At 55.0% G+C, this 61,327-nt stretch overlaps 3 protein-coding genes across 4 annotated transcripts in view; 2 read left to right on the top strand and 1 right to left on the bottom strand.

The window, feature by feature from the left end:
• The first annotated feature begins 4,772 nt into the window (after nt 1–4,772).
• Nucleotides 4,773–15,519, top strand: PLA2G3 (phospholipase A2 group III). Its single transcript, XM_031948902.1, has 6 exons — nt 4,773–5,268; nt 5,661–5,793; nt 6,838–6,972; nt 8,372–8,838; nt 10,554–10,668; nt 11,203–15,519. Exons 1-6 carry the CDS (start codon nt 4,773–4,775, stop codon nt 11,420–11,422), a joined length of 1,566 nt encoding a protein of 521 aa, XP_031804762.1. The 3' UTR covers nt 11,423–15,519.
• A 569-nt stretch (nt 15,520–16,088) lies between these two features.
• On the bottom strand, nt 16,089–30,911 carry INPP5J (inositol polyphosphate-5-phosphatase J). Its single transcript, XM_031948933.1, has 13 exons — nt 30,591–30,911; nt 26,485–27,710; nt 26,074–26,184; nt 24,294–24,402; nt 23,827–23,943; nt 22,863–23,038; nt 21,968–22,079; nt 19,996–20,105; nt 19,698–19,881; nt 18,333–18,470; nt 17,948–18,025; nt 17,455–17,559; nt 16,089–17,003 (listed from the first exon to the last, which is right to left on the bottom strand). The coding sequence occupies exons 1-13, from the start codon at nt 30,681–30,683 to the stop codon at nt 16,428–16,430; spliced, it is 3,135 nt and encodes a 1,044-aa protein (XP_031804793.1). The 5' UTR covers nt 30,684–30,911; the 3' UTR covers nt 16,089–16,427.
• A 28,040-nt stretch (nt 30,912–58,951) lies between these two features.
• SELENOM (selenoprotein M) overlaps nt 58,952–61,327 on the top strand; it is a 4,502-nt gene continuing 2,126 nt past the window's right edge. The window contains exon 1 of one of the 2 annotated variants that reach the window (XM_031948936.1): nt 58,952–58,987. In XM_031948936.1, the coding sequence (XP_031804796.1) occupies nt 58,967–58,987 (21 nt within the window). In that variant the 5' untranslated portion in view covers nt 58,952–58,966. Of the gene's footprint in view, nt 58,988–59,936; nt 60,207–61,327 lie in introns of those variants that run through there. The other variant, XM_031948934.1, reaches the window with a different exon arrangement.

The following is a 61,327-nucleotide window of genomic DNA, read 5'->3' as shown; positions in this document are numbered from 1 at the left end:
CTCCCCTCAGTCACCAAAATGATATTTCTTTCTTTCTTTTTTTCTTTTCTTTTCTTTTCTTCCCTCCCTCCCTCCCTCTCTTCCTTCCTTCCTTTATTTCTTCTTTCTTTCTTTTTTTGCTGATGCAATTGGGGTTAAGTGACTTGCCCAGAGTCACAAAGCTAGGAAGTGTAAAGTGTCTGAAACTAGATATGAACTCAGGTCCTCCTAATTTTAGGGCTGCTGTTCTATCCACTGTGCCACCTAGCTGCCCCCAAAAGGATATTTCTGTTTTTTAATTAAAGCTTTTTATTTTTCAAAACAGTAGACAATTTTTCGACATTAGGCCAAGCAAAACCCTGTGTTCCAGTTTCCCCCCTTCCCCCATGTCCTCCCCTAGATGGCAAGTAGTCCAATATATGTTAAACATGGTAGGAATATATGTTAAACCCAATACATGCAGACATATTTATACAATTATTGTGCCACACAAGAAAAAAAGAGAAGCAAAATAAAATGCAAGCGAACAACAATGAAAAGAGTGAAAATGCTGCATTGTGTTCTATACTCAGTTCCCACAGTCCTCTCTCTGGGTGCAGACGGCTCTCTCCATCACAAGACCATTGGAACTGGTTTGAATCATCTCGTTGTTGATGAGAGCCACGGCCATCGGAATTATCATATTTTCTTGTTGTTGCCGTGTACAATGATCTCCTGGTCCTGCTCATTTCACTCAGCATCAGTTCCTATCAGTCTCTCCAGGGGTCTCTGAAATCGTCCTGCTGGTCATTTCTTACAGGACCGTAATATTCCATAACATTCATGTACCATCGTCCATTCTCCAATTGATGGGCACCCACTCAGTTTCCAGTTTCCTGCCACTACACAAAGGGCTGCCACAAACGTTTTTGCACATGTGGGTCCCTTTCCCTCCTTTAAGATCCCTTTGGGATATAAGCCCAGTAGAAACACTGCTGGGTCAAAGGGGATGCACAGTTTGATAACTTTTTGAGCAGAGTTCCAAATTGCTCTCCAGAATAGCTGGATGCATTCACAACTCCACCAACAATGTATCAGTGTCCCTGTTTTCCCACATCCCCTCCAACATTCATCATTATCTCTTTCTGTCGCCTTAGACAATCTGACAGGTGTGTGGGGTATCTCAGAGTTGTCTAATTTGTATTTCTCTGATCAATAGTGATTTGAAGCACCTTTTCATGTGACTACAAATAGTTTCCATTTCTTCTTCTGAACATTGTCTATTCAAGGATATTTCTAAAGTACAAGTCTGACCACATCCTTCCTCTGCTGAAAAACCTTCAACAGCTGCCAATTGCCCTTTTCTGTTTGGCATTGAAAGCCCTTTGCCATTGGGTTCCCACCTGACTTTCCACATTGATCTCACACGACTTCCCCTGCTGTAGTCTACAGAAAGCCCTGACAATTAACTGGTCCCAGCCCTCCCTCTGGGTCCACACAGGTCTCAGTCTTTACCTTCTCCGGTCATGCTCCTGGTTCTGGAGCTGAAAAGGGCCTCAGAAGCCATAAATTAAATCTCCCCATTTTGCAGAATAGGAAATAGGCTGGCAGCAAGTCCCAGAGTCAGGAGTCAGGTCTTTGGACTTTGAGACTGACTCCCATTGGAAGGACCACATAATACAACCAGCTCATTTTTACAGACAGTTCAACTGAGGACCAGCGGGCCTTTGCTTCATGTCACATGGAGTACGCTCATTTGACTGGAACCCGGGTCTCCCGATTCCCGTTCGTGTGCCCTTTTCATCATGCTGTGCCGCTGGCCATCCTTCCTTCCCTCCCTGTGTCTCTCCTCCCTGATCCCGACTCCTTCCCAAGTGAGGGCTCACTCTCGTGGGCAGAACGGAACCCCCCCAAAAAAGGATTTCATTTTGGGCCCCCTGCCTGGGCCTTTCACCGCCTCCTCCAGAAAGTCCCCCTTGACTTTCCCGCCTAATCTCGTCTCCTCTGAACAGATCTCGGCCCTGTTTCTCCCCTCCTTTGGCCATGTCCCAAGGCTTCTTGAGAGCTCATTTGCTTTGGTGACTGTGAATTAAATCTCAGCCGAGAGCAGAGACGTTGGAGCCGATAATGGCTGAGGAACAGTCACTGATTGGTCTCCCTGGGGAATTCAGCATTTCCCCCTTTCAAAACCTCTCGCTCAGGGCCCTGCTCCTGATTCCTGAGGCGCAGAGCCAGGGAGTCCTTTGGGCTGAGTCCTAACCCTCACCCTGCCCTGCCCGGGTCTGGCCCTCACATCCCCTTCCTCCCTCCATAATGCAAAGCTCCTCCTCTCCTGGATCAGGCTCATCCCAGGCTGCCCTCGGGCCCGGCACTGGGGCCAAATGCTCTTCCAGCCCTTTTGACATCTTTCGTCATTGTCTCAGGCTTGACCTGGTGTTTCAGAGCAAAGTGGGAAGAGAGGCCGGCCTCTACTTGCTTTCCAGAGGGAGGCTGATGGGGAGGGAGGGGTCCAGCCGCAGCCTCGTCCATCAGGGGTGGGGGGGTACAATGCTCTCTGGCCGTCTCTCCCGTCCTCCCAGCCATCAAAGAGAGCAGGTCTCCGGCCCATCCTCCATCATGCCCTCTTCCCCATTTAATCTGTCTTGTCTTTTGATAAGAAGTAATAAGAGTGAGGTTCTGCCCAGGGGGAGAAGGAGGAGGGGAGGGAGGGGGAGGACTTCTGAGCTAGAAAGTGGCAGGAGCCCAGATGTTATTATTAATTATTAATTACTTGCAGTGTTCATAGAATGATGGCTCTAAAGTGAAACCCCTGAGTTCATTTCAGGCCAATCTCCTCTTTTTACAGAGGAGGAAACTGAGTCACGGATCACAAGCTCACAGGGAGTACAGTCAATATTCCAGACCAGATCAAAGGATCAGAGAATTGGAGCGAGAAAGGATGATGGAAATCGGGAAGCCCAACCCCCTTATTTGCAGAGGAAGAAACTGAGTCAGAGACATGAAGAGCTTTTAAAGGTCTTATCCCGGGGTTCTGGAAACCGTTGCCTCATGATGTAGAAGGTTGAGGTTCAGGGAGCGCTCCCCCACTGCTTCCCGGGGAGTATTCCCGAGGTCTGCCCTGTCCAGGGTCCCTGAGCCAGCCGAGGGCACAATCAGAACCAGCACTCAGGCTTTCTGGTCCCGATCCAGGCTCCTCCCAGAGCCTCCAGCTGAGGGCCTGCCGGGTCCCCCCAAGACCCCTTTTGAGGACTCTGGTGAGGAAGACAGAGGGCCTTCCTGTCCCCCCCCCAAGTTCCTCCTTCTGTTCTGCCCACCAGTCTGACTTCCCCTCCCCCAGGGAGGCTCAGGAGCTTCAGGGAGCAGCCCCATCTCCCACCCCCACCCCAGCTGCCGGGGTGACCTTGGGCCGGGGGAGGGGAGAACAGCTGCCAGCTCCAGGAAGCTGCAATTCCCATGACCTCTTCAAAAACCCTGCCATCATTTTCCTCCCAAGAAAGGGCCGCCGGTAGTTTTTGCTCCCCCCTTTCCAGACAGAAAATGAGGTTCCGGGTGAGTCAGCAATATCAGAATCAGAATTGTGGCCCAGAGGAAAGGGTCCTGAGCCTGGAGGTCAGTCGCCCGCCCTATCTGGGCCTCCGTTTCCCTCTCTGTTCGTATGTCTGTGAAATGTCTGGGGCTTTATCTCATCTGTAAAATGAGTAGGTTGAATCACACACACGGACACACAACCCACATACACACACAGACACACCCAGCCCCCCCACTCACACACATGCACACGCACGGACACACGTGTGTTGAGGTTGAGAAGGGCCCCCAAAGTCCCAGGAACCCTAAAGCTTTTGGAGTCTGTTCCCAAACCCGGACGGTTTCAGGGTTTCACATCATATCACACCCACCCACACCCACCCACACCCAGGGCACCTTTGGTCCAGGGCTGGAAGCTCAGACTCCCTCATTTCCCGAGGGAGGAGCTCCGTCCCCCGGGGGTTCTGGGGCCCAGGATCCGGGGGCGGCTGGGGGGCTGCCCTCAGCGAGCAGTCTGGGAGAAGGGCCCGCCCCCGGGGGTGGCCTAAGCCAGGAACTGCGGGACGGGCCGCAGGAGCCCGCGGGAGGGGGCGGGGGGCGGCCGGCAGCGCCTTTGGCTCCATCCCAGAGTTCCAGGTCCAAGGCACAGGCAGGAGGGTGGGGCGGGAGAGCGGCCGCACGTGTCCCCGGGCGCTGGCCCCCTGAGCTTTCCCAGAACTGGCCCGGCGGCTTCTGGGGACTCGGGCCGCGGCCGGGACCGCCCCCCCCCCCCCCCCGTTTGCGGCCCCGCGCCGCGTTCCCAGCTTCCCGCTGGCCCGGGCCCAGGCCGGGGGCCAGGCGAGCCGTGCCAGCCGTGCCAGCCCTGTCCCTGGCCCTGGGGCCGCGCCCACCGCCCTGCACACGCGGCTGCCTCTTCCCTCCCGCGGGGCGCCCCGGCTTCCCGGGACCCCGGCCCCGCCGCTCCCGGGCAGAGCAAGCCCGGAGGCCTCCCCGCGCCGCCGGGGAGGGGGCGGCTGAGGCCCGACAGCCCGCGGTGGCCGGCGCTCGGGGGCCGGGCGGAGAGACCCTCCCAGGGCGGGGCGTGGGGCCAGGTGGCTTTAAAGCGCCGGAGCCAATCAGAGGCCTCCCCGGGCCCGGCCGGGCTGGCGCATTCGGTTACGGAGCGGCCGTCACCCCACTGGCTCCGTCCTGCCCCTGGAAGCCCGCCGGCCCCTCCATTCACCGCCGCCCGCTCCGCGGCACTTCCGCTCGGGCGCCTCGCGGGCCGGCCGGCGGCTGAGGGCGGGATGGGGCGCGCGGGCTGGCTGCTCTGGGCGCTGGCGGCCTGGGGGGCCGCGCTGGCGGGCCGGGGGGCCGCGCCGGGGCTCCGCCGCAGCGCCACCTCCTGCCACCGGGCAGTGCCCGGCGCGGGGCCCGGCGCCCCCCCGCGCTCGCTGAGCTTCCTGAGCCGGCGCCCCCCCGGCCCGGCGCTCTTCCACGCCCGCTGGGATGCGCGCGGGCACCTGCTGGGGTGCGCCTTCTGGGAGGAGGCCGCCGCCGTCCGCGCCTACCGGGCCGCCTGCGCGCGGGACAGGGCGGGCGCCTTCGCCCGCGCCCCGAGCCCTGCGCTGCGCCGAGCCCTGGCAGCCCTCCGGGAGCGGCGGGGCGCCTGCGTCCGCCCCGAGGGGGGCCCCCCGGGCCGAGGCGGGGGGGCGCCCCGACGGCGCGCCAAGAGGGGCTGGACCATGCCCGGGACGCTGTGGTGCGGCGTCGGGGACTCTGCCCGGAACGCCACCGACCTGGGTAAGGGAGCGCCCCGCCGCGGCCCGGGAGCCCGACCGAGTTAGAGGCGGAGGGCCCCGGGGCCCCGTACGCGGGGCGGGGAGGGAAGCCCCTGGCTGCTGGGCCCCAAACCTGCGGGAGGGGGCGGGGAGGGAAGCCCCTGGCTGCTCTGGCCCCAAACCTGCGGGGGGGGGGGGGGGGGAGGGAAGCCCCTGGCTGCTCGGCCCCAAACCTGCGGGAGGGGGACGGGGGGGGGGGGGGGGAGGGGAAGCCCCTGGCTGCTCGGCCCCAAACCTGCGGGGGTGGGAGGGAAGCCCTGGCTGCTCTGGCCCCAAACCTGCGGGGGGGGGGAGGCCTGCCCCTGGCTGCTCCGGCCTCCCCCGGCCCGCCCGCTCAGCCCGCCCCTCCCACAGGCATCTTCCAGGGGCCCGACCTGTGCTGCCGCGAGCACGACCGGTGCCCCCAGAACATCGCCCCCTTCCAGTACAACTACGGGATCCGGAACTACCGCTTCCACACCATCTCCCACTGCGACTGCGATGCCAGGTGACTGCGGGGACGCCCGGCCCGGGAGAGTCCCCCGGGAGGAAGAGGAGGCGGGGCCGGGGGGCGAACCTGCCACAGCAGCCTCTGTGGGGCGATCCCGCGCCGGGGCAGGTCCTCCGGCCGCTTTGCGCTTGGGGGAGAGTTCCCAGGCTCATTGCCTGGGCCGGGCAAGGAAGCTCGGGAGAGGGAGTTCGGGCTAGAGCGGGGGGGGGGAGGGAGGGTCCCTTAGCCAGAAGCCTCCTACCTGGGGGCAGCAGCCCCCTCCCCCCCGGCGGCGGGGGTCCCAGAGTTAGGATTTCGGAGCAGCGAGTGTGGGACTGGCGCCCGCTTTGCATCCCCATCCAGCCGGGCGCAAAATCTCCCGCGAGAAGGGCCGCGCGTGGGAAAGTTTGAGGCGTCCTGCCCGGGGCTCAGTTGCCGCAGTTGGAACTTGGGAGGGGGGGAGGGTGGGCTGCGTTTCTTAAACTTTTTCAACTGGAGACCCCCTTTTCCCGGAGAAATTTTTCCCCGAACCTGGGATGCAGATAGGTCAAAAATCAAGCATTTGTTGAGAATAAACCTTAATTGGGGGAGATCCATTTGCACGACCACACATGGGGTCTCCACCCACACTTGGGGATTGTCCAGCTGTGTGACCCTGGGCAAGTCACTTAACCCCAGTTGGCTTAGCAAAAGAAGAAGAAGAAGGGATTGGAATGGAGGCTCATGGGAAAATCAAGTGGGAGCTTAGATGGGAAACCATTTCCATAGACTTGCCTTCCTTTGATTTTCAAGGTATTTGACTTAATACAGGTCAAATTATTGTTCTGAAAAGAGGGATGACTCCAAAACAAACAACAAAAAAAGACACACCAGGGGGTTCCTCTTTAATTCCTCGGTCTTCTGGATTTTCCCGGTTCCTGGGGTGGAGGCGGGGAGGCAGAGGCGGCTCGCTGAGGGCACTAAGCTCAACCCACCTTTTGGGGTCCCCTCCCTTCCGCACTTCCGCTCCCCACCAAAGCTGTGGAGGGGGCGAGGAACCGACCTTTGGGCTCCCGGTCCCAGGTTCCACAGCTGTCTCCAGAAGCAACAGGATGCGATTTCGGACTTTGTGGGCACCACCTTCTTCAACCTGCTGGAAATTCCCTGCTTTGTGCTGGAGGAGAAGGAGGCGTGCATCCAGTGGTACTGGTGGGGCGGGTAAGTGGCCTGGACTCCAGTGGTACTGGTGGGGCGGGTAGATGGCCCGAGCCTGGGTGGTACCAGTGGGGCAGGTAGTGACCTGGCCCCTGCCGGTGGGTGGAGAGTTGGCCTGGACTCCATCTGACTGCTCCCGTCCGACTGCTCCCATCAGATTTTTCCTTTCTCTCCCAGTCCTTCCCTTATTGTTCCTCTGGGGACTCCTTCCCCACACCTTCCCCCTGTTGTCCTGTACTGGCCAGAGGCTTGGGGCTACCCCACCCCGGGGCTTTTCTGGGCCTAGGAGAGCGGGTTGAGGGAGCCCCGTGTCATGTCCTGGAAGCGTGTCCTTGCCCAGACTCCCCGCTGCCGGCCCGTGTGCCCACAAGAGCGAGTTCTCTGTCCCAGTTTCAATTTCCTCACCTGTAAGATGAGGCAATAATGATAAGTAACCACCCAAGCCTGAGCCTCACCGGGGACGATTCTCTGCAACCGTAACCTGGAGTGCCCTGGTTACTTCAGCCGCCGGGGACGTCCGGCCGGGATTTCTCTCCCGGCCTCAATTTCCCCCTCTGGAGAACGAAGGGCTGCATTAGACAGATCTAGGAGCCTTCACTGTGTGCCTTTCTTGTCTGAGGCCCGAGAAGGCCGGGCACAGGTGGTGGCCCAGCCCCAAGGGCACCAAACCAGTAAGGCAGCCTCCTGTCAGCCTTCTCCAGAATGGTTGGGAGACTCAGGGGCCAGGGAGGAGAGGAGGAAAGTACAGCTCATCCTCCCCAGCTCCGGGGTGAGCTCTCTGAGCAGGAGGAGGCCGGAGAATCAGGAGGGGCACCTGGAGAAATGGGAGCCCATAAAATTGAGAATAGAAAACAGGGGATGTCAGGACTAGGAGAAGGGACTTAGAATAGGGGATGTCAGGGCTTGGAGGGGGCTTAGAACAGGGGATGTCAGGGCTGCGAGGGAGCTTAGACCAGGGGATGTCAGGGCTGAGTTGAGGCTTAGAACAGAAAACACCGTTTCCTGAAGATGGCTGGGAAGTAGGATCCTGCATTTCCACAGGACTTTTGACCACACATTGGCTCCCCTCCCACACTGTGAGGCTAGGACAGAATTCACAAGTCCACTTGGGGGGGGGGGAGACAGGCTTGGGACAGTGCTTCGTGCCCAGGTTCCAGGATGGTCTCCAGGGTGGGTCTCTCCAGAGCCTCCTTCTCCATCAGGACCTAAAGAGCCTTTATTAAGTGCTTCCTGCGTGCTCTCCCAGCCCTGGAGGGGCCTTTCTGAGCGGGCAGACAATGAATAGCCAGGGCAGAGACCCCCAGGCCTCAATTTCTTCCAACTCTAAATGAGGGGGTAGGGACCAGATGACCATTTGGGGTCTATGGACCTTCCTCTCCTTCCTCCTTCCTCTCCTTACCAGGTGTAAGAAATACGGCCTGATTTCCCAGGCCCGACTTCTGCAACAGAGTCTCTATAATGTGACTCAGGCCCTGCCTAGCCCCGGAGTGAAGGCTTCTGGGAGGAAGCAGCAGAGACAGAGGCATGGAATGCTGGGTGTTGGAGACAAGGAGCACAGGTCCCGTTTCCATCCTTCCCCGCCTCCGCCCAGCAGTCCGCAGAAAGTTAATAGCAGTGCCCAACCACCATCTCCAACCGTCCCCGGCCTGGTTGCCAGCATGCTGACCACGCCAGAACAGCAAGCAAGAATATCTGGGGACTACCACACTGAGGGGAAACCTTGGAACGGAGGCCACAGGCCTGGAGGGAACCAAGCAGCCAGAGGTGCAGCAGAGGGAGCTGCTCAGGGACCCCTAGAGACCCCAGCCCCTGATGGCGCAGGTCCAAAGGGCTCTCTCCACCCTGTCGACAAGAAGGGCATCTACCAAGGTAAGCAGGGATGGGGCCCCTGAAGTGCATGTGCTCCCCAAGGTGATGGTGGGCCCATATCCAAGCCTCCTCTAAAAATGGGGGCAATAAACCCCCAGAGTACCGACCTCCCATCGATCCTGGGGAAACTCCATGAGGACAATGGATGTAAAGGGCTTGAAAACCTTAATTCGCCTCAGAAATGGATAAGAGCTCTTGCTCCTGATCGGGTGTTCATGGCCACGCTCACCATTGAGGGGTCTGCTTGAGGGCCAGGAGTGGAGGGAAGCTGAGTGAGTGTGAAAATGAGGTCCTGAGGTGGGGCGGGTTGCCTCTGGGGGCCGTTTTAAAGACAGTTCATACCCCTCATGTGAGACACCTTCCTCAGTCCCCAGCTGAGATTACCTTCATATTGTTCATCTCCTCCTTTAGACAGGAGGTTCCCTGAGGGCAGGGGCTAGAGGTTTTGCCTTTCCTTGGGTTCCTAGTTCTTAGCACTGTGCAAGGCATACAGTGAGCACATAATAAATGCTTTATCAATTATTCACATCAGCACATGTCCTCTCCTCCATTAGAATGTCACCCTCCCCCCCAGGCCAGGGACTGATTTTTTTCTTTGTGCCCCTAGGGCTACACACATACTTGGCATACAACAGGTACTTACTAAATGGTTATTTAATTGATCCATTCTAAAGAGGGAATTCTGGTTCAGACTGGGATTGGACTAAATGCCTCTGAAGTCCTGCTGGGCCCTGAGATTCTAAGATCCTGTGATTCAGGGCTTATTTCTCTCTATCACTTTGTAGGATTGAAGCATGATTCAACAAAACATGTTAGCAAACACTCCTGGGTGCCCAGCCCTGCACCCGGGGGGAATGACAGGTCTGCTTTATGGGATAATCCAGTTGTTGGGTCAGAGATAAAAGGGACCTTCTGGAAGCCACCGACACCAACCCTGGGATTTTAGGTGGAGAAACTGAGGCTCGGGGAGGGGGCCACATGGGTAGTAAATAGGAGAGGCAGAATCTGAACCCAGGACGTCTGAACCACAGAACCACAGATCCAAGGCACTGCCTATGCCCCGGCTCCCTAGGAATCTTTGGAATTTATCCTTACAGGATGTGGATGAGTTTGTGCATAAAAAGGCCAGGGAATGAAGGGATGTGAGTGAGTGTGTGAGGGTGTGAGAATGTGTAAGTGTGAGTAGGAGTGTGAGTGTGTAAGTGTGAGAGAGTGAGTGTGTGTGTGCATCTGCCCGGGTCTCTGAGCATGCGTCCTTAGCACAGAGGGGACCCAGCTTGGAGTGGGGGGGGGGGGCAGAATTTATGTTCCCAGGCCTTCAGGCACTGTGACCCTGGCACTTTATCCCAATTACCTTCCGTCCCCCCTCCCCAAACAGGGGACCTGAGCCCCAGGGAGTTAGAATTCGGGGCCCACGGTCATAAAGCACCCAGGGGTGTGTGAGCCCTTCCCATCGGGCCCTTTCCGCCGGCTGAGGTCCTGCCCCAGTGTTAGACGTGCAGGTGCTCCTGCCTCTGGCCCACCCGCGCCCTGTTGGGGGCCCCCGTTTTTCCCCAGCGTCCGAACCGGGGTGGAAGGTCCCGAACGGGGAAAAAGGGTAGCGCCAAAAAGGCCCCCCCCTTTTGAAAAAGGGGGGGGAGGGAGGCGGGGAGGAGGAAGGAAGGGAAGAGGGGAAGGAGGGGGAAGGGGAAAGGGGGAAGGGGCAAAAAAAAAAGGTCCCCTGGAGGCCAAGGGGGGAAAGTCCCAGCAGGTGGAGGACAAACTGTGGCGGGCGCTGGCTTGGACTTGCTTTGAGCTGGGACCCCCCGAGGCCTGCGAGCCCAGTCCTGGGTGAGTGGCCGCCGCTCTCGGGCCCGGGGGGGGGGGGGGGAGGAGGAGGGGGAGCGCGCTGGCCCTGAAAGCTCGCCCTGCCGCCTCTCTCCGGGCCCACTTTCCTCCCGGCCCCAGGCGCCCCAAGGCCCGGCCCCCTTCCCGCTGGCCTTGTCCCTGTGGGGGAGGCTCGTGCCCAGCAGGTGGCGCCAGAGGCCCCGTGCCCGCAGGAGGGAGCCGGCAGCGGCCCCGAGCCCTCGTCCCTGCCCCTCTCCCGGCCCGTGACCTTGGGAACCCCCCACCCCTTGTGCCTCGGAGGCTCAGGGCTTTGTCCGGCTCCGACGCTCTGTGTTCCAGACGCCGAATGTTCTCTGCTCTGGTCGCTGTACAAGCTTCCTCCTCTGTGAAATGGGGAGGTTGGAGAGGATGGTGCCTAAGGCCCCTCCCAGTCTCGTGCTCCCTGTTCTAGGCCCCGCCCCCAGCGCCCCATCCCCCGTTCTAGGCCCCTCCCACTCTGACCGCCTGGCGCCCCTGACCGTCCCCCCCTCCCCCCAGCTGCAGGGAGGAGCCCCGGGCCGTGCTGGTCCCCGCCCGGCACCTGCAGCGTTTGAGGAGGAAGCCGCGGGGTCCCCTCCGTGGAGCCCGAGGGAAGGTTGTGGAGAAGCAGCTGAAGAAGAGAGAGCGGGAGAGGCGGCGGCGGGGGTCTCGGGGGGCCCTGGCGCTCTACGACCGCTGCCGAGAGATGGTCTCCGCCTGGCGCTGGGCGCCCCGGTGATGGAGGAGGCGGCGGCCGGGCCGGGCCGGGTGTGCGGGTCCCGCTCCTGAGTCCCACCGGCACCGGACGCCCCGGGCCCTCGGGGCCAGCCCGGGCCTCGGCCTGCCGGCAGCGTCTGCCTCCCGCTCGCCGCCCCGGAACCCAGGGCCCCGCTCCCCTGCAGGCCAGCCCGTGACTGCCGGGGCAGAAGGCCGCGGTCACTGCCGCGCTGGGGGGGTGGGAGCGAGCCCTGGGCGGCGGCGGAGGCCCGAGCTCAGTCCCGGCCCCTCAGACTCCGCGCCCCGTCGGGGCGAGTCCCCCCGCTGGGAGCAGCGGGAGGGAGGGAGCCGACAGTCTGGGTCCCAGGCCCTGCCCGATACCGGCCTGTTTCTCCATCTCCAAAATGTGGGGGCTGGGCCAGGGGGGCCCGGGCTCCTCCTCTCTTGTGAGAACCCCATAATCTGAGCCCAGGCAGGCGGCAGCCCCCCCTCCAAAAGTCGCCTCAACGTCCATGCTCGGCCTCGATGCCCGGCCCATCCTGCGGCCTGGCTCCTTCCGCTTAGCCCGGGGGCCTTGCTCTGCCCTCGGGACCAGCTTATTTACAGCCCGGGGAAGGGGGCAGATAACCGCGGCCGTCCTGTTGGATGTTGGACGATGTTGGAATATCGCACAGTGGAGAGCTGGCCACGGCCCGGGCGGGCACCGCCGTCCCACCCAGGATGCAACGAGAAAGGTCACTTGTCACCCAGCTCTGAGCCCCCGGGGTGAGCGGCTTCCGGCCTCCCTGTGCCCACAGCCGCGGCAGCATCGCCCTGTCCCCGCATCCTTGGTCCAGGAGGCGCTGCCCTGAGTCCAACTGAGGCTGTGGCTACCGGGGACAGGAGGGCATCTCCTTCCCCAGGGCGAAGCCGCGGAGGACATCTGGGGCCTGTCTCCGGGCCAAAAGCAAGGCCAGAGGGAGGACCCGGGGCTGCTGGTTTCTACAGGCAGACATGGGAGCTGGTCTTGGCTCGGAGCTGGACCCCCCTCCCCCCCATGTAGATGCGTTCATAGATAGGGGACATTGATCCGTCCCAGCTGTGGGACCTTAGGTTCCCATTCTGAGCCTCAGTTACCTCATCTAAAAATGGAGCTAGACCTGATCAAATAGAAGTTCTTCCTAGCCCAGACTTCCCCTGTTCTAAGCTCCTCCCAGCTCTGATATTCCTTGTTCCAAGTTTTCTTCTGACTCTTGACATTCCCTGATATTCTCTGTTCTAAGACATCCCCTGTTCTAAGGCTCCTCCCAGTTCTGACATCCATGGTGCTCCCCATTTCTCTCCCTTTCCTCCCTCCTCCCCAAGGCAGCCAGCAATCTGATGCAGGTTAGACATGGGCCAGTCTTCTAAGCGTGTTTCCTATTTGTCGCGCTGCACAAGAAAAATCAGATCGAAACGGGAAAATGAGAAAGGAAAAACCCCGAGCAGACAAGTGACAGCAAAAACCAACCAAACAAGCAAAAATCCTGAGACGTGACAGCAAAAAACCCAAGACAAGTGACAGCAAACCCCCCCGAGACAAGTGACAGTAAAAAGGGGAAAATCCGACGCTTGGATCTCACTCATTCCCAGTCTCTCCCTGGGTGCAGGTGGATCTCCACCCCAAGTCTAATGGAACTGCCTTGAATCCCCTCATTGTTGAAAAGAGCCACGTCCATCACAGTTGATCATCACATAATCTTGTCACTATGTACAGTGACCTCCTGGTCCTGCTCCTTTCCCTCGGCATCAGTTCCTGTCAGTCCCTTCAGGCCTCTTTGCAATCCTCCTGCTGATCCTTTCTTACCGACCAATAATATTCCATAATGTTCATATATCACAATTTCTTCAGCCACTCCCCACTGATGGGCGTCCCCTCAGTTCCCAGTTTCTGGCCACTACAAAAAGCTGCCACAAACATTTTCGCACATGGGGGTCCCCCTCCCTCCTTTAAGTTCTCTCTGGGATGTAAGCCCAGGAGAGACCCTGCTGGATCTAAGGGGATGCACAGTGCGCCTTTGGGTGTGGCTCCAAATTGGTCTCCAGAACTGACATCCCCTTTCTAAGACTCCTTCCTAACTCTGATATTCCTTGTTCTAAAGCCCCTCCCAGCCCTGACACTCCCCCTGTTCTGTACCTCCAGCTGTGTCTGTTCTGTGACCCTTCTGTACTTGGGAAGGCTTCCCCCTCTCCCTCCCCCTGCTGTCCATGACCAATAGTGCATCCTCCTCCCTCTTGCTCCACAGAAGGCTCTGAGAAGGGGGGAAGGGCAGCCCCCAGCCTCAGTGGTTGTGGACAGACCTTCCCTCGTCCCCAGCCACAGTCCCCGAAGAAGAGTGGGGGCTCCCAGAGGAGCAGAGTGGGGGCTTCCAGAGCTGCCAGGGAAGAGAATCCAAGACATAGCTCCCCTTCTGTTCTTGCCTTTGGGCCCTGGGCCCCCTGCTTCCTGAAGAGTGGTACAATGGACAGCGCCCATGGCCCAGTCCTGGATGGCTGACTTGGGAGCAGCCTTTCTTTCTCTGACCTTCAGTTCTCTTCTCTGTGGAGGGAGGGGGTGGGCCTTGGTCTCCAGCCCCTCCCAGCCCTGAGCACTGTTCACCCAGCCTCGTTCGGAGGTCTCTGGTGACGGGGAGCTCACCACCCCCACACCCGCCCATTCCATTGTGAGCTGGCTCTAATTGCCGGGAAGTCTTGGGTCTTTGGGGCTGCCTTGTAATTTCTGGCAGCTCTAACCTCGGGACAAGCAGAAGGGGGCCCAGCCTCCCTCCCGTGACAGCCTCCAGAGGAAGGAGTAATTGTCTTTGAGAAACCTTGGACTTCCTTGGAGAATTAGTCACCATTCCGTGCCCCTGTGGGGAAGCTTCTGCCAGGCTCCCGTGTTGCCGGGCTTGGTCCCAGCCTCCCCTGCTCGGGCTAAGGGGGTGATCTGTGCCCAGACTCTCCCCACAGAAGGGAAGGTGCGGTTTAGCAGGAATGCCCAGGTTCGGTCTTGGTATCCTCCCCTGCCTGGAACCCCATCCTCCCCCATCTTTCCTAACTTCTCGATGACACTTCCAGACTGCGGCCCCAAAACATAGGTCATGAGGAGTTTGCCCGGGTCCGAGTTTCTCGGGGCATCTTGCGGGACTGCCGGACAGACCCACGTTCCCAGGGGCCTGCTTTGGTACCAGGTCAAGTGCCAGGATGACCCCTCTCTGGGACCGGGTTCCATGAATTTATTCAGATTGATTTCATTCCCATGTCACAAGGCAACAGGCAAGCGCCTTTGTTGTTGTTTCATCCAGTGGGGAAGCCCCGATTTCTCAATCACTAGTCACTGCCCCATTGCTTCTTTCACCTCCCACCTCTGGGCCTTTGCCCTGGCTGTGCCTCCCGCCTCACTCTCTGCCCAAGAACCACCTTCAGCACGAGCCCTTTGCTGCTCCTTCAAGAGGCTTCCACCAAATCACCCAAATTCATCTTGTCTTAGATGCGAACGTGTTGTTCCTCCCTTCAAACGGGAGCTTGGAGAGTTTCATGTTTTACTTCAGCTCCAGTGTCTGGCACACGGCAGGTGCTGATCAGTGCTTGCTGATCGACCCCCTAGTTATCACCCTTCCCCCTCACACTCCTCTGCATTTACTCCTCTGTGCCCATGGAGGTGTTGTCCCAGGGAATGGGACAATATGTACCCCTGGAGCAACCGTTCTTCATTTTTATGGTGAATTAATGCCCTTTATTTCAACCTGGCCTCTGACCCAGACTACCGGGGCCATCCCACAAGTTACCCAACATCTCAGCCCCAGACGAGAGCCAGGGCTTCCCAGTGGGCATCTAGCCCCAGCACAGGCACCTCACGGGGATACAGGAAGAACAGATTATTAGAAGCGTCCAAACCCTGGGGGAAATCATCTGAGAAGGACCCTGAAGTCCTTGGAAGCCCTCTGCAGTTAATTGAACCCTAAGGCCCAGCACAACAATGTTCTTTCCATGGGTCTGGAGTCAGGAACGACCGAAGTTTGAGTCCAATCTCTCTCTCACTAGCCGTGTGATTCTGGGTAAGTCATTTCTTAACCTGCCTGCCTTAGTTTCCTCATCTGTAAAATGGGGCTAATCTCTACCTCATAGGGTTGTTGCAGGGATCAAATGAGATATTTGTAAAGCCCCGAGCACACGTTGCTGGTGTTTAATAAATGCTCATTTCCTTTCTTTGGGTGATCTTTGTTTTACATCTCTCCCCCAGCTCCTTCTCCTTGGCTCGTTGAAGAGCGTCAGTGGAAAGGAAATTATTTCGGTTCTACAAGACAGGAGCAAGAGGGGTAAGGGGGATAGAGATAGCCTCGAGAAGGTGAGGATTCAGGTCCCAGCCCCGTTGTTCACTCATGCCCTTTGAGACCCGACCTCTTGGAATCTGTAAAAAAAAAAACCCAAGGGACTTTGATGAAATGCTCCCTTTCAGCCTTGAATGGGCAAAGAGCAGCTGAGGAAAAACTTCCTCATCATAGCCTGATGGGAAATAGGCTCCCATGTAAGGTAATGAGCTCCCCATTGCTGGAGGTTCGAAAGTGGAGGCAAGAGGCCTACCTGTGGGGAAGATTCCCGCTAAGTTCCAGGCTGGCTTTTAAAGCTCCTTCTGGCTCGGAGACTCCCAGACTTATGCCCCCTCCCCAGTCCCTACCGCCCCCCCCCAAAGGAGAGACTGCAGAGAGATCTGAGAATTTTATTCCTCAAACAACCCTCAGGATGATGGCTAGCAGCTGGGGGTCCCCACAGCCCCCAGCCCCCTGCACCCAGCTCTGGGCTTGGGGAAAGCAAGGGGGCGGCGATTGTCACAGGTTAGGGTCAGGATGGAGAGGAGGCGGGACCTCACAGGAAGTGGAGACCCCGGCCAGCCCCACACCCCTGTAGGGCCCCTCCAGACCCTGCCCCAGGGTCAGGCGGCCGGAGGGCCCGCAGGAGGGAAGCTGGGTGGAGACGGAGGCGGCACGGAGAGGGCGGGCGCGGCGAGCTCTATGGGCGGCGGCTCCCACTCAGGGCCCCAGAGACCCATCTTCTAGCCCCCGGTGGCTTTTGGGGGAGGGCGAAGGGCTCCGGGGGGCGCGGCCGGGGCTCTTTGGGCTGAGCTGGTCCTCGTGCTCAAACTCCCCTCGCCACTGGCTACTGACCATGGGCTCCAGCCGCAGGGAGGGCAGGAGGCCCAGGGTGCGAGGGATGGGCCGGGGCAGGGAGCTGGGCAGTGGGAAGTTCCAGGGCCCAGGCATCTCGGGCAGGGGCGGCTCTTCTTCCTCGGAGCCCAGGCCTCCTTTCCCCTTCTTCTCCTTGAGTTTCGTGCCCATGCCCAGCACAGAGCTGGTGGATTTGAGGGGCCGGTGGCCCTGGGGGGAGGGGCTGCGGCTCGTGCCCCTCTCCCGGGATGAAGGCCGCAGGACCAGGCCAGAGAACTTGCCCAGGCCAGGGCTGCGGCTCCTGTGTCTCTTCATCTTGCCCGGGCTGGGGCTCCGGGACTTGGGGCCCAGCAGCTCCAGGGTGCTGTCATCCTCCCCCTCGGAGCTGGCTCTGGAGCTGTCCGTGGGACTACTGCCCTCATCAGAGGCAGGCAGGGAGATCTGGTCAGCGAGGGAGAGCGAGGGGGTCAGGGCCGGGGAGTGGGAGCCACAGAGAGTGAGGGGCAGCTGCCGGCCCTCCTGGGCCCCAAGAGCCCCCCCCACTCTGGCTTCCCAGGCCCCTCACTCCGGACCCTCCCGGGCCCCTCACTCTGGCCTCCCAGGGCCCTCATTCCTGGCCCTCCAAACTCCATTCTATTAGGGGACCCTGAGCACCCCCCAAGGCTATCTCATTCTCAAACTGGAGGAAGCAGCCCCAGAGGAGGGCCGGGGGCGGGGGGGAGGGGGGAGTCTGAACTCAGGTTCCTGAGCTCCAGCATGGGGGGCTTTCCCTGCCCAGAGAACACTTCCTCCTCTTCTGCTCGGTCCCCTCCTCCCTCCTGGCCCCCCATCCTCTCACCCCCTCCCCCCTCCCCATTCCCTCTCCTCCTGCCCCCTCTTCCCATCCTCTGACCTGGAAGGGATCAGTGACCCCAATAAGGATGTTCTGGCTGTGGCTGTAGTAGCCAAGGATGAACTCGCCCCCTCCCCTGGGGAGTGACTCCTCGCTGAATGTCACCTGGGGGCAAGGAGGGGGAGGGGTCAGGGACCCTGGCCCTCCAGTACCCAGAAAGGCTGACGCCCAGTGTGTGTGTGTGAGTGAGTGTGTGTGAGTGTGTGTGTGTGAGTGTGAGTGTGTGTGTGTGAGTGTGAGTGAGTATGTGTGTGATTATGTATGAGTGAGTGAGAGTGTGTGTGAGTGTGATTGTGTGTCTGTGTGTGTGTGTGAGTGTGAGTGTGTGAGTGTGAGTGTGTGTGTGTATATATGTGTGTGATTATGTATGAGTGAGTGAGAGTGTGTGTGTGAGTGTGTGTGAGTGTGTGTGTGTGTGAGTGTGAGTGAGTGAGTGTGAGTAGGCACTGGGAAGCACATGGGAGGGGCCCCCGGGGTGTGTGTGGGGGGTCACCTGGTACATGCTGCCATCCACATCCTCATGCTTGGCCCACACATATGCCACGTAATCCTTGCAGTGCCGGAAGCCCACCTGCGGGGGGCAGAAGCAGGGCAGGGTGAGCACTCAGCAGAGCCCCAACCTTCCACTCTGTGCGCTTCCCCACGAGGCCTTTTTCTGGGCCTGGCTCTGCCTGTCTGGGAGCAGACCCTGACTCTGGGTCAGTCCCTCGTGCTGGGAGCCGTGACCACTAGGCTTGCAGTCCCACCCCCACCTCACCCCCGCCCTGCCCTACTGCTTGACTCGTTCTCCGTGGGACAGGTTCAGGGCACCCTGCCACTTGTGTCACGCCCCACACCCTTTTCTCGCTGCCCTCACGGGGGCACAGGCGGCGTCTCACCCGATAGAGGCCAATCCAGTCCCAGGAACTCCGGGGGAAGACGCTCTCCATGCGGTAGCGCACCACGGCCTGCTCGGCCCTCAGCCACTCATCCGCCACCTCGATCTTCACCAGGGGCACGTCGTCTCTGTAGGCAAACTGTCCCCAAGGATGGGGAGCAATGTTGGAGAAAGAAAGCGTGAGAACGGGGGGGCCACTCCTCGCCCTCACCCAGGGAGGCAGACCGGGCTGCGCCTGTCGCCCGAGATTCCCCCTGGGGAATGTGTAGAAGACTATTTCCTTTCTGAGATCCTGGGCAAATGATGCCTCAGTTTTCCAGCCTTGAAAATGGGGACGAGATTCCCCACCCTGCCTCACTTGGGCTTGCTGCTGTGCAGCTCAAATGAAATAATAAAAATGTTTTGTACCCATGAAGAAAGACAGCAATAATAACTATAATTAAGATTTGTATTATACGAATATGTTATTATTGTCACTCGAGGAGAATACTAAGATCCATAGGAGACGCTAAGCGCTGTCTGGCCCCGTGTTTCATAAGCCAAATTAGCCTCAACAACTTCGGGACCCGAAACGCACATTTAAAGGAACCTGTGCTTGCTGCTCCAAGGCAGGACGGGGCCGAGAGAAGGGCCGGGGGGAATTCGGGGACAGAGAGTTGAGGAGGGAGATGGGAGGTTAAGTCATTTTGGAATAAAAAAGAAGAAACTACTTTGCATGGTGCTGAGGCTCAGGGTTTTAGCGCCAAGGGCCACAGAGGCCACATGTGGCCTCCTTTTGTATATTCTGGATCCAAGGCTCAGAACCTGCCCGAGGGCACTCTGGTCATAAGAGAGAAAAGGAGAATTTCTCTGCCTCCAAATCCGACACCGCGCTGCCTCTTAGCCGTGCCCACGGCATTATTCTTACTCTTGCCATCTGATTTTTTGCACCAGGCCTGTGATTTCATTGGTTCAGGGAATTCTGGGTAAGATGACCCTTTCTATCAAAGCAGGTCATGCTCCTCTGCGATTTAGAGTCTAGAAGGATTTGAAAACCGCTGATCCAGCCCAATTCCCCGCCCCCGAGGTGACCAGCGTGAGGTCAGCCGGGGAGTTGGTGGCAGAGATGAGAGGGAATACAGGGACTCCCGGATCTTAGTCCTGGATGCTTTTCCTTGTGGGAGGGACTTGTTCCACCAAGGAAGATGGACAAATGCTTGAAATGCCTCAGGTCCTCACTTTGGGGAGTGGGGGGCCAGGGACCGGGAGGAGGCGTCTTGGGTCCCGAGCGGGAGGGGAAGAGCTGGGAACCAATGGGATGAGGTAAGGGAAGCGGGAGCAACAAGGGGTCCAGGAGAGGCCCAGAGGGGGCGGGGCCAGTCCTCACCTGCAGGACAAAGAGGGCAGCCACAGGCTTGTGATCGCTGACGGTGTATTCCATGTGGCTGCGGTAGCTGTGCTGGGTCACCTGCACCCGGTGGCTCTCTCGGCCAGAGGGGCTCCGCCCCCCGCTGGGGGCCTTGATCTTCCAGAGGATCCGGTCTGTCCAAGCGGGCTTTCGCTTCTTGGCGCTGTTTCCGGGGGATGGAGGTCGGGAAAGGGGCCCAGAAAGCCGAGCGGGTCCGGGATGCCTTTCCTCTCCCTCCCCTTGGCTCCCCCCGCTCTCCCTCCTCACGGGCTCTCACCTGGTGTCATAATAGTTGGTGCCCACATCAAACTTGAAGGTGGGGGCAAAGGTGAGGGGCCCCTCCTGGAAGCCCCTGAGGACTGGCCAGGAGCCTTTGGCCATGTTCAGCTGGGAAGGGAAGGGGCAAGAGCAGAGTCAGGAGGCTGAGTGGGAGAGTCGTGAGCCCGGGTCACCGGGAAGGTCCCAGAACCAGCATTCAAGCTGGGAGGGAGCACAATGTCAGATAGTGGAACCCAAGGGTCCTTCCGAGCCCTGACGTTCTCTTTTCCAAGGGCTTTCCCTTGGAAAAGACATTTTAGGCTCTACAGTTCCTCCCAGCATTCATTTTTCTAGGTCCCGAGAGTCCTTCCCCTCTCTGACATTCTCCTTTCCAAGGGCCCTCCAAATTCTGACATTCTAGGCTCTAAGCTTCCTCCCAGCATTTGTTTTCTAGGTTCTTAGGAACCTTAGAATTTAGAATGTTAGAACTGGAAAAGAATAGACCTAGAAAGCTAATGCTGGGAGGAACCTTAGAACCCAAAATGTCAGAGCTGGGAACAATCCTTAGGATCTAGAATGCTAACTCAGCCCATGCTGTGCCCATGGAAAAGAGAATGTCAGAGTTAGGAAGGATTCTTAGAATCTAGAAAACAAATGCTGGGAACTTGGAGGGCCTTTAGAAAAAAGAGAATGTCAGAGCTGGGAAGGATCCTTAGGTCCTAGAAAATTAAGGCTGGGAAGAAAACTAAGGATTATAGCCTAGAATGTCAGAGGAAGGAGGGCCCATAGAAAAGAGAATGACAGCTCTGGGAAGCGTCCTTAGAATCCAGAAAACGATGGTTGGGAAGAACCTTAGAGCCTAGAATGTCAGAGCTAGGAAGGTCCTTGGAAAAGAGAAAGTCAGATCTGGGAAGGACCCTTAGAATCCAGAAAACTAAAGCGGGGAGGACTTTAGAGCCTAGAATTTCAGAGGTAGGAGAACCCTTGGAAAAGAGAATGTCAGAGCTGGGAAGGATCCTTAGAACCTAGAAAGCGAATGCTGGGAGGAATCTTAGAACTAGAATGTCAGAGATGGGAAAGCCTCTTAGGACCTAGAACGCAAATGCTGGGAGCACCCTTAGATCCTAGAATGTCAAAGCTGGGAGATGGGGGCTTGGAACACAGAAGACCGTAGACTCTGCAGTTAGATTTAAAAGCCTCATGTGCTACTTACAACTGCGTGACTTTGGCTAAGTCCCCTCACCCTTCTGGCTCCAGGTCCTCATCTGCCAAATGGGAAGTTTGGACTTGATGAGCCCTGGCGACTCTCCCAGCTCTGAATCTACATTCGATGTCAGCCCTGGGAGGAGCTCTGAGAGCGTCGGATGCAGCCTCTGTACTCTATGGGCCTGCCCTGGATCGGCTCTCTAGCACGGAACGGAGGCCAGTCTCCTACCTCCCATATCTTTTCACCCAACCTTCCTCGCTCAGTTCCTGGGCCAGGCCCGGGCAGCTCCCCTGGCCCGGGTTCACCTAAGGCCCCACAGCCTGGGTCAGACCAAAAGCCGGGCTAAGGAGGGGGTGCCGGTGAGAAGAGGTTGTCTGGACTCTATGGCTCCATCCTTCTGAATAATTAACAGTGGAAACGGCCGCCTGTGTACCAGTGCCCCTCTCCCACTGGCCGTGGGCCTGGAGCCAACTTCTTGATGTGACTCCCAGCAGGAAAAGGGGTGATGGGATGGGGGAGGAAGGCCTTGGCCCCTCGGAAGCAGACCGGGGCCAGGCTGGGGGTGACGGGGTGGGGGAGGGAAGGCCTCGGCCCTCCTGCAGAGCCTCGGAGGCAGACCAGGGCCAGGCTGGGGGTGATGGGGTGGGGGAGGGAAGGTCTTGGCCCTTCAGAGGCAGGCCAGGGCCAAGCTAGCTTCAGAGAATGGGAGAAGCGATGGCTCCCCCTAGGTCCGGAGGTGTGTCTGGCTGGGACAGCCGGGTGGGCTCCTTGGCCCAGCCCTCACCTGGTCCTTCTCCCAGAGCTTCTGAAGTTGGTTGTTATCGATGGCAAACTTGACAAAGTGCAGGTCATAGCTCTCGATGCGGAAGTTGAGGTCCCCAAACCAGAAGACGATGCTGGGGACATGTGGAAGACTGGTGGTGAGGGTCTGGGCTCAGCCAGGTCTGGCGGGAGGGTGGGGATAGAGATGGGGGGAACTCCCTCCCAGTCACTGGGTCTGCGGTTTGGGGGAGGGGCCGATCCCAAATGTCTCCCCCCACCACACTCCCACCCCAACACCGTCAAAACAAACACCAAGAACACGTAGTCTGGAGTCCAGAAGCCTGAGAAAATCAGAACAAGTCAAAAGGAAAAGAAGATGGAATTTGGGGTGGGAAGGGCCAGGGGCTGCTCCCTTGAGGAGGCCCTTCAGCTGCAAGAGGCTTGCAGCAGATGTGGGGGGTCCTTTCCAGATCCCGGGCCGGCTCCCCTTCATCCCTTCCTGATCCTTTTGCTCAAAAAGTCAAAAACAATTTTTTATGGGAGTTTAGGTCCCTGTTGTAGGGAAGGGAAGCGGAATGGTCACCCTTCCACTTCTCTGGGACATCGCACAGGCCTTTTCTTCAAAACTGCGGGAACTAGGGCAGCTGGATGAATACTTCCTGGCTGCGTGACCCTGGCAAGTCACTTAATCCCCAATTGCCTCAGCAAAAAAATCCAACAAAACTGGAAATCATGAGTAAATCCTTCATCCTCATTTTCCAAAGGGGAAAAAGACCAGAGACACAAGCAAATGTAGCTCGGCCGAGGCCCTTGGCCAGCCCTGGGAGATCTCAGTCCCTCCTTGGACTGACGGGAACACCAAGTCAGTCCTTTCCCTTCTCACGGGGCCCACTCCCCACCCCCACGGCCCAGCATACTCATGGTCCAGGATGCCGTGGGCCATGGGCCCCTCGAACTGCTGCATATTGAGGATGGTCATGAAGTTTTCCTTGCGCTGTTCAGCCTTGTCCATGTGGGCAGGCAGGTGACAGTTGAGGAAACAGACCATGTGGCCGAAGACTGAGAGGCGGATGCTCACCCCGCCCTTGTTGCCCTAAAATTATCATAACCATCATTTTCTGGCATACGAGCCAGTCCCGGTACTTCCCTTGTGACCCCTCCATCCACAGACACAAATGGCGACTCGTTTGCAATTCAGTCTCAGAGAGCTGCCTTAGGGAGCCGTAAGTGGGGTCGTACTGGAGGAGGGTCCTCCATCCATTCCCCCATCCTCCTTCTCAGATGCCCACGGCCGTGAGACCCTGGAGTGCTCCAGAGCCGAAGGCACAAACTCACAGCCCTCCTCCGCGTTAGGGGATAAACCAGGGGGAAATATAATTGGGAAACCATAACAAACAAACAAGCAAACAAACAAATAAACAAATAAGTAAATATAACAAAAAAATATGTAATATAAAAATAATAAATAAAAATGCAACACAAAATAGATGATGTTAATCTGTGCTTTTTCTAAATTACGTGTCCCACAGGGAACAGTTTCTATTGTAATTTGACAAGGATGCTCCAGACAATTCTCTCTGAGACGAGAAGTTGCAGAAGGTGGCCACCTGCATCCTTGGAGGGAGTTTTCCCATCTGGGAGTGCCCCCAATGATGAAATGGCTGTTGCAACCTCTAGTTTTATGATCCTATGAAGTAAGTGCTGTGATCATCCCCATTTTCCAGATGAGAAGGCTGAGGTCCAAAGAGGTCGCCACGTCGGTCCCCCAAGGTCAGTGATTTAGTCTCGGGTCTAGCATTTCAACCTTCCAGACCAGAGCTCTGCCCCATGCGGCCGTCCCAGACCTCCCCGTCCCTCCTTCAGTGCCCACCGGGCACTCACCCAGTAGCCACCCAGCCCGGTCCGGGTGCAGTCCGTCTGGATGTCCCGGAGGAAGGGTAGGTGATAATACTTGGCAAAGACCAGAAGGATCACTCCCTGCATCCTCACCGTGCTCACCTGGGCAGAGGCAGACTGTGGGCTAGGGAGGGGGGAGGGGGGAACAGCAACCCGATTCCCAGGAGGCCATGGGGGCATAGGGGAAATGATGGAAACGGGCACAGACACGTAGAATCGGAGATCTGAGGAGAGGAAGGAGTTTGCTAGAGGGGTCACAGGATCCCAGGGCTAGGAAGGGACTTCAGAAACCACCTAATTCCATTTTACAGGAGGGGAAACTGAGTTCCCACAGGTCAGCCAGGACTGGACTCTGAGGAGGGGAGCAGCCTCACACTCCACTCTCGCTACAGGAGTTCCCAACCCTCCGGGGTCCGGGAGGAGAGGGAGCCTATGCTGGGCAGGATCTCTACCATGACGAAGTTGAAGGGCCCCAATGCATCCATGAAGAGCTCACTCCACTGGTCAGTGAAGAGGGCGTCCTTGAGCCGCTGATTGATCATGGAGTTCACCTCCTGCAGCCTGCGGAGGGAAGGGTGCGTTGGAGCTCTGGGACCTCCCAGTGGGGGAGCGCCCAGCTGTGATCCCTAAAGGAGTCCTCCCCCAGCTCCCCCCACTCCCTAAGCAGGGACGGCCTCCCACCCTTCTCTTCCCACCCCCGTTTCCATTCCCCTTCCCCTTGGTCAGAGGTGGGGGAACAGGAGGCATTGGAAGCATCCAGTGTACACCTGGAGGCAAAGGCAAGCTCTTAGAGGACGCCCAGCGGAGCTCTGAGCTGCCCCGACCTTCTCAACAGATAATGCTGAAGCTGCCGGGGGGGGGGGGGGGGGGGGGACGCGCGGGAGGGGAAACGACACTATCTGATCCATGGGTGTCCGGAGGGAACACAGGGCTCTAAAAGGGGTCAGGCAGAGACCCTGTGGTCACAGGTCACAAATCCAGCTCTAGATGACGTCTGAAGCTCTAATTTTCAGGACAGGAGAAACTGAGAGGAGCCATGTTTTGCCCAAGGTCACACAGGTGTCATCAGAGTGACTGCTCCAGGTCCTCACTCAAATCCAAAACCTTTCCCATTGCAGCCATCATGTAGACAACAAGCACTTATTAAGCACCTGCCATGCAGTGAACTAGCACTTATTAAGCACCTGTGATGCAGTCAACTAGCATTTATTAAGCACCTACTATGCAATCAATTAGCATTTATTAAGCACTTATGATGCAGTCAACTAGCATTTATTAAGCACACTATGATGCAATCAACCAGCATTTATTAAGCACCTATGATCCAGTCAATTAGCATTTATGATGCAGTCAACCAGCATTTATTAAGCACCTATGATGCAGTCAATTACCTATGATGTAGTCAATTAGCATTTATGATCAGTCAACTAGCATTTTTTAAGCACACTATGATGCAATCAACCAGCATTTATTAAGCATCTATGATGCAGTCAACCAGCATTTATTAAGCACCTATGATGCAGTCAACCAGCATTTATTAAGTCCCTATGATGCAGTCAATTAGCATTTATTAAGTACTTACAATGCAATCAACCAGCATTTATTAAGCACTTATGATGCAGGCAACCAGCATTTATTAAGCACCTATGATGCAGTCAACCAGCATTTATTAAGTCCCTATGATGCAGTCAATTAGCATTTGTGATGCAGTCAACTAGCATTTATTAAGCACCTCTGATGCAGTCAACCAGCATTTATTAAGCATCTATGATGCAGTCAACCAGCATTTATTAAGTCCCTATGATGCAGTCAACCAGCATTTATTAAGTCCCTATGATGCAGTCAATTAGCATTTATTAAGTACTTACAATGCAATCAACCAGCATTTATTAAGCACTTATGATGCAGTCAACCAGCATTTATTAAGTCCCTATGATGCAGTCAATTAGCATTTGTGATGCAGTCAACTAGCATTTATTAAGCACCTCTGATGCAGTCAACCAGCATTTATTAAGCACTTATGAGGCAGTCAATTAGCATTTATGATGCAGTCAACCAGCATTTATTAAGCATCTACTATGCGCAAGACTCTGTGCTGAGTGTCATACATACAAAGGCAGGCTAGGCTCTCAGTTCCTTGAGAAACTGCTGTCTGTTGAATTTCATCAGTGTCTATGTTGGGGGGGGGCAGGGGTGTTTAAAGGGAGGGTACCACGGCCCCATGGCCCTCACCCGATGGCTATCATGTCTGAATCACCGCTGTCATCCCCGTTCTGATGCAGGAGGGAGGTGACATCATCAGGGGGCATGGCGGTCCCCACGTTCCACGTCACTATGGTGATCCTGCCGGGCGAGCCAAACTGGGCATGGGAGCGGCAGTAACCCCTGGGCCCCCTCCCAAGCCAGAGCCTTCCACAAGGGCCTCTTCCCTCCTGGTGGGGCACAGGGCCCCCACTAGCCCCTCCAGTCACAGCCTGGGGGGATGGAAGTGAGGCGCAGGGGCCGGGGAGAAGTGGGGGCGGGGAGGAAGGTGCCACTGGCATCCCGTGGGCCGGTACCCAGGCTAACTGCCGTCTTCTGGAGGCCTCCCTCTCCCCACTTGCTATCCCGGGCCCAGCAGCTCCAGGAACTCCCCCTTCTCACCGGAAGCCAGGGTCTCCTTTGCAGGTAGACTGTGCTGACCAAGCAGATCCCGAGGGGGAAGAAGGGAGAGGGGCCTGGAGGCTCTGCATGGGGGGGCCCGGGCTCCTGTGCCCACTCGGGCTGGTGCTGTTTGGACTAGGCTTAGAGGGGGACGTCTCAGGGGGCTTGGGGGCTGGGGGCCCCAGGTGCGCGGCCATGCCGATATGGCTAGTGCTTGGGGAGCGGTTTGGGGAGCGGTTCGGGGAGGGGGGTGGTTTGGGGAGGGCCATGGGACCTCCCGTGGAGGAAGGGAAGGCCGGCTTCAGGGACCCCGGAGACAGCAGCACTGGAGAGCGGGCTCCTGCCTCCGGCTGGCCCTGGCTCGCGTCCGGTGGTAGGGCCTGGGGCGGCCAGGGCAGGAGGGAGTCGTCTGGGCTGGGGTTGCGGGGGGCTTCGGGCCGAGGCCGGAAGGAGAGGGACAGCGAGGGCCCGGGCGAGGTCTGGCCGGGGGGGTGGGCGGCCCCGGCTGGTGAGGAGGCGCCCGCTCTGCCCCTGCCCTGGGACGGGGCTCCGGGATGCCTCTGGGAAGAGGGCGCCGGCCTGGGCTCGGTGCGCACCCAGTCCCTGGACAACGGGCCAGGGGCCGGCTCTTGGGATGCCCACGATGGCTCTCCAGAGGGTGACAGAGGTCTCTGCTCGAGGGGGGATGAAGCCGGGCACAGCAAGGGGCAGGACAGGGCAGGGTTATGGCTGGTGGAGGCCGGAGCCGGCCTCTGCCCCGGGGGGGACGGGGAGGACGGTTTCTGCTCTGCGGCCGGGGGTCCCGGACTTAACCCCGAGGGCCGAGGGCCCGGCCTCTGCCCTGAAGAGGAGGAGGATGACAAAGGCTGGTGCTGCTCCACGGGGGGTGCCGGGAAGGGCCCGCTCCCCGGCGAGGAGGGTGCACGGGGCACGGGCGCCGCCGGCCACGGAGCCAGGCCAGGCCCCTGGGCCCCCCGGGGAGGCTTGGGCCCCATGGAGGTGGATGGCTGGCCCTGCTCCGCGGCCGGTGGCGTCGGGCCGGATCCTGGGGGTGGCACGGTGGGCCCGGGCCCTGCCAGGGCTGCAGCTGTGCCGGGGATGGAGGCTGCCCTCTGCTCCTGGGACGAAGACAAAGCCGACCTCTGCTCCTTGGCTGCTGGGTGCGGGCTCAGTCCCGTGTGCGCTGGGCCGGGTCTCTGTGCCGGGGGCCGGGGGGCTGCCAGCTCCTGTGGGTAATGGAGAGCCGGGCTCCGTCACTGAGGGCGGGGTACCCCCCACACCGGTTGCCAGACTGGACACCCCATGCCGGGGGCAGCTCCGGCCACTAAGAACCCGAGAGGACCTGGCTTTGAGAACTCCTCTCCAGGGGTGACCTTGGGCAAGTCACGGGATGGACTTCCAAATCCATTTCTCAGGGGGGCCCCTGAGCTGCCCCCTTTCCAGCTCCCTCCATGAGCTCCCCGGACACTATTTCCCAGCCTCCCACAAAGAGCTGCGGCCGCGTGAGGCCCCCGTTTGCCCCGAGGCAGAAGTGCCCCCGTGCAGGAGCTTCTCCTCCAAAGACGGGCTCCATGGGCCGGAGAGCAGGAAGGGTCTTGGGGACCCCCCGCCACCTCCCTTGCTGCAAGGCCAGCCCAAGGGTGGGAATGCGGGACTGCGAGAGTCCATTTTGCTTTCCACCCCCCCCTCCCCCCAAGAAGGGGAACCTGAGGTAGAACAGTCCCAGTACAGCCCTCTGGAGTTTCTCCCTGTGGCACATGTGACTTTGACCCCAAGCCCCTGGCGTCTCACGCTGTTCTCATGCCCCCCAGCCCCCGCCCGGCTGCCCCCCAGCCCCTGTGCCCATCCCCCAGCCCGGTGGGAGCCCAAGAAGTGGGGAGCGGGGGCCGGTTCCCAGCCTCCCTCCTGCCCTGCTCCCCGGGGAGGCTTCTGTGGGCGGCCCTTCTAACTTACTGGGGCAGGGCGGGTGGGAGGCTCAGGCTGGGGGGTGGGAGCTTCCCACCCAGCCCTTGCGCCCTGCAGTCAGAGAGGCACCTCAGGGTGCTGGGTTCCCAGGCCGCGGCGGCCGCCCCATCCCCTCTCCTTCGGGCCGGGCCCGGCGGGAGGGTGGCTGACCGGGGGCCGCCCCCCCGCGAATCTCTGGCGCCGTGCCCATCCCGGGGCACCTGCCGGGGCTCAGTTTGCGCTCCTGGCTCAGCCCCCCCACTTCCCTACACCCGGCCCCCATGGAACCCCAAGGGTTCCTGTAGCGCCCGGGCTTCGGGGGCCTTGGAGCTCCTGGAACCCGGTGTCCCGGGACGCCTGGAACCCGGCGCTTTGTTGCTCTCAGAACGCTGGGGCTGTGGGGTTCTGCTGCGGAGAATTTAACCAGCCCAGGAGGTTCCGGGGTCCCACCAGCCGTGCTCTGGCCATGGCCCCTCCCAGCTGGCCTCGGACCAGGAGAAAGCCCCCTGGCTTGGGGAGGGAAGCTGGGAGTCGGCTCCTGCGGTCCCGCCATCACTCGGGGGCCACCCCCCTCTCACGGGACCCTTTTCTCTTCTACCGACCCAGGCTCGGACAAGGCGACTGCCCCGAGCCTCTCTGAGGCTGCAGAGGGAACACTGGCCGGCGAGTCTGGGACCCGAGTTCGAATTCAGACTTCCTCCTCCTCAGGGGCTGGAGGCCAGGCCTTCCCTTTCCCTGCCCTTAGTTCCCTCCCCCGCCTAGACAATAAAAGAGGGGAGCAGCCCTTCAGCTCCTCCTTGCCCTGATGCCAGGAGGCTGCCAAGGGCCCTGCCGGCTCCGCCAGCCCCGGAGCCAGATTCTTATCTCCTCCTAGAGGCCGATCTCAGCTTTCCCTGACCCTCACCCCACCCTGGCCCAGTGCTCCCTGTGCTCCCTCCTGCCCCAGTGCTCCCCCCTGCCTCAGTGCTCCCTCCTGCCCCAGTGCTCCCTCCTGCCCCAGTGCCCCCCCTGCCCCAGTGCTCCCTCCTGCCCCAGTGCTCCCCTGCCCCAGTGCTCCCTCCTGCCCCAGTGCCCCCCCTGCCTCAGTGCTCCCTCCTGCCTCAGTGCTCCCTCCTGCCCCAGTGCCCCCCTGCCTCAGTGCTCCCTCCTGCCCCAGTGCTCCCCCCTGCCCCAGTGCCCCCCCCCCGCCTCAGTGCTCCCCCCTCCCGTGTCGCTCCTGCCCCCAGTGCCCCCCTGCCCTTCATTTCCCCTGCTTTGCTCCCTTCCTCCCTCGGTGCCCCTTGGACGGCAGGCAGCAGGACCAGAGTCTCCGGCTCCCTAGGCCCCCGGTCTTCAGCCTAAGCGCCCCCTTTCTGAGCCAGCGCCCCCAGCCCGTCCCTGCCGGAGCCCCCAGGCTGCCAGGGGGGCGGGAGCCCGTTCCCGGCGCTGTCCCCGCCGCCGCCGATGCCCCCCTTGCCGGAAGCCGGGGTGAAGCCGTCCTTGGCTATAATGGGACGCGCGCAGCCCCGACTCCCCGCTGTCTGCCGCCTCCCCCGCCCTGCGCGCTCTCAGCCCGAGGACTTGACGGCCGGTGCCCGAGGAAGGCTCGCCCGTCTTGCTCCCCCCCCCCAAGCCCAGGGACCGCCCCCCTTCGGGTCTGGCGAGCCAAGCCTCCGAGGCCGTGGCCCCCGCGGACAGCCCCCCTCGGGGCCACCCCCGGCCTCTGGCGGCCGGTGCCGGAGACGGGCTCGGCCCTTTGGGCAGCCTCCCCCCGGGCGCCCCCCCCGTGGGGGATGGGTTGCGGGACTCGGGAGACACCCCCCACCCCGAGGCGGAGAGGGGGGGGGTGTCCCGCCGGGGTCGGGGGGCGGGGGGAGGAAGCAGAGGCCCGACCTCCAGCTGGAAGCAGCGCCCGCCGCTGCCCCCTCCAAAGAACCCTGGGGGGGAGGGAGCAGGACCGGGGGAGGGGGGGCATCCCTGCGCCCGAGGACCCCCAGCTCGGCCAAGCCTCTGCGGGGGGGCCGAGCCGTGTGTCTCTGGCGGGGTCCCCAGCCCAGGCCGCCCCGCAACCCCCAGCCCCCCACCCCCACCCCAGCCCCCACCCCACCAGCCCCGGCGCGCCAGGACAGGTGCGGCGGCCACGCCCAGGCGGGGAGGGAGGGCTGGGGGCCGCAGGGGCTCACCTTGGCCAGGCCGCCGGGCTCCGGGGCGGCCCGGGGAGGGGCCGGATGGCCGGGCCTCCGGGGGCCCCCGCGGCTCCCCCGCGGCTGCTCCATGGGTGCCCGCGATCGGCTCCGGCGCCAGCTCCGGCTCGGGCTCGGGCTCCGCTGGCTCCTGCGGCTCGGCCGGCCCCGGCTCCCGGCTCCCCGGGAGGCTTCCAGTGATGTCACTCACCGCCCTAACCTGCTGAGGATTTAAAGGCGCAGGGCCCTGTGCCCGAGCGGTGCGCCCGTCTGGGCCACGGGCCGGGGAGGGGCGGGGGCCGGCAGGTGGAGGAGCGGGGCGGGGGCGGGGCCGGAGGAGCGCGGGGGGGATGGGCCGGAGGAGCCGGGGGGCCCGGCCTGCGGGGGCATCGGGGCGCGCGGGCTGCGCAGCCTGCCCCCGACGGGAGCCAGCCCTCGGGCCTGATTGGCACAAGGTGAGCGGGGATGTGGGGCCCGCTGAACCTTCGACCCCCACCCTTCTCCCTTTGATGGGAGGGGGCGTCGAAGCCGGAGGGGGCCGGCAGAGAAGCCGGACTCCCAAGGGGGAGGAGCCGCATTTTAGTCCCCAGCCCTATTGGGGCGCCAACTGGACGGCTCCTCTGACCTCCCCGGGACTTCGTTTTCTCCTCCGAGACACGGAGCTGGGGAGTACCGGGAGTTCTGGGCAGGCCCGGCCAGCGTTCTAAGGCCCGCTCTGCTCTGCCGGCCCCACTCAGCCCTCGCTTCCCACTGCCGCTCGTCTCTGAGACCTCGGGCAGGCGAGCTCCCCTCTCTGTCAGTTTCCCCATCTGTAAAATGGGGGCTTTGCCCTAACTGCCTGCCAGGTCTCCCCAGCTCCACATCAGCAATGCTGCGTCCTGGGGAAAAACCCCTTCTCTTCCCGGCAGGGTCTGAGACCCTTCCGTCTGACCTCTGTGCTCTAAGGTCCCTTCTGTCTTTTCTCCAGACTTGCAGAAAGCTCCCTCGTCCCAAAGCATCATTTTCTCCCCTCCTGACTCCCCGAGAGGAGAGGCTGAAAGTCACGCTGCACCTTCAGCCTCCCTCCTCTTCCTCCCAGACTCCTTGTCCTTCTGCCTTTCTCCGTGGCCGGCTCTGGCTCTGCCCGTCCTGAGCTCCTCCCACGCACCCCCCCTCGCCCCATTTTCAGCCTGTCACCAGATCCTGGGACTTTGTCCTCCCTCCCAAGTCTCAGCTCTGCCTCTCTCCATCCCCTAGGACATACAGGACTAAGCCTGTTCTAGTCAGCTTTCCCAGGCCCCTCCTCTTGTCCCTCACTCCTGTCCTCATGAACCAGCCATTCCTCCCCTTCTCCCCTTCAGCAGAGTCCTCAGGCCATGCTGTCATCTCTCCTTCCCTCCTCCTCTTCTTCCCTCTCTCTCTCCCTCCCTCTCTTCCTCCCTCCCTCCTCCTTCCTCTTTTCCTTCTCTCTCCTTTCTCTTTCTCTCCTCTCTGTCTGTCTCTGTCTCTCTCCTTCCCTCCTCCCTCTCTTTTTCCTTCCCTCCCTTTCTCTCTCCCTCCTTTTTTCTCTTCTCTCTCTCTCCTTTCTCTTTCTCTCCTCTCTCTTCTCTATCTCTCTCCTTCCCTCCCTCCTCTCTCCCTTCCTTCTTCTCTCCCTCCCTCCTCCTCTTTCTTCTTTCTTCTCTTTCTCTCCCTCTCCTTCCTTCCCTCCTTCCCTCCCTCCCTCCTTCCCTTCTCCTTCTTTTTCTCTCCTTCCCTCCCTCCCCTCTCTTCCCTCTTTCTTCTTTCCTCTCTCCCTTCCTCCTCCCTCCTACTTCTTTTCCTTCTTTTCTCTCTCTCTCTCTCTCTCTCTCTCTCTCTCTCTCTCCTCCCTCCCTCCCCTCCCTTCCCTCTCTCAGAAACTCTCTTCCCTAGAACACAAATCCAGAAACCATTATGCCAACACTAGAATAGAAAACCCTAAGAAAATACAGAAACCAAACCCTCTCATTTTACAAAGCTTAAAACCACCAGAAAAAACAACTCAAATCAAAACCCTCAAACATCTTCAAAACACAAAACTTATTTCAGCAAAGCCAGAACCCGAAACCACACTATGTCCCAGAAAATACACAAAAACAACTCTCCAACTCTAAACCCAATCAAGCAAAACAAAACACCTCCAGAAAGAAATCACCAGAAATAGTCAGAATCTTTATACAAAAAACAAGTCAAAACAGAAACAACCAAAAAAATACACAAAAAAAACCAAACTCCCTAAGTACTAAACCCAAAACCTAAAGTCAAAGGATTCAGACAAACTATTTACTTCAAACCTAGAACCCCTACCAACTCATCCCTAACTAGTCTCCCTCCCACCTCCCCAAAAAGTCTTCAAAAAAACTTCAACTTTCCTCTCTCCCCTCTCCAGAGCTCAGAACAAGAAAAACTCAGAAGTCCGGGCGTCAGGCCATTCTCCCTGGTGCCCTCCACTGCTGCCCCACTACGCTCACTGCCCTACTACAGCATGCTGCCCCACTATGCAAACCCATTTCATTTTACAGATAAAGCAGAGTCCCAGAGGAGCCACCTGCCTGAAGTTGCCCTGAAAATAAAACGGGGATTCAGGCCTGGCTCCTCTGGCTCCAGATCCAGAGTGGAAGCTTTCCGGGGCTCAGAATCCTCCTTTACCAAAGTTTTCCCCATTGCATCATTCCCCTCCCCCATCCCCCAAATAGACATCCCTGCTCTCCGGAGCACAGAAAGGCTGTGAGAGGCCCAGTGTCATGTACGTGTGCTGGCGGCGGGGGCTGCTGTGGATTGTGGCTTCTGGGAGGAGGGACGGAGATTTCAGGATTCTCTCTCTATGGAGAATCATGGGCCATCATGGCCTTCTGGGGCGGGAGAGTGATGATGGGGATGGAGGGGAGGGTGATGATGAGGGAGATGAAGGGGAGGGTGATGATGGAGTTGGTGAGGAGGATTTGGAGATGTTGGGGATGGTGGAAAGGATGGAGTTGGTGAGGAGGAGGATGGGCTGGTGAGAAAGATGAGCATGCTGGGGGAGTGATGAAAAGGATGACAGTGCTTCTGGTGCTGATTGTAGTGATGATGATGATGATGATGATGTTCCAGCTGCACGGATCTCCTTGTTCCTGGCCTCATTTCCCCTCTCCAGGCTAATGCTCCAGCTCCTCCTGATGCCTGACGTGCTTCGCCTCCTCAGTTTCCCCTCTTAGATTTCCTGGTCTCCTTTAAGACTCACCTTGAAGGCCCACTCATTGGGGAGCCCCACCTAGTGCTCCCTGAGCACTTGGACTACCTCGTGTCTGCTTTGTCCACATCCATATGTGCTGTGCGCGCTGTTCTCCTCTGTAGAATGGGCGTTCTTCCAGGACAGGGACTGTTTCCTTTTGGCCTTTGGCCCACCCCCACCCCCAGGTGGGACAAGATAGGTGCTCAATAAATGCTCGTTGTTGGCTTGAAAGATGGTGAAGGTCAGGACTCTAACCACTGCCAGGGCCGAGAGGAGTAGGAAGTAGGAGGAGGTATAGCTGTGACTTGGACGGAGCAGTGAGGGGCAGAGAGTAGGCTGGGAGAAGGTCCCTCGCTCCCCCTTAGCCCTAAGGCTGCCTCAGTTTCTTCATCTGTAGAATGGGTTATTATAAAGCCTCTGCGGTGCTGGGGGTATTTATAGGATGGGAGCTAGGACAACCTCACAGTGGCTCTGCCCCTCGCCTTTGCGGGGACCCATCTGGGGCTGGAGACGCAGGCCAAGGTGCCCAAGGGTTAATGCTGAGAGAGGCAGCTGAGGCCCGCCTGCTACCATGGAGCTGTTTCAGAGTCCCCCGAGTCCCTGAGTAGGAGCTGAGTTGCAGGAGGCGGGGAGGGGGGAGGGGCGAGGGTGCAGCTGGCTGGGAGCAAGCAAGAAAGGGGGTGGAAGGCCTAGCTCCAGGATACGAGGCCAGGAGGCAGAGCCAGCCCAGCCCCCGTGGGAGCCCAGGGAAGTGTGTGAGCCCACTGTGCCCTCGCATCCTCAGTGTCCTTTTAGACACCCGGCCCAGCAGGCCAAGCAGCCCGGACCCCTCAGGTTCCTCCCCATTCTTGCAGGGTTCACAAGGGACGAGCTTCCCTCAGAGAACCGTCCCAGCTTTGGACAATCTTAAACGACTTTTCTTGCCTCCCAGGGCCCAGCCAACAGTGGTCAGGAGATAAGGCCTAGGCTGGGACGAGGTTGTTGCAAGCGAGCTGGGTTCTAACTGTGGCTCAGCTTCTCATTTCCCCCGGGGCCTTTTCTCTCTGCCTCAGTTTCTTCATCTGTAGAATGAGTTATTCTAAAACCTCTGCCGTCCTCCTAGGGACCAAGTCAGCAAAGTTCTTCCTCGGGCTGCTCATTCTCCCCCTTGGCGCACCTCCAGGTACCCAGTCCTCTGTTCTCCCTCCCCCCCTTAGCGCTCTTTGACTAGGCCAGCTTCCCCAAGGCCAGAGAGTTGTCTATGACTTTGGACTCTTCCCCACCCATTCCAGCCTCAGTTTTTCTTCCCCTTAATAAGAAATGGGTCGGATTTGCCATAACAAGAGGCCTTAAAGCCCCCTTAAGCAGGCCTGGTGGATCCTGGGAGGCAGGAAGGGCCAGCTCTCAGAGGGGCGAAGCGTCCAAGACAACCAGCAGTGAGTGGCCCGGAATCAGGATATCCCCATTGCTTTTCCTGTAAGGTCTCTAGGTCAGCACACAGGACAGGCTGTCTCTAGGACAGCCTAGGACTGAGAGCTTTGTCCTTGGGCTTCCTGAGGTGTCGCTCCCAGGACTGGGTGAAAGCAAATTCCTGATGGAGAGCTAGGAGTGGTTGGGGTGGGGCAGGGACAGACCCCACCCCCAGTCAAAAGCCCCCAACTTTGACCCATCCCATGGGCCATGTCAGTGTGGGGCTGGGCACACACCTGTTCATTCTGCCCTTCCTGCTTCCCAAGGCAAATGGCTTGCAAATGAGGGCCTGCCTTCCTCCCGTGAAGCCTCTGGGGCGAGGCCTACCCCATTCTCCATGGATGGTCCTGGCCTCTGTTAGGGCTGCGCTGAAGGTCATGGGACCATCAGTCACACAGCCTGGGGCTGGAGGCCCTACTGATCATTCTATCCACAATCTCTGTTTTACAGATGGAGAAACTAAGGCCGGGGAGATGGGCCCCAGGTCACACAGGTGGCCTGTGGCAGAGTTGGGATCTGACACCGGTCCTTGGCTTTGTACCACGGTGTGTATCTTCCCTCCAGATTCAGAGCGTCAGAGCTGGGAGAACCTTAGAACACAATAGACGGGAGAGCTGAACAGAAGGTATGTGAAAAGTCAGACCCTAGAGCTTAGAACATAAAATGTCAGAACTAGGAGAACCTTAGAACACAATAGACGGGGGAGCTGAACAGAAGGTATGTGAAAAGTCAGACCCTGGAGCTTAGAACATAAAATGTCAGACTTGGGAGAACCTTAAAATACCTCGGACGGGAGAGCTGAACAGAAGGTATGTGAAAAGTCAGAGCCTGGAGCTTAGAAAATGGAATGTCAGACTTGGGAGAACCTTAAAATACCTCGGACGGGAGAGCTGAACAGAAGGTATGTGAAAAGTCAGAGCCTGGAGCTTAGAACATAAAATGTCAGACTTGGGAGAACCTTAAAATACCTCGGACGGGAGAGCTGAACAGAAGGTATGTGAAAAGTCAGAGCCTGGAGCTTAGAACATAAAATGTCAGACTTGGGAGAACCTTAAAATACCTCGGACGGGAGAGCTGAACAGAAGGTATGTGAAAAGTCAGAGCCTGGAGCTTAGAACATAAAATGTCAGAACTAGGAGAACCTTAGAACACAATAGACGGGGGAGCTGAACAGAAGGTATGTGAAAAGTCAGACCCTAGAGCTTAGAACATAAAATGTCAGAACTAGGAGAACCTTAGAACACAATAGACGGGGGAGCTGAACAGAAGGTATGTGAAAAGTCAGACCCTGGAGCTTAGAACATAAAATGTCAGACTTGGGAGAACCTTAAAATACCTCGGACGGGAGAGCTGAACAGAAGGTATGTGAAAAGTCAGAGCCTGGAGCTTAGAAAATGGAATGTCAGACTTGGGAGGGGTCTTAGAACATAGAAGCTGGATGAGCCAAATAGGAAGATTCATGGAAAGTCAGAGCTGGGAGGCAGCTTAGAACAGGAAATGTCAGACCTGGGAGAACCTTAGAACAAAATAGATGGGAGAGCTGAACAGAAGGTATGTGGAAAGTCAGAGCCTGGAGCTTAGAATAGGGAATGTCAGAACTGGGAGGGAGTTTAGAACATGGAAAGTCAGGGAAGGTCAGAGCTTCAGTGAGGATGGTGAGAGAGAAGGGGACAGATACAAGGGGAACTTGGCCCCCCGCTAAAGGCAGCAAGAAGCGACAGGGCGGGGCCGGCTCTCGCCCGCAGCCAGACATTTCCATCTGTCAAATGGAAGCAATGGCACTGGCTGAGTCCCAGCCTTCCAGTCCTGAGCTGTGCTAAGAGTGAGATAAGGTTGTGGGGGAACTTTTTTCTTCTTTTTTTTTTTTTTAATAAATCTTGGCTTTCTGGGAGAATTGGGGAGGGGAACTGTGGGAAATGTGAAGGATGTAAAGACAAAAAGTAAAAATAAAAATGTATTTTAAAAAAAAAAAAGAAATCAAGCTACCACCTTGAGTCCTCAGTGGCTAACTCTTGCCTTGAGGACATGATGCAGAATGCTTTGGAGCCACTTAGAACCTGCTAAAATCGGTCCGGTTTCCATTGTCAGAAGGTGTATTGGCATTTGAGCCAGCTCTGTTTTGTGCCCACTCTGGCTTGAGCGTGGTTTCCTGAACTCAGGGCCTCATCTCCTGTCTCCGGTACTTTGCCCAGGCTGTGCTTTCCCTCCTCACGTCCATCCCTTAGAACCCCAAGCCTCTGGAGGCTCAACCCTGCATTCTTGGTGAGACACCTGGGAAAGGGAAGAGATGTCATGTGGAACAGTGGACTAAAGAGCTCAGGACCAGCTTCTAATCCTGCCTCAACCTCATTTGATAACTTTTGTCTGGCATTCAAGGCTTTCCAAGACTTGGCAGCAGCCAGTCTTATTTCCATTATTCCCTGATCATTCCATTATTTCTGGTCTTATTTCCATTATTCTCCATTCATTCCATTATTTCTGGTCTTATTTCCCATTATTTCCTATTCATTCCATTATTTCTGGTTAAGGATCATGCCTAAGTGTGCAGAGGCAGATCAATTCTCCTAAGGCCCCCACAGCTGTGAATCACCACACTTGAAGGAGTTGCAAAGCAGCCTTTACTTATGCAGATGTTCCTTGTGGATGGGAAATGAAATAAATTAGAGGCAAGAGGGAAGAGGAGGGAGGTCAGAAAACGCAACTGCCTCTCAGTCTCCTTGTATCATCATCATCCTCTCACAGGAAGAGATCTATTCTCCAGGTCTGAGTTAGACCTCCAGCAACTACTGGCAGGTGGCTCCCATATCACAACAATTTCTGGTCTTATTTCCCATTATTCTTTGTTTATTCCATTATTTCTGGCCATAATTCCCATTATTCCCTGTTCATTCCATTATTTCCGGTCTTATTTCCCATTATTCCCTTGCACACACTCTATCCTCTGGACAGATTAGAAAGTTCTTGCTCAGGCAGGTTCCCACCCTAGGAGTGCCATCTTTGCCCCCTGGATACCCACCCCTCCTTTAAACCCCCAAGCCAACATCACCACTGCCGCCTCCAGGAAGCCCCCTGGCCCCTCTAGTTGGTAACAACCTCCCTCCCTTGGACCTCACCTCGCCCCTGGAGGGCTCCATCTCCCCTGCATTGTCATCCTGCACTGTGGCACTTTCCCTTTTTGGGTCATCCCCAGAGCATCACGACTCCTCTGAGCTCTGCCATCTGGTCCCGCCCCCAGCCGTGTCCTTGGTCAGTGGAGTTCCAGTTTCTGCTTCTCACTCACCTTCAGGGATCTGGAGCTTGCTCACCAGCTCCAGAGGTCGCAGCCCCTTCTTTTTGGGGACCGTTCTTATATTTAGGAAGTTCGTCCCCATGTCAAAATTCACCCTTATCTGGACCCAGTTGGGGGCCTCCTACCTCTAAGCTCTGCGTTGATTTCCTCTCCTAGTCCTCTTCCTTCTGCCTCATTGGGCCTCCAGAATTTGAGCCATCACGTAAGCCTAGACATTCAACAAAAGCTCAAACCCTGATTTGTAACCTTTGTTAATTCTGAGATACGACTACTCACCCTGGAAATTTAACCACAGGCTCTTGCAGAGTCAGAGCTGCCAAACCGATATTCCTAAATTTCAAGTCTGACTATGTCGTTCTCCTGCTCCCAAAGGGTCTCCTTCCCTCAAGAGTTAAATACAGCCTCTCTGGCCAGGTGAGTCACTTACGGTCTGGCCCTAGGTGACCCTTCCAGGCTTGTTACACATCATCGCTTTCCATGAGCTCTCCCCGTTCCAGACGGACCATCTGGGCTTCTGCACATGCTGTCCCCTGTCCCCCAAGTACATGAGCCTCTTTACCTTTGTCTCAGAATCCATAGTCCCCTTTGAGGGTCAGATCAAGTGCAACCTCCAAGAGGCTTCTCCTAGAAGAAGGGAAGCAATGGATTAGGGGAAAATCATGTCATCAAATTTCTCTGCCCAAGATAGGAAGGGAACTAACAGGAATACATAAGAACAACAGCAATGGATAAATATTTAAAGAATATGAGCAGACAGTTTTCACAAGAAGACATGCAAACTTAAAAATGGCTTCAAATCACTAATAAAAAAAGGCATCTACATATCTATATCTATCTATATAAAGATATATACAGCTAGATGGTGCAGTGGATAGAGCACCAGCCCTGAAGTCAGGAGGACCTGAGTTCAAATCTGGTCTCATACACTTAATACTTCCTAGCGGTGTGACCCTAGGCAAGTCACTTAACCTCAATTGCCTCAGCAAAAAAAGAAAAAAGGAAAAGAAAAAAAAAAAAGAAAAGTATAAATTGAAACAATCCTGAGGTTTCATTCCCTGTTTGACAAATTGAAAAAAATTGATCAAAATGGGAACTGGCAGTAGTGGTGGAGTGGCGGGAAGCTAGACACCATAGTGTATTGGGGATGGAGCTGGGAATTGCTCCAACCGTTTTGGAAAGGAATTGAGAATTATGCAAATAAAATTATGCAAAAAGTTCTCTGGCCGGTAGATTCTCTTGCTAAGCATGTGCTCCAAAAAGGTCATTGATGAAATGAGATCCTCCATATATACCAAAATGCTGGTTGTCAAACTTTTTTGTAGTAGCAAAGAACCGGAAATAAAGGAGCTGCCCATTAATTGAGGAATGATTAAATTGTGGTACAAAAAGGGGTGTTCTAGAGGCAACTTTGGCTCATTAAGAGCCTGTTGTTAAATTTCCAGAGTGAGCAGTCATATCTCAGAAATGAGCAAAGGTTACAAATCAGGGTTTGTCTAGATGTAAGTGCTAGTTAAACCGTTAATGATGTAAATTCAGTTTAAAAGTGTGTCAGGTGTAAATTACTCTATCCCTTTATTCCCCTGAAACTTCTCCAAAGAGCCAGTTGTTAAATATTTACCAGCCCACTTCTAGGTACATAAACATAAAGTAATATTATTGTGCTGTAAGAAATGATGAATATGATGAACACGGAGAAGCATAGAAAGACATATTGAACTGTGTGATAACCACATTAGCACCCTGGATACCTTAGAATCAGCCGGAGTCAGGATAAGCAAGAGTCCTTAGTCTTTATTCTTGGTCTTTAGAGGTAGGATTGAATTAAATAGAAGCAGAATCTCTGTGACCTCCTTCTTCCTCATCTACCGCCAAAGTGATCCTGGCTAGTCTTACTCCACCCCCTAGTCCCTCCTACAATTCTCTGAATGCACCAATTATCGAGCCAGCACAGAATGGTGGGGCGGGCCATTTTCCAAACAAATGCTAATAGAGTATTGTCCAATTGGTAATTACCCTTAAGTACTTGCTTGTGCGAACCTCAGTGCATCTGCTCAGTTTCAGCCCATTACATCTCCCGCTTTCTTTTGTTTTAGAACATAGGTTGTCATGCCATCCCTGACTTCTTAGGATGAGCCCCCAAAAAGCCAAAAGCCCCACTTCTTAGGTGAGAACCCCCAAAAGGAGGTGATCACACCCCCCAATTTCTCAGGAAGGGGGGTGAAAGCACTAAAAAGGAGGTGATCACACCCTCCCTGACATCTCAGGAAGGGAGATGAAAAGCACAAAGGGAAGTAGGGATTGCTAGCAGGTTTCTGGGCTGAGGGCTCTTATTAGAAACAGTATGCACGAACCCATCAGCATGGGAGATATTACACAAGCACATAGCAATATCGCACAGGCTATCAGTGGTGACTCTCCCCACAGCCAGTGCAGGCTCGATGTGGTGTAACAAACATGAATTGTATATGCAAATAGTGATATAACAAACAATATGAATCAACATGGTGTTGTAAACTGATATAGAAGGAAAGCAGCAGAGGCAACAAAAGAGTATTTTTTAAAAAATAACTAGAACAATGTACATGGAAAGAATCACAACTATAGAACAATTGAAACTAGATATTGTGAAATTATAAAGAACAAATTTGGCCCCAAAGGAGAGATGGGAGGAGACAGATCCCCTGCTTCTTTGGAGAGGTTCAGTTTTGCTGATTTTTTTTCCTTTCCTTTTTAAAAGAAAAAAAAATTCACATAATAAGAACTATCTAGGGGGAGAGAGAGGAAGGACAGAGGGGGAAATATAGGCAATGTAAAAGTAAATAGTAACATTAAAATATATTTTAAAATTTGAGAAATAATATAAGATCCATTTCCAAAGAGCTATAAATATAAAACTACTGGGTCTGTATCTCACAGAAGTCATAAAAGAAGGAAAAGGACCCACCTGTGCAAAAATGTTTATAGTAGCTCTTTCTGTAATGATAAGGTATCAGACCCTGCCCATCAGTAGGAGAATAGCTAAATAAGTTATGACAGATGAATGTGATGGAATATTATTATTATTTTTATGTTTTATATATATATATATATATATATATATATATATATATTTTTTTTTTTTTTTTGCTGAGGCAATCGGTGTTAAGTGACACTGTATATCTAGGAAATGTTAAGTGTCTGAAACCAGATTTGAACTTGGGTCTCTCTCTCTCTCTCTCTCTCTCTCTCTCTCTCTATATATATATATATATATATATATATATATATATATATATTTATTATTTATTAAAGCTTTTTATTTTTTTTAAACATATGCATGGGCAATTCTTTAGCATTGACTCTTGCAAAACCTTGTGTTCCGACTTCCCCCTCCTTCCCCCCCTCCTCCAGATGGAAAGTAGGCCAATATATGTTAAACTTGGTAGAAATATATGTTAAATCCAATATATGCATACATATTTATACAATTATCGTACAGTACAAGAAAAAAAAGATGCAAAATAAAATGCAAACAACAAAAAGAGTGAGAATGCTATGTTGTGAGCCACACTCAGCTCCCATAGTTCTCTCTCTGGGTGTAGATCGCTCTCTCCATCACTGAACAATTGCAACTGGCCTGAGTCACCTAATTGTTGAAGAGAGCCACGATCATCAGAATTGATCATTGTATAATCTTGTTGTTGCTGTGTGTAATGATCTCCTGGTCCTGCTCACTTCCCTCAGCATCAGTTCCTGTCAGTCTCTCCAAGCCTCTCTGTATTCATCCTGCTGATCGTTCTTATAGAACAATAATATTCCATCATGTTCATATCCCATGATTTGGAATATTATTGTTCTTTAAGAAATGATAAGCAAAAAAAAAAAAAAAAAAAGAAATGATGTGCAGAATGCTTTCAGAAAAGCCTAGAAAGCTTTACACCAACTGTTGCTGAGTGAGCAGAACCAGAGAACATTGTCCATGGCAACAACAAGATTGTGTGATGATCAACTCTGACGGACTTGGTCCTTCTCAGCGATTCAGTGATCCAAGCCAGTTCCAATAAACTTTGAATGGAAAACACTATCCACATCCAGAGAGAGAACTCCGGAGAGTGAATGCAGATCGAAGCGTACAATTTCCACCTTTTTTCCTTCTGTTTTTTTTTTTTTTTTTCGCTCTTGTGTTTTTTTTTCCTTTTTTCCTCTTCAAACATGACTCATATGGAAATATGTAAAAAATAAATGTGTATGTATGACTTAAAAATTAAATTAGACAAATAATAGGTTCCTTGCCTGTATAAACTGTTGTTTGTTGTTGTTGTTGTAAATCCTTTGTTTAGTGGAGTGCCAAGCACACAGCAATAAATGCTTCTTGATGGGTGAGGGGAAAAGACTGAAGGTAAATGAAAATCACAACAATCTCAAAGTTTCATCTCACCCAGCAAGTTGGCAAAGGTGATCAAAAGGGGGAATGTTAAGTCAGGGGGAACTGAGTTCAAATGTAGCCTCACACACTTAACACTTCCTAGCTGTGTGACCCTAGGTAAGTCACTTAACCTCAATTGCATCACCAAAGATGAAAGCAAAAAAAAGAGAGAGAGAGAGAGAGAGAGAGAGAGAGAGAGAGAGAGAGAGAGAGAGAGAATATTAGCCTGTGGAAAGACAGGCATTGTTGTTTTGGCTGTCAATTAGTCCAGAAATTCTAGAAAAATTGAGATTTTACACCAAGAAAGTGACTAAAATGTCCAGACTTTTTTCATTCCTACTTCCCACCATGAGGCATGTACCCCAAGGTCAGTGACCAAAATACCCCCGATATTTCTTTCAGTCATCTCTTATTCGTGGTAGCAGAGAACTAGAAACAAAATAGTTGTCCAATGATTAGGGAACGGTTAGAGAAATAGGGATTCGTGAATGTGACGGAATTATTACTATACATAATCAATATGGAGAATTCAGAGAAACTTGGAAACTTCTATGAACTAGTGTTGACCAAGGTTGATGTGAAGAAGAGGTATGAGAATGTACCCCCCTGCCTTCTTTGAAGAGATGTGGGATTATGGGTAGGGAATGCTGCATATGCTATCAGATTTGATTTAATGATGCTTCATTTTGCTAAACTTTCTTTTTCTTTGTCAAAAGGACGGATCTTTGGGTAGGAGGGGAGGAGGGACATCTTGGGAAATGAAAAGGATGGAAAACCAAAAGCTATCAATACAAAAGGAAAAAAAAATATTTAAAAAAAGAAATACCCTCCGCACCACCTGCACTTTGTGAACATCCAATTCTAACTCCCATTAAACGAGCTATTTTTGTGTCTGTTTGTTTTATTGAGAGCGCCCTATTATAGGTTTTTGTTGTCGTTATTTTTAGATAGTCCACCAAAAATATTCTCCAAAGAATAATGGCATGAGAACTTATGATCTCCCTAGTCACAATAGCCTCCTGGGAAATTACATTTTGTATATAGTTTGTACTTATTATGTAATGTTCTCTTGATCCCCCCAGCCTTATAGAGTAAGTTCATTGAGGGCAAAGGCTGCTTATTTTTTTTCTCTTTTTCTCTTCAGCACTTCACACAGTACCTAGCACATTGCTGGTGTTGGTCAGTTGTGTCCAACTCTTCCTGAACCCATTTGGGGTTTTTCTGGCAAAGATTCTGTACCAAAGTTTGCTGTTTCCTTCTCCAGCTCATTTTACAGTTGAGAAAGTTGACTTCCTCAGGGTCACACAGCTAGGAAATGTCTCCTCCAGAAGAGGAGACTTCATGACTTCTGATAAAATCTGACGCTTTATCCACTGTACCGATTAGCCCCACCTATCCCACACATAGTAGGCCCTTATTTAAGTTGGCGAAATGATTGTAACTCTGAACTCAAAGCCCCTACTGGCTTTGGCTAGCCCCCTGGAATGGGACTAGACAAGTGGGAGATCAATGAATAACCTTTTCCCTGGGCAGAGTCCTGCCATCCTCCTCTCATCTGTACTAGAGAGTAGAATTTACAGATGAAAAATTGGGGGCCCCAAGCCCCAGAAATATTTGGTAGTTGTTTGGGGAGCAATAACCTTAATGTATATAATGCCCAAATGTGATCTGGGCTTCAATGGCAAAAACCTGGTAGCATGGCTTGTCTTGCCCAGAGCCAGAGCAGTGTCTCCTCCAAGGAGATCCAGCATCCCGGGCCGGATGTCTGTGTCCAAAGAAAAGATGAATATCTAGGACATTAGCTCACCGGCAGGAGAACCTCCTCTATGTCCTGAACCTGAGGGCAGAGTGTCTGGTGGGATGGTTGGATTTTTCCTAGCCAAGACTGGAGAGGAATAGACAGGCTCCTCCAAAAAGAAAAAAAAAAAAAACAACAAAACGACTAAAAAAAGAGATCGGTTTTCTTTTTTTGTGTTGCTGTCACATGGCTAAGGCAAGGGCAGGTGCTTTCCAAAAACAGCTAATGGAACATTCCAGCCTTTAGGCAAAGTGTCCAGCAGAGGCCACGTGCTGGGGGGAGAAGGGGGGGGGGGTGTTGGTGAGTAATCCTGGTAGATGCAGAGAGGTGACAACACTAAAAGGCACCGGCGGCCCCCCTCCCCCATGCTGTGGGCCCAAGTTGGCCCTCCACATCCCTACCCGGTCCCTGGTTTCTTTGTTAACAGCCTGGCACACAGTTGGTGCTTAATAAGTGCTTATTAACTGCCTGATCCACTGATGGGAGCGTGTGTCCCATTTAATGGGGCAGATGCTCTATTGCAATAGTTTTTATTGTATCATTTCAATCAGTCCGATCGCTGTGACTAATTGTATCCTCGGGCTATTAAAGGTAAGGGAGCGCACTGATGGGGGCTTGTAACCCCGGAGCCCACAGAGTGCTTTCTACTTCAGCAAACTTTTCTCGCCGCGGAGACCTGGCCTGTTAGTGGGGAGAGCCTCCCTATGCTCAGAGTGATGGAGTGCAAAGGCTGCTGCATTTGGAATCAGAAGCCCTGGGTTCAAATCCTGACCTCCACTTATTCCTTCTGGAGCTTCAGGTGGGTCATTGGTCCTCTCTGTGCCTCAGTCTCTTTCTGTGTAAGGTGAGGGGACAAGATGGCCTCCGAGTTCCCTCTCACCTCTAAATCTTCGGTTCCCTGATGTTCTGGCTCAATGGGTCCATGAGGAGGGGGACTGGAAACTCTATGACACTCCCATTTCCCCCAAAAACTGCCCTTCGGGGGCATTTGTAGATTGTCAGTTAGACTAGTGAAGGAATGGGTTGCTAAAAGCAAGCTGGACTTGCAGCCTGAGGAGCCGAGTTCGAGTCTTGCCCTGTGGCCGGTTGCTGTGGGACTTTTATCGCTCGGAGTTTCAGTCTCATCCGTGAAGTGAGGGGATGGACTCGCTGACCCCCAGGTCCCTTCCAGCTCCGGGATGCTGCCGGGAAATCACGCTCCCTCTCGGCCTCAGTCTCTCCCCCTGAAAAATGGGGTAATTATTGGCATCCTAGTAACACAGCAGCTGCAGCTGCTGGAGAAAAGTGCTTCCTCCCGGCCGGGCTCTAAATGGAAGTGGACTGCTCTGATCTCTGTCTGGGGGTGCGGGAGGAGGGGGCCCGGAAGAGGGACCTGGAGGAGGGGGCCCAGAGGCCTCTGCTGGAGGGCCCCCAACCTCGGGGGGAGGGGCGGAGGCGGAGGCTGGGGGAGGGGACCAGCTCACAGGATCTATATTTGGGCAGCCGGAGTGATGACTCAGGGCCGTGATAACAGGCTCCTGCTTGGGGTGCTGGCACTCGGGGGGGGAGGGGGTGGGGCAGGGAGGGGCCAGCTGCCAGAAGGAGACACAGGGGAAGGAGAGGGGGGCCGAGAAGAGCTGGGCCGTGGTGGTGGGGACGTTCTTCTGCCAAAAGGTGGGGTGCCCTGGGCCCTGCAGCTCCAAGGTGACCGGTCTCTGAGATCTCTCCAGCCCTGACCCCTCAGAAGGGCTTCTGGGAAGCCTCGGGGCCACTGAGGACTACTAGGAAGGGTCTCCTGAGGGCCCGGCTGGGGCTTGACCCTTGTGGTCTCTGAACCTCAGGGCAGAAGGACGAGAACTGGACCAGAGGCCCAGCATGGGAGGCACCTTGACAGCCTTTCAGGCCGGCTCCCCCACTTTACAGATTAGGAAACTGAGGCCCAATAGGGCTTGCCCAAGGTCACCGAGCTCCAAGTGTGGGAAGCAGGATGTGACCGTGACTTTCTGACTCCAGTTCTGGCGCTCGGGCCTTCACATCCTCATCGGGCCCTTACTGAGAGGGCTGTGTGGGGATGGGGCAGCTGGCAGTGCCCGGGGGCAGAAAGGGCTGGCAGGAGGGCACGGGCGCCACACAGACAGCATTTTCTAACCCGGGGAGATGGGATACAAGGCACCAAGCGAGCAAAGGGGGGCAATCGTCCCATTAGGCTGCACTTAGGGAACATTTAGAGTTTGCCCAGCAGTTGTGAGGGGGGAACCATCCTGGGAGATGCTGTCCCCATTTTGCAGATGAAGAAATTAAGGCAGAGAAAAGTCTTACACGGCTGGGATGTGTCTGAGACTGCATTTGAACTCAGTTCTTCCAAGGGCAGGGCTCTGGCCTCCTCTGTAAAATGAGAAATTTGGATTTGACATCTAGGGCCCCTTCCATCCCTGACATCCCCTGTTCTAAGGCCCCTCCCACCTCTCAGCCCCCCTGTTCTCAGCCCCCTCCCAGCCCTATTTTCCCACGGATGCTCAGCAGCCAGGCGCAGTGAGCTCCTTGTGTCTAAGTGGATGCTTCTGCTCCCATGAGGATCCTGCTCTTCCGTCTTTTAATTATGGGGGCTCAGTGTGTCTAAATGAAAGCTTCTAAGTGGCCTTGGGAACAGAAGCGTCTGAGGAAGGCGGAGGCCGTTCCGTGCTCAGACTCCACAAACACCATTTCCCCAAAAAGTGGTCCCAAGGGACCGGTGGGATGCTACAGGTTCAAATTCTGGCTCTGTGGCTCACTGCCGCCCAAGCAGGGGTCTATGCGAGCCTCCCTGGGCCTCAGTTTCCTTCTCTGTAAAAGGTTCGGACTGGATAATCAGGAAGGGCCCTTTTTCAATCTCCTTCCCTGGCACCTGTCCCAGAAGCCTGTCTGCCCCTGATTGGTCAGTGTTCTCCCTGAGGAGGTTGATCCATATCCTTCACTCTCTGATCCTCCAGTCGAGCTGCCCCACTTTCCTCCCCTAGTTCTGGGAACCGTGACCTTGGCAATGCGGCCGTTCCTGAGAACTAGGAGTCCATCGCTTGCCCTAGACTTCAGTCACTCACCTTCCAGGCACCTCCCTGACCAAATCACCCCCCTCTGGATGCTTGCTTCTGCTTCTTTTGGATTCCTCCCGATACTTCCTGAGGAGCCCATCCAACCCCCCATCCTTCCATCCATGCACTCACCTACCCCAATCTAGCTATCCATCCATCCATCCTTCCTTCTACCCACCCTTCATTCATCCATCCACTCACCCATTTATCTATCCATTCACCCATCCATCCTTCCATCCATCCAGCTATTCATATATATATCCATCATTTCACCCACCTGCCCATCCATCCATATTTCTACCCATGCTTCATGCATCCATCCTTCCATCCATCCATACTTAGATCCATTCCTCCAACCTTCATACATCTATCCATTAATTTATGCATTCGTCCTTTCACCCACCTACTATCCATCTAGCCTTCTACCCATGCTTCATTCATCCATCCATCCACCCTTCCCTCTACCCATTCATTCACTCACCTATTCATCTATCACCCATTGATCCATCCATCCATCCACCTGCCATTTTCCATCCCTCCATCTAGCCTTCCCTCCATTTATCCTCCCTCCTTCCCATTCACCCATCGAAGAGCCGCCCATGTATGGATTCCCTACTGCACGCGCTCACTTCTTCACTCTTCTCCCTGAGCACATTAAGCATGTTGGACACTGCGACCGGCCCTAGAAAAGCCAAAGACAGCCCCGGGCTGGCTCTTCCTCCTTCTCTGCTGGGGAGATCCCAAGTGCACCGGCCCAGATTCCTTGCCAAGGTTCTTCCAGGACTGGGTGATAGAGACCGTTAATAAATGGGGGGTGGGTGCTGTTCTGGGGGGGGGCGGAGGAGGGCGCAGCAGGCCTGCGGCCAGACCCGGACTGGCCCAAATTTGTCCCCGGTGTTTGCACGCTTCTCCCCCTTTGAGCGGGAGCACTTGGAGAGCTGGGACTGGCGTTTGCGTGTCTGGGTGTCTGACACGGCACCTGGTACATCTCATTCAGCCATTTCAGCTGTCTCTGACTCTATGGTCCCACATAGGGTTTTCTTGGAAAAGATACGGGAGTGGGTGGGAGGAGCATTGCCTTCTCCAGCTCATTTTACGGATGAGAAAACCGAGGCACATGGGGTAAATGACTTGTCCAGGACCACGCAGCTAGTAGGGGTTGGAGGCGTTCCCATGTCCGCTGCCTTGCCATTTTCCCCACCATGTTCTCTAGTCCGGACAGTCAGTGAAACAGCGCCTCGAGCCTGACTCTCCAAGGTACAGATACTCCCACTGAGAATCGCAGCATCAGCTTTGGGGCTAAGTGTGACCCGCTGGGGCTGAGGCTAGCCCCCGAGTCCTTGAGACCCCTTGGATCGGTCTGTCCATGGCCTCAGCTCCCAAGGAGATACTGCTGCTAGTCCCCCCCATTCTGAAGCTCCTGCCAGGACAGCGGTGAAAGGCCCCAGACCCCGCGGCTCTTGGAAGCTCACGGTGTCATTCTGGCTCAGAAGGGGAGGTCGAGGCTGCCACGGGTGGAGGCTTTTCTCCTTTGCCCTCCCCGCAGCCTCCTTGCAGGGCCCTGGCTGGGCAGCCTCAGCCCTAGGGTGCTGGGTCCCCACATGCACATGGAATTGATTGCTGGACACAGATTTCATGGGCACGGCTGCGTTCTCAAGCAATGCTGGCGGCTTCCTGCCAATGTCGCCGCTTCACGCAGGGGTTCCGTTGGACTCCTCAGTTAACTCAGGTCTCCTTTCTCTTGCCTTTAACAGGCTCGGCAGAAGCGTGTGAACCTTGTTGCTTCCTACCACTCTCTGTCCTGTGACGGGGTTATCTGGGGCACGTGGGACGGGTGATTGATTCCATGGGCCCAAACGCTCCAGGTTCTTGCAGGGCCAACAGCCGGCCCCTTCTCTGGTCCTGCTCACACGTCCATGATGTCCTAAGGCGGCACTGGCTCTCTTGGCTGCCAGATCAGACGTTGACTGTGGAACTTGCAATCTACTGAGATCCTCAGATCTTTTTCATCTGAACCTTTGTCTAGCCTTGCCTTCTTCCCCCTCCTTGAGGTGATGGGGGTCCTCCTCAGCTTTCAACTCTGCTTTTTTAACAGTTATTTTGATGCAGGGAGGTGACCATGAGATCTGGGCCAGGGAGGCTGGGGGGCAAATATGTGACAGACAATCGTCCCTGGCTTTATCTCAGCCCCTGTGATTCGAGGGTTGGACTATGTACAGACAGATCCAAGGGGATGTTCCTGTTATAAATTTATTTAAAAAAAAATACAAAAAAAAGGGCAGCTGGTAGTGCAGGGGATAGAGCACCGGCCCTGAAGTCGGGAGGACCCGAGTTCAAATGTGATCCCAGACGCTTACCACTTCCTAACTGGGTGACCCTGGGCAAGTCACTTAACCCCAATTGCCTCAGCAAACAAATAACACATACTTATTAACTTCTATGTGTGGTGTCTGTCACATTTGGCTTTAGCTTCAGGATCCAGTTCAGCCCTAGAAAGATTTCCTGAGCACCTACTATGCGCCAAGCACTGTGCTGGGTACTCTGAGAATACAAGGAAGGATAAGCACTTATTAGCCCCCTATTGTTTGCTAGGCACTCTGGGAGCTTGCGTTCTGGCCCTCGGGAAGCTTGAGTTTTTCTGGGAGCTGGGAGGCATTTAGGGTTAGGGGTAGGGTCACAGGGATACAAAAGCTCAGCGTAGATGAGTGTCCGTGATCTCCCTGTGTTGGGGCTCCCTCTAGTGGAGCCCTAGCCCTTCCATGCACCGTCCTAAACCAGTGGGGCCTGGGAGTCCCTGCGTCAACGCCCTCATTTTACCCAAGAGGAAACCGTGGCCAGCTCTGAGGGGCGCGAGCAGCAGAGCAGGGTGTGACCCCGGGTCACATCCTTCCAGATCCTTCCAGAAACAGGTGGGAAGCACCTATCATGTGCTAAGGCTGGGGAGGCCCCAAAAGGGAGAACACAGACCCTGCCCTCAGGAAGCTCGCGTTCTATGGGGGAGACAACTCATCCCCAAATACGTGCCATTGTGTCTAACATAAGTTAGTAAGAGGGACCGATAACCCCTGGTATAAATTATTAATATAGTACATTAATAATATCGCATATCACATAATATTAATTAATTTAGAATATAATGTCTTTATAGAAGCTTTTTATTTTCAAAACATCGGCAAGGACAATTTTTCACCTTTGACCCTTGTAAAACCTCGGGTTCCAATTTCCCCTTCCCTCCACCCCCTCTCCTAGAGGGCATCCAACATAAGTCAAAAATAGTAAAAATGTAATATTATAATATGAATGTGATGCCGGAGAAACTGAGGCAAGGCGGAGACCGGTTTTTAAGGGGGAGAGTTTTAGGTTCGCCCACCGAGCGGAACTCGTGTCCCAGAACCGTTCGCCCCAGGAACTGAGGCAGGGAACTTACATGGCGAACGAGGGTCGGCAGACGGGATGCATCCCCGAGCACGGGTCTTAGGGGGGAACAAGGGCGGATAAGGGGGCCAGGACACGGGGTGGGCGTTGTTCCAGTAACTTAATCCTACAGGACGGGGTCAAGATGAAAGGTCAGGGCGGGAGTGGGCCAGGCCAGGGCCCATATCCAGGGGAGGGGATTATCCCAGCAAGGACTGAGAGAAGGCGCTGGGAATGGTATTCCAAGGTTTTTCCTGACTCAGTTCTCCCAGTCCTAATGGCGGGAGGGAAAAGCGGCCGGGAGCAGGGGCTATAATCATTATCTGATATATAACGATACAATAGTAACATATTATGTTATCGATTTCAATGTGTGTTACATAATAATATGGTAATAATTACTCATCCTTGACTATTGTTATTGACTATTAATAATCATAACTAACTGAGGGAAGACACGGAATCGAGGATGGGGAAAGACTTTTCGGGGGTGGGAGAGCGGCCCATGCCTGGGGGCCACCGAGGGCATCCCCAGAGCTGAGAGAGGGAGGGCTCTGTTCTCGGAGCAGCCGCCGGGGCGGAGCCAGAGGCCCAGAGGCCGGGAGGGCGGACCCAAGAGCCGGAGTGACGGTGGCCCGGGGGGCGGGGACTGTGATGGACACGAGCTGGGTGGTTGCTCCGGGAGGCAGCGGGTACCACTGGGGGGAGGGTCAGGATCAGCCCGTTCTTTTTGCTTTTGGGCCCTGATGAGACACTCAGACGGTCCATCCGGAGCTTCTGTTCCACTAAGTCTCTTTCTCTTTTTGGCTGAGGCGGTTGGGGGTAAGTGACTCGCCCAGGGTCACACGGCCAGGAAGCGTTAAGTGTCTGAGGCCGGATTTGAACTCGGCTCCTCCTGACTTCAGGGCTGGTGCTCACCCACAGCGCCCCCCAGCGGCCCGCACTAAAGTCTTTTTTTAAAGCCCGGCCTGGCTCTAATGCTCCCTCCCCGCCCCCCCCCCCACGGGCCTTCGGGGACAAGGCGCCCCCCCTCCCCCCGGGAGCTCGGTCACTGGGAGCCGCCCCTGGCGGCCGCGGGCCTGGGACAAGCCCCCGGGGGTCGGGCGGGACCCTGCAGGCGCCTCGGGACTGGCCGCAGGGCCTCCCGCGGGATCTCCCAGGCCGCCGGGGCCTCCAGGAGGAGAGAGCGGTGTGAGATGCCCGGCTCCAGGAGGGCCTGAGGAGGCGGGGCTTCTTCCAGCGGGGAGGGGGGGAGGGGGGCCGGACTCGGCTGTGAGAGGCCGGGAGAGGGACGGGGCGGGGCCGGCTCCAGGAGGGCCTGAGGAGGCGGGGCTTCTTCCAGCGGGGAGGGGGGGAGGGGGGCCGGACTCGGCTGTGAGAGGCCGGGAGAGGGACGGGGCGGGGCCTGCTCCAGGAGGGCCTGAGGAGGCGGGGCTTCTTCCAGCGGGGAGGGGGGGAGGGGGGCCGGACTCGGCTGTGAGAGGCCGGGAGAGGGACGGGGCGGGGCCGGCTCCAGGAGGGCCTGAGGAGGCGGGGCTTCTTCCAGCGGGGAGGGGGGGAGGAGGGTGCGGCTGCCGCCGTGGCTACACTGCGTGCGAGGGGGGTTGGAAAAGCGAGCTCGTTCCCCAGATATGGGGGGGGGGCAAATGGTCCATTCCCCCAGATGTGTGTGTGGGGGGGGTAGGCCGTGAGTCCCGGCGCTTCTGCTCTTGATGTCTTGGGGGAAGCACCTTTGGGGGCCTAACTGATGCTGACCGCCTGGAGCCCTGAGGGATGGCGGGAAGCTGAGCACGTGCTGTCGGCCCCGCGGGCTGACTGGCCCACAAGCACTTGCGGCTGGAGAACGCACCAGAGGGGGCTTAGAAAGGAGCCTCAGCCCCTCAGAGGCTCCCCAAGAACCCAAAGGGGAGATAGGACCTCGCTCTGGGGGCGGATTTACCAGCTCCATCTAGAGCTGGGATAAAGGCTCAAGGGATACACTCTGTCTATCTATCATCTACATACCGGCTTTATCTATCTGATACCTACCTACTTACCCACTCTATCTATCCATCCATCTTCTGGCCTCCCTTCCTTCCTCCTTCCTTCCTTCCTTCCTTCCTTCCTTCCTTCCTTCCTTCCTCCCTTCCTCCCTTCCTCCCTTCCTCCCTTCCTCCCTCCCTCCCTTCCTCCCTCCCTCCCTCCCTCCCTTCCTTCCTTCCTTCCTTCCTTCATTTCCTAACTATTTATCTATATCTATCTGTGTATGTTCTATGTATCCATCTACTGAAATGGAATGCTTAATGACCTTGTCAGTCCTCTTGGCTTGCCGGAGCTCCCTTACTCCCTTACTATCCAGAAGAAGCCAGACTGGGGATCAGAACCAATGAACAAGAGAGAAAACTGAACGTTCCTTAAAGCCGGGCATATGTGATGTTGTGCAGAGTGGGCCCACTGAACCCACAACTTTGGCTGCCACCAGATAATCCACAATTAGAGCAGTTCTGTTATTAGAAAAGTAGCTTCACGTAGTCTAGCTGTCGTGACATTGAGAATAGTATTATTAAGAAAAAGTGAATGGAAAAAAAAAAAAAAAAGAAAAGCTGAACGGACGGGTTAGGAAGCTGCTGTCCTATCCCGAAACTGTCATTAAGAACTCTAAACTTCCAAGTTTTGTCTATATCTAAGAGGAAGTTTCACCTAAAATTATTTGACTGTCTCTTAAGAAAATCAATATATTATTAGTTCCACTGTTTGGAGTTTTTTTTTTTTTAATATCTATTTTTTATGTAGATATTTTGAAAGGGAAAACTTGGTAACTGCACAAAGAAAAGACGCTATGAGATCTCCTTTGCAAACCTACAAGGGTTCTTAGAACCATCTAATCATAAATTCTTACCAATCCTACAAGGGAGTTGTCTTTGTTGTGGGCTTCCTGATGAGAAAATGGGATACAAAATGGGAATCCTTATCTATAAGGGGAGGGAAATTCTCAAGTCTACTTACAATGTAGAATGGGTTTTATTTAAGGTGATTTCTCTATTACTTGTGGAGGCTTTATATATATAAGTAACTTAGTTTTTATACCTTTTAAAAGTTTTCCCCTCATTTTTGTATTTTTCCTCATTTCCCCATTCTAGTATTTTATTTTTCCAAATACACAAAAAGATAGTTTTCAACATTTATTTTGTAAGACTTTATGCTTCAAATTTTTCTCCCACCCTCCCTTAATCCCCCCCTAAGATAGCTAACAAGCATCAGTTATCGGTTATTGGATATCGGTTAATATGTACAATTCTTTTAAACAGATTTCCATATTATGTGGTGGCAAGAAAAATCAAAACAAAAAGGAAAAAAACCATGAGAAAGAAAGAAACAAACAAATAAACAAACAACATTCAGTCTCCACACTTCTCTCTCTGGACGCATATGGCTCTTTCCGTCTCAGGTCTAGTGGAATTGCCTTGAATCATCTCATTGTTCAGAAGAACCAAGTGCTCCAGAATTGATCATCGTATAATCTTGTTGTTGCTATTGTACAAGTACTCTTGGTTCTGCTCCTTTCCCTCAGCATCAGTTCCTATAAGTCTCTCCAGGCCTCTCTGAAATCCTGCTGCTGATCATTTCTTACGGAACAATAATATTCCATAATATTCATATACCACAATTTATTCAGCCGTTCCCCACTGATGGGCAGCCACTCAGTTTCCAGTTCCTTACCACTACAAAAAGGGCGCATTTTTGCACATGTGGGTCCCTTTCCTTTTTTTAATGATCTTTTTGGGATACTGACCCAGGAGAGACACTGCTAGATCAAAGGGGATACCTCATATCCAAATATCTCATACTTCTGAATGACTTCTGAATTGATGCTGAGGAAAATGACAGAACCAGGAGATCATTGTACACGGCAACAAGAATATACAACGATCAATTCTGATGGACGTGGCTCTTTTCAGCAATGAGATGATTCAGACCAGTTCCAATGGTCTTGTGATAGAGAGAGCGTCTGCCCCCAGAGAGAGGACTGTGGGAACTGAGTGTGGTTCGCAACATAGCATTTTCACTCTTTTTGTTGTTTGTTTGCGTTTGTTTTCTTTCTCATTTTTTCCCTTTGTGATCCGATTTTTCCTGGGCACCATGATAATTGTGAAGATCTGTATAGAAAAATTGCACATCTTTAACATAGATTGAATTACTTGCCTCCTAGGGGAAGGAGTGGGAGGAAAAGAGGGAGAAAACAGTGTTTGGAACACAAAGTTTTGCAAGGGCTAATGTTGAAAACTATCTCTTCATGTGTTTAAACTATAAAGCTTTATGTAAAAAAGAGTAAGACTTCAATACCAACATAAATGGTGGTAAAGAGTAATGATTCATGAATATCTTGTGTCATCCTGCTGGGAAATCAGATTTTATTTACGTTTGTTATTTGATCTGGAAAAAATTATGTGTAGATGATGTCACCTTAAAAAAAGTTCTCCTGGTTTAAAGGGATTCTGGGAACAGTAGCCTATGTTTATGTCCCCTTGAACAGGGTTAATAACCGAACATGTTTTACGACAGACACCATTTCATCAAATCCGTTCTCTACATACGATCTAGAATTTTTATATTACACATCCCAGGTCGTTGGATGTTATTAAGCAGCGCGAGGCAAAATCATTTGTGTAATGTTGAGCTTAAAACCATCCGCTTAGCATGAGTCCTACCTCTTTCAAGGTACAAGGAACTTGTGAATGTCTTACTCTTAGCAATGAAAGCGTATAGCCAATACTTATTATTTTGGATATGTGATCCTTGAGAGCCGAACCCACCGGGAGTTCTGATTAATGGAACTTGCTATTTAAGACCTTATGGAACTGTTAATTAATATTATTCTGGGTCTGATTCCAGATATGATCATCAAGGGATGCTTTTGAGCCAATAATCCATAATGCAGCAACCCTATCGAGTTTTACATCCATAAACTATAGGCGAAGGTCTCATGGGAAAGGCTGGGAGAATGACTTCCGGCAAATCAGATCAACATAACGTAGTATTTTCACTCTTTTTGTTGCTTGCTTTTCTCTCATTTTTTTCCTTTTTTGATCTGATTTTTCTTGCGCAACATGATATTTATGGAAATATGTCTAGAAGAATTGCACATTTAACAGAATGGATTACTTGCTGTTTAGGAGAGGGGATGGGGAAGGAAGGGAGAAAAATATGGAACACAAGGTTTTGCAAGGGTGAATGTTGAAAATTATCTATGCATATGTTTTGAAAATAAAAAGCTTTAAAAAGAATAAAAAAGAAAGGTCATTAAAAGGAAAAAAAAAAACACAAGAAAAGACAACCAACAATAACAACAATAAAAAGAAGTGGTAATACTCTGCTTTGATCCAGTCCCCACAGTCTCTCTCTGGGTGCAGGTGGCTCTCTCCATCGTGAGTCTATTGGAACTAGCCTTGAATCACCTCATTGTTAAAAAGAGCCCTGTTATTGTTCTCTTGTTCCTACTCACTTCCCTCAGCATCAGCTCCTGTCAGTCTTTCCAGGCCTCTCTGAAATCATCCTGTTGATCATTTCTTACCGAACAATAATATTCCATAACCTTCATATATTATAATTTATTCGGTCATTCTCCAACCGATGGGCATCCACTCAGTTTCCAGTTTCCTGCCACTAGAAAAAGGACTGCCACAAACATGTTTGTCCAGGTGGGTCCCTTTCCCTCCTTTAAGATCTCCCTGGTATATAAGCCCAGTAGAGACACTGCTAGATGGAAGGGGATGCACAGTCTGATAGCCCTTCGGGCAGAGTTCCAGATTGTTCTCCAGCATAGTTGGATCATTTCACAGCTCTACCAACAATGTATCAGTGGCCCTAAACTGAGCATTTTTTAAGTTGGGCGTCTCTGAAGTTCCTTGAAGAATTCACACCTTGAAAGTTCCTTGTGGTTTTGGCAAACTGAGCCCAGAACTCTCCCTGCGGTGCTAGAACATCAACTCAGACTGGTTCATGTCAACTCCAGTTCTGAAAAACAACCTAGCCCAGAGATGACCCCATAAGACCACTATGCAATTGTCCCCACCCCCCTTCCCTTGGGATTTTTGTCTTCCTTACCCCTGCTGCCCATGCCCGCTCTGAGCTGAGTTCAAACTGGGCTCCCTTGTATACTTGTCCACCTACTCAGGAGGGATAAACCTGTGTCCTCTCCACAAATCCTACCAAGTACCCAGTGTGAGCCAGGCACTGTGCTAAATACAGGGGGTACAAAAAAGGGCAAAAGACAGTTCTTGCCCTGGAAAGCTTACAGTCTCATGGTAGAGACAACATACAATAATTAACAAGGGGTAAACTGGAGGTAATCTCAGTAGCATTAAGGGAAAGCAGAAAAGGTTTCTTGCTGAAGGTATAATTTTAGTGAAGATTTAAAGGGAGCCAGAAGGGAGAGTTAATGAGGGAGAGAGTTTCGGATATAGGGGGCAGCCTGTGAGAATGCAGACTAGGGAGACAGAGCATCTATAATTAGAGAAATGCAAAATAAAGCATCTCTTTGGTTCTGCAATCACGTTGGCAAAGATGACTAAAATGGAAAATGACAGATATTGGAGGGGCTGGCGGGAAATTGGTACAGCAAGACATTGTTGGTGGAGTGGTGGGATGGTTTGGCTCTTATGAAAATCATCTGCCATAATGCCGCTGTTCAGTTAGGCTTAGGCGGCTATATGCCATAAGAGATCCCAGAACGAGTACTGGCTTTGTTCAGTTGTGCCCAACTCTTCGTGCCTCCATTTGGGGTTTCTGGGCCAATTACTGGAGTGGTTTGCCATTTTCCTCCTCAGCTCGTGTTACAAATGAGGAAATAGAGGCAAAAAGGATTAAGGGACTTGAGCTCTTAAGGGTCTGAGGCTAATCTTTTTAATTAAAAAAATTTCAATAGCGTTTTATTTTCCAAACACATACAAAAGTCGTTTTCAGCATTCATTTCTGCAAGTCTTTGTGTTCCAAAGTTTTCTCCTTCCTTTCCTTCCCTTCCCCCAGAAAGCAAGCTGTCTGACATGGGTTTAATATATATAATTCTTTTAAATAAATTGCCATATTTGTCCTGTTGTGCAAGAAAAATCATACCAAAAGAGAAAAAATCATGAGAAAGAAAAAGCAAACAAACAAACAACAAAATGAGAATACTATGGTTCCATCCCCATTTAGTCTCCACAGCTCTCTCTCTGGATGCCGATGGCATTTCCCCTCCCAAGCCTATTGCAACTACCTGAGGCCGTTATTGAGCTCTAGGAGCATCTTCCCGATTGCAGGCCCTTCGAAGGGCTAATCCTTCTGCAGGCTAGTTCCAATAGACTCAGGATGGAGAGAGCCACCTGCACCCAGAGAGAGACTGTGGGGACTGGATCAAAGCCCCCAACGGATAACCAAAGAGGTGCCCGTGGCGGGGTGGACCAACAAACTGTGAGATAAGACAAGGACGACCACTGGGCCACGGGGAATTAGAACACAGACGGCCTTAGCAGTAACCGAGGAGACGGACGGTGCACGCAGACTCCGATCATAATAGGAAAAAAGGGGCCCAGAAGAGTGAACGTGGAGCTCATTACTCCCCTCCTCCCAGACCCGTCATGGTCTTAAAGACGAAGTGAAACCTCCGTTTTCTGACACTGCTAACGGGGAGACTTGTCTTTGCTAGACTCTAATTGTTAGGAAGATTTTATTTTTATGGTTCAACTGTGGAAGCATAAGATTAACTGAAATTAATTTTAGAAAACAAGTAAAAAACAAAACAAATGTGTAGTTCGCTACAAGAGGTAAGCAGGGAGAGAAGCGATTGGGGGATCAAGAAAAGCTTCCTGACGGTTTGGGGGACACAACCCACACTCCCAGAGCACCTTTGGCTTAACCGATCTGTGTCCTCAGATTCACTTTGAGAGGCCGTTAGTGCGAATATTATGAGTCCATTTTGTGAGTGAGGGCGCTCAGAGAGAGGGGGCGACTTGCTGCCACCCCCTGTTCCCGGCCCCTCCAGCCTCCCGCCCCCGGCCGGGAGCCTCAAGGGCGGGAGGGCCCGGCGGTCTCCGAGAGGCCTGAGGGAGCGGGGGCTCAGCCGGTGCCTAAGGCCGCGCCCGCGGGGGGTGATGGGGCCCGGGACCAGCACCGGGCCGGGCTGCCCGTGGCTTGGGAGGGGGGAACCGGCCTGTTGGGCAGGACGTGGGACGGACGCGGGGGCCAGGACGGAGGCCAGGAAGCTGAGCTGGAAACGGGTGCGGGAGGAGGGAGGCTGCGCTGGGGCTGCACTGAATGGGAAGCCTGCAAGGTCCGGGACCGGCAGGGCTGAGGGGCAGCCCAGGGAGAAGGGGGGGGGGAGGGGGAGAACGAGGGGCAGCCCAGGGAGAAGGGGGGAGGGGGGGGAGAACTGGGACCGGGGAGAGGGGAGGCAGCAGCCTGGCCGGGCGCGGCCGAGGGGCGGGGCTGGGGGCTAGTTGGGGGCGAAGGGTTAGGCTGAGCCTGGGGCTAGTTGAGGAGCCGTTGGGGGGGCTGGGGGCCAGTGGGGGGCGAGGCTGACGGGCCTGGGGAGAGGGCAGGGGCAGAACTGAGGGGCGCAGACGGGAGTCGGGCTGGGGGCCCAGCAGGGAGGAGGGCAGGGCTGGGACGCTCCGGTTCGGGAGCGCGTCCGTCCGGGGCTGAGGGGCTCGGGGGGAACCTCCTCCAGGCCGCGTCTGTCCGGCCCGGCCCCGGCCCCGCCCCCTCCCGGAACTATGACGTGGCGCCTCCCCCCCTCCCCGCCAAGCCCCCTCCCCGCTGCTCCGGCCTCTCTTCATCTGCGTCCGAACCGGCCGGTCGCGCCCAGCCGAGCTCCTGCCCGGACCCCCGCCCCAGCCCCTGCCCCCTCCCCACCCCAGCCCCCCGGCCCAGGCCCCCGCCGGCTCCATGCGTCGCCTGCTGCCGCTCCTTCTCCTCCCCGGACTCTTCGCCGCCTTCCAGCCCGACTGGAACCAGATCCGGGGCCTGGCCCGCGGCAGAGTGGAGGTAAGGGGGCTCAGCCCTCGGGCTCCGGGGGGCCTGCTGACCGGGGGGGGGCCCAGCCTTCCCGGGGCGCCGTTAGCTCCGGCCCCTCCCCGGGGCCTCCCACCGCTCCCGGGGAATGGAGCCCCCGCCGAGGTGCCCCCTCCCCCCTCCCTGTCTTCCTCCCCGGGCCCCCCAGCAGCCCCCAGCCCGGGACCCCAGCCGCCCCAGGCCTCCCGCCCCGGCCCCCTCCCTTCCCAAAGCCCCAGACTTCCTCCCCCTTCTCCCCCACTAGGGATGGAAGAGCCTCCTGACCTCCTTCTCCCCTCCCCCCCTCCCAGAACCCGCTCCCTCCCCGGCCCTCTCCTTTCCCGCCCGGTTCTTGGGGCGCCCCCCTCCCCAAACCGCAGCGGCGCGGACCCCGAGGCCCTTCCTGCCCTCCTAGGCCTATTTCCCTGAACCCCCCTTCCTCCCCAAGACCTCCAGGCCCCCCCTCCCCCTCCCCTGCGGCAGGGGCTCCCTCCTCCCTCCGCAGAAGCCCCTCGCCATGGGCTTTGCTTTCCGGGGACCCCAGGGACCCCTTCTCCCGGCCCTTCCAGACCGTTGGATCTTCCTCTGCCTCTGAGCTCCCCCCGTAGGACCCCCTGCCCCCGCTGTCTTCCCCCGCACCCTTGACTCAGGGACCCCAGCTTTGAGAGGAGGCCGGAAAGCCCAGGCCAGCAGGACCTGGAGGAAGCAAGCATGACAGTTCCCACTCCCAGAGCCATAAGCGTCCTGCCCTGCAAGTTTGGGAGCCCCGGCCCAGCCCCTGGACCCCCCAGACAAGCCCTGGGAAAGGTCTAAAGCCGTTGGCAAACACCCCAGGAAAGAAAACCCCCACCCCCATATTCTTTTTTTCTAATTTGGAGTCCTGGGAAGAACTGGAAATCCACCCCTCTAAATTGAAACCACCTCACACTTTACCTTGTTATGGAATAAGCATCTAGCCCAACCCCAAAACTGTCTCTAGCAAGTAGAAAACCATATGCTCTCCTAGGTCCCCCCCTCTCACCTGTGCTCGGACCCCAACTCAAAGTAGTGGAAAGTCCGGCCTCGGGCAGCTTCGCCCACTGCACTGGACGTTCTGATCCCGCATCTGGGGGCGC

This window comes from Sarcophilus harrisii, chromosome 1 (assembly GCF_902635505.1).
Source record: "Sarcophilus harrisii chromosome 1, mSarHar1.11, whole genome shotgun sequence".
Taxonomy (NCBI): Eukaryota; Metazoa; Chordata; class Mammalia; order Dasyuromorphia; family Dasyuridae; genus Sarcophilus; species Sarcophilus harrisii.
This window is presented reverse-complemented; position numbering and strand designations above follow the sequence as displayed.

Bases quoted from the DNA above. Each gene is read 5' to 3' on its own strand.
- PLA2G3 (XM_031948902.1), top strand. From the start codon at position 4,773: ATGGGGCGCGCGGGCTGGCTGCTCTGGGCGCTGGCGGCCTGGGGGGCC. The intron at 5,269-5,660 runs GTAAGGGAGCGC...CCCCTCCCACAG, and splicing joins CCGGAACGCCACCGACCTGG to GCATCTTCCAGGGGCCCGAC. The intron at 6,973-8,371 runs GTAAGTGGCCTG...TCTCCTTACCAG, and splicing joins CAGTGGTACTGGTGGGGCGG to GTGTAAGAAATACGGCCTGA.
- INPP5J (XM_031948933.1), bottom strand. From the start codon at position 30,683: ATGGAGCAGCCGCGGGGGAGCCGCGGGGGCCCCCGGAGGCCCGGCCAT. The intron at 24,403-26,073 runs GTGAGGGCCATG...TTCCCTCCGCAG, and splicing joins TCAGACATGATAGCCATCGG to GCTGCAGGAGGTGAACTCCA. The intron at 20,106-21,967 runs GTGAGGGCTGGG...TTCCCTTCCCAG, and splicing joins AGCTCTGGGAGAAGGACCAG to CTGAACATGGCCAAAGGCTC.